Source organism: Melitaea cinxia, chromosome 1 (genome assembly GCF_905220565.1).
Source record: "Melitaea cinxia chromosome 1, ilMelCinx1.1, whole genome shotgun sequence".
NCBI classification, from domain to species: domain Eukaryota; kingdom Metazoa; phylum Arthropoda; class Insecta; order Lepidoptera; family Nymphalidae; genus Melitaea; species Melitaea cinxia.
This window is the reverse complement of record NC_059394.1, coordinates 19319448-19391536: the sequence shown is the minus strand read 5'-3', so window position 1 is coordinate 19391536 and position 72089 is coordinate 19319448. Positions and strand designations below refer to the sequence as shown.

The 72089-nt window shown below is 35.0% G+C and overlaps 1 long non-coding RNA gene and 1 pseudogene across 1 annotated transcript; both read left to right on the top strand.

The window, feature by feature from the left end:
• The first annotated feature begins 34559 nt into the window (after positions 1-34559).
• LOC123670479 lies at positions 34560-44040 on the top strand. The gene is made up of 3 exons (XR_006745914.1): positions 34560-34573; positions 37806-37807; positions 43934-44040. It is a non-coding gene; the product is annotated as an uncharacterized LOC123670479 (long non-coding RNA).
• A 7830-nt stretch (positions 44041-51870) lies between these two features.
• Positions 51871-51989, top strand: LOC123658452 (annotated as a pseudogene).
• Positions 51990-72089: the final 20100 nt, after the last annotated feature.

The window sequence follows — 72089 nt, the reverse complement described above, 5'->3', positions numbered from 1 at the left end:
TAACTTTGAACTCTGAACAACTCGTGGCAAACTAATGAAAAGTAAAAATTGTAGAATTCTTGGGAGGCAAATCTCTTCTCCTTAATACAGATAGCTCAGCTACCTAGCTAGGAGAAGTAGAGATCAAAATAGTAATTGCTTTCAAATTAACCTAGAAACTGATTGTTCCTTTTTTTGTCACTTGTTACTTGAATATGTTGTGTAAATACAGAAATAAATAAATAAAAAATAAATAAAATTATAACTCATTAGTTATGGTTAGGCCATTAGAAAATCGTAAGAATTGTAGCAGAGCATCTTACAGACTAAAAAATAATAAAGTATTTAGCAGAGGACTAACTGTGTGAATTTTTAATTGGTTTTTGTAATTTTCTAATATGTATTAATTCTAATTGTGTATTAATTATAACTGTAAATTCACCTAAAAAATTATAATTTTAAGCATTTTTTTAGAATTTTGACCATCAACAACTCTTCAATGTATCTTGTAAAATTGGAATTTTGGTCTAAGCACACTGAAATCGCTTTTTGTCTTATCTATATATTAATACGTGAAGCAAAAACTTTGTACCCCTTTTTACGAAAATTCCGCGGACGGAGGAGTATGAAATTTCATACACTTATAGTTTATATAGAAAAGGAGCGCTTAATGCTAATATTTTAAAATCATGCATAAAAATATATTAAATCAATAAAAAAAACATTTCACACACTACCATGTATTTTAAACACACACGCATATTATACTCTTTTGTTGATTGCCAGTCTGAAGTCGATTTGAAAAAAAAAAAAAAAAAAAGTTCTTTATTTTCATAATTTTTGGTTTTCTAAAATTTTAATTTTCGAATCTCGACCTCTGGCCAACCATTGATAATTTATACGTTACATTCATTTATATCATTGACAGCAAAACCATTAGTTATTGCGTAACAATTGTTTCGTGAATATCGTATTTGAGCTCTGTTATAGGCAGTTATTCATGCTTAGTCACAGTACAAAGCTGATATGTTGCTGGTCTTACAATACCTATTTATCTTCCAGTGCCGACTTTATAGGTATACGAAATATGTATCATAAAACATGTTACGCTATCGTTAACCGAGTCGACCCAGTGGGTAGGGAATAGGGATCGATAATCGTGGGTTTAATTTTCAGAAAAAGAAACACATATATAACACATATTTTATGATACATGTTTTTACTGAGGCAGGGCACAGCAGGAATTTCTTGCTCAAAATATGGAGCAGCCCGACTGGGGTAGTACCTCGACCTTACAGAAGATCACAGCAAAATAATACTGTTTTCAAGCAGTATTGTTTTCCTGTTGGTGAGTAAGGTGACCAGAGCTCCTGGGGGGATTGGGTATTGGGTCTGCAACGCGCTTGCGATGCTTCTGGTGTTGCAGGTGTCTATAAGCTACGGTAATCGCTTACCATCAGGTGAGCCGTACGCTTGTTTGCCGACCTACTGACATTTTTTTTTTTATGACAAATAGGCAGGCATTTGACCACAATCTCACCTGATGTTAAGTGACGAAGCGGTCGAAGGTGGAGCATGCCTGCCTAATAACAGCCTATTCACTCTGGTCTTGAAGGCACCCAGACATAAAAAAAATATACATATATACACTATACAATACAAGTTTGTATCGCATTGCATTTAAGTCAGGAAGCATGAAAAAATGCGTTAAATACCTATGAAAATTGATAACTAATATGAGACTTAGCTTGACAAAGCTCGATATGCACGATAATCATTACCACAGCCAAACAAATTGCTATAAAATTACTAGCTGACCCCGCAAACGTTGTTTTGCCATATATTTTATTAACCTTCTCAGTCCCCCCCCCCCCCCCCTATAACTTAGGGGAATGAAAAATAGATGTTGGCCGATTCTCAGACCTACCCGATATGCACACAAAATTTCATAATATTTTATTAACTCTCTTACCCCCCCCCCCCCTATAACTTAGGGCTATGAAAAATAGATGTTGTTCGATTCTCAGACCTACCCGATATGCACACAAAATTTCATGAGAATCGGTCAAGCCGTTTCGGAGGAGTTTAACTACAAACACTGCGACACGAGAATTTTATATATAAGATTTTCGAAAACGATATCAGATAGAAGAACCTGAATTGTTAAAAAAAACTGTTACATTCTTCTGATGGAAAGGTACAATCCAATTTAAATCATTTATAACAGGAGTGTTAGTATAATTTCAGTCGAAGATCATCATCATAATGTTTCGTCAATTCAGTATAAATCAGGTAAAAATTAGGTCGGCAAACAAGCGTAGAGTACACCTGATGATAACGTATAGCTTATAGACGCCTGCAATACCAAAAGCATCGCAAGGGCATTGTCGACCTTACCCTCACGCTCTCCAGGAGTATTAGTCACCTTACTCACCACAGGCACACAAAACTGCTTGAAAGCAGTATTATTTATGATCATCTGTAAGGTCGAGGTACCTCCCAGTCGGGCTGATCCAGATTCTGAGCAGGACATTTCCTGCTGTGCCCTACCTCAGTTAACGTTGATTCAGTATATTGAGTGATAAAAGAACGAGTTATCTTCAAATATTTCAGTCACATTTTTGCAATCGAAATTTTTATTATTCAACCAGATTTATATTCCAGTCAGCTCTTGAATACGAGAGATGCAACTCTGTCGAAATGTCGAACGAAATATTTAATTTTTCATGTTTATTTATTATCTATATTGTACCCTTTTTACGGAAATTGCGCGGACGGAGGAGTATGAAATTTCGTACACTTATAGTTTATATAGAGAAGGAATTCAAAATGCTAATATTTTTTTTTAAATTATGCATAAAAGTACATGTATTTGAGACACCCGTATATATGTTCTTTTGTTTATTGTGAGTCTGTGGTTTAATTATGGTCGAATTTCGACCACTGGGTGACCACTAGTAGAATGGTATGTCATAAAGTTATTATATACCATTTTCGTGTTTAAAATCAGCCCAAAATTAATTTGTCTTAAAATTTCACCTAAAGAAAATTATGTAGATTTTTTTGTTAAATTACTGTTAAGAATTATTTTTTAAAACATTTTATTTAACTTGAAATGTATTTAACTATGAATCTTTGATGAGCTGGAATTTAGTAACTGAATTTTAAAGGATATATCTTAAGCCGATCGAACTTTCATATTATATAAATTGTAAAATAACGCTATATTTTGAAAGTAAAAGTTTACAAGGAGGATTTTATTTTGGTCTCTTAAGCGCATTTAAAATAAAAGCTTGTACTATACAAAGTTTATAACTTTAAATTTATTTTAATTCAATTTTATATTAGTATAACAAAAAATTTAATAAAAACACTAAATTTAAAAATAAACCACAGATGATACGAAAGCACTGGATTGATTCGAATATTTACATCATTTGTAATTTGAATAATAATTAGTTCAATCAGTTAAAGAACTGGATAGTTCTTGAATTGAATTGAAAGGGATCTTGCAAAATTAAGGCAGGTCAGCCTTTGTGGGATATAGTACCGTGTCATACTTGTGGCCTGTTATTTTCGCCTCGTAATGGCTGTCGGTAGGTTAACCAAGTTTGTCTCGATACATAAAATGACAGCCAATTTAAATTCTTTTTCGATCTCTAAATTTGCGAGGTGCGAGTACACATTTTCTTTTTCTCATAGCCAGTTACGTTTCGTATATTTAAGACGCAGTGCAGCCAGTACAGAAGTTTTAACACCGTCGTATGGTCAAAGCACGCTCGTTTTTGTTTTTTTTTTGTTTTCGTTTCATGAGTTTTTTATAAAATAAAATTTAAGATGGATGTAGTTTCTGGAGAAAAAGAAAGGTGGTAAAAAGTTCGCTTGGTCTATATAAAGATATTAAATTCAGAGACAAGAGAGATTAACTTTGTTATTGTTAAGGAGACACAAAGAAACTAGCGCCATCTAGCGGCAACCATTGAAACCACGCAAAGACAGAGACCGCATAAAACTCTCTACTCAATACTAGATGGCGTTAGAGGAACTACTGTGGAACTTTGTAGAAGTATAGTCTCGAAAACCGGGCACATGCGCGAACTTTCCAGAATGGTCTGGGCCTCGTGTCGGCCGATATAAATAGCCGCAGGGAGGCGAGCGAGTACAGTTCAGTTTGAGCGATCTTCGAGGCGACTTCAAGAGTGAAAACTAGTGATCAAGAGTGGTACCAGCGAAACCTACGACTGAGGACATCGTGAGTGCTTAGTGTTTGAAATTAGTGCTTAGTGTTTGAACTTAGTGCTTAGTGTTTGAACCTAGTGCTTTGTGTTGGACCTAGTGTTAGTGAATAAAGTCTTGAAAAGAGTCAGCAGGTCTTTCTCTCCAAATCCTTCGAACCCTAACACGTAACAACTGGTGTCGGAAGTGAGATTTGGAGATGCCATTGACTCCGAGAGAAGACTCCAAGGACTTCAAGGGCGTCAGGACAAGGGCACAACGAGCTGCGGAGGCCACACCTACTGGGGACCAAGCCCCGCACACTGGCTCCACCCACCTTGCCACGCCCACCAGCGTCACCATAGCTTCTACAGACCCTCAAGTGGCTCTTCAATTGGGAAGGTTAATTGAATTAATGGAGCTGCAAAGGGCTGAAATTCGTGCTTTGCAAGAATCGCAAGAGCAAACAAGTTTAAAATTGCAAGAATCGCAAGAGCAAACAAGTTTAAAATTGCAAGAATCACAAGAGCAACAAAAGGCTGAAATTCGTGGTGCTTTGCAAGAATTACAAGAGCAACAAAAAGAGCTCCAAGAAAAAACGCTTTGGGCTGTAAAAGATGTCAGTGACGCGGTGACTAAGCTTCGAAAAGATGTCGACGTAGTGGAAGAACGAGTTACCGGGCTAGGATTGGATGTTGAAAATGTGAAAACCGGCCTCACTGAATTACAGAAGAAAGTAGTGCGCCTTGAAACCACGGGAGCCGCGGTGTCTAGTGGAAGTACCGGAGTGGCGCAAGGACCAAGAGTGAAAGTGCCTCCATACGACGGTACTACTCCGTGGAACGCTTATCGTCAACAATTCCAGACGGTTGCTACTGCCAACGGATGGACGGAAGAGCAATGCCTGACCGCTCTTACTGTTGCGCTCAGAGGGCAAGCTTTGTCGGTTTTGGAAGCACTGCCACATACAGGAAACGGGTTCCAAGACTTGATGGAAGCACTTGAATCCCGATACGGGGAGCGACACCTGGAGCACGTGTTCCGTGCCCAACTGCGTGACAGAGTCCAACGCTCAGGAGAAGGACTACAACAATGGGCGTTGGAAATTGAGAAACTCGTCAGGAAGGCACACCCAGGAGCAGACACCAAGATGGTAGACACGAATATTGTGCAAGCATTTGTCGACGGAATCAAAGACCTGGAAGTCAAAGCTGCAGTGAGGCTTCGTCACCATACCTCGTTAAAGGAAGCATTGGCGCATGCTTTGGAGGTCGAGGCTGTTCGCCATGACATACGGCAGACCTATAAGATCCGCGAGGTCTCTGAGGAAGTCAAGGAGGTTAAGGCTCCTACAAAGAAAAGCTATGGAGTCATGTGCTACAAGTGCGGCGAAAGGGGCCATCTTCAGCTCAACTGCCCGCAGAAGGAGACCCAGATAGCAAGGATGAAAAGGATGGAGGAACAAATAGAGGAGCTGAAGAAACAAGGGGCTTCGTCCCCTGCTCGGGAGCAGGGAAACGAATAAAAGCCAGGACTAAGGGGCGAGTACTGGCTGACGCGGAGGAAGCCCCAATAACTGTTATCTCGCAGGCGTGCAGCGGGAATAGTCTTGCGATTCAGGGGACTATTAACGGGACGGATTGCAAAATGACTCTAGACACAGGAGCCTCTAGAACAATAGTGAACCCAAAGCTGGTAAAAGCCGCAAGGGGACACAAGAGGAGAATTAACTGTCGGCTTCTTACGGCCTCCGGTCAGCCAATACCCGTCCTGGGAGAAATGTCAGTTACGATGTATGTAGGGGGGTCCTCATACTCTCATAACGTTATCGTGGCTGAGATTATGGATGATTGCATCTTGGGTTTGGATTTTATGAAGAAACACAACTGCAGAATTAATGTCACTGACGGAGTTTTCAAGTGTGGTGAAGAAGAAATCTTCATTCTTGGTGGTGCTTGCGGGAAGGTTGCATGTGTAAAGAAAGTCATTATACCTGGAAGAGCGGAAGCTCGGGTGTTGGTGAAACTACCGACAACTGGAAAGAAAAAGTCAAACAGATGCGTGTTGATCGAAGACACACCTACCAAGACATCGGCGCAAAAACTAATGACGGCGAGAACCCTTGTTAGCGGAAGCAGTAACGCTGTGGTCAAGGTTTTGAACCTTGATGATCGCGAGATCTGCTTGAACAAAGGTGACGTCATTGGAAAATGTGAAGAAGTTGTCTGGATGAAAAAGTGTAGTTCGATGACAGGCGCAGACTTGGCGAAGAGCAACAACTACGAATTAGTGACTGAGCTACTCGATGACTGCAAGAGTAATCTTACTTATTCGCAGAGCATGAAAGCCAAGAAGTTTTTACAGCGCTACGCGAATATCTTCTCCAGTCACGAAGGGGACCTTGGAAGAACGTCGGTGGTCCAGCACAGGATAGATACCGGAAGCGAGAGACCAATTCGTCAACGAGCAAGACGGATACCAATCGCAAAGGAAAAAGAAGTTGAAAGCCTTTTGGAGGACATGAGAAGGAATAAGATTATTGAACCGTCTGCAAGCCCGTGGTGCTCACCTGTTGTATTAGTGAAAAAGAAAGATGGTAGCACGAGATTTTGTGTGGACTATAGGCGTCTCAATGATGTCTCTAAGAAGGACAGTTACCCGTTACCTCGAATTGACGACACTTTGGATACCTTGAGTGGCATGAAATGGTTCTCAACCCTAGATCTAAAATCTGGATACTGGCAGGTGGAAATTCATCCAAAAGATAAGGAGAAGACAGCTTTCTCGACCGGTAAAGGTTTATGGCAATTTAAAGTCATGCCCTTCGGATTGTGCAATGCACCTGCCACATTCGAGCGACTCATGGAGTGTGTACTGGCAGGCTTAGTTGGAGAGGCTTGCTTAGTCTACTTAGATGACGTCATCATTGTCGGCCGTGACTTCGAGGACCATTTGCAAAACTTGGAGCGAGTTTTCGCTAAAATAGAGGGGGCCAAATTAAAGTTGAACCCGAAAAAGTGTCGTTTATTCAGGAATAAGGTCAGTTATCTCGGCCATGTTATCTCCAGTGATGGAATCCAGACAGACCCGGAGAAACTGGAAGCAGTCCAAAAATGGCCTACCCCTAAGGACAAAACCGAAGTGCGGGCATTCCTCGGACTGTGCTCATACTACAGGCGTTTTGTTAAGGGATTCTCAGAGATAGCCAAGCCATTACATCGGCTGACAGAAGATAAACGACAATTTAGTTGGGATGGGACTTGTGAAGATTCTTTTCAGAAACTGAAAAAACATCTGTGTGAAACACCAATCCTGGGATATCCACAAACCGAAGGTCGATTTATAGTCGACACGGATGCAAGCAACACGGCCATTGGAGGGGTGTTATCTCAAAAACAGGGTGAAAGGGAAGTAGTTATTGCATATTTCAGCAAATCTTTATCCAAGCCAGAGAGAAACTACTGTGTGACAAGAAGAGAACTCTTGGCTGTTGTAAAGACGCTACAACATTTCAACAAGTATCTCATCGGCAGACAGTTTTTACTGCGAACTGATCACGCAGCCTTGAAGTGGTTACTGCAATTCAAGAACCCAGAAGGTCAAGTAGCTCGATGGATTGAACAGCTTCAGGAGTACGACTTCAAGGTGGAACACCGCAGCGGAAAGATGCATGGGAATGCCGATGCACTCTCACGAAGGCCGTGTTCGGAAGACTGCAAACATTGTGTTAAGCAAGAATCTAAGGAAGTAACATTAAAGCTAACAAGAACAAGTCCTTTGGGTATCTGGGAGAGTGATGCTATGAGGGAGGCTCAAGAAAGAGATGACGACCTTCGGCACATCATCACATGGAAGAAACGGGGTGACGTAAAACCGATCTGGAGTGAGGTTGCACCCACTGGCGCTGTCACTAAGGCGTACTGGGCTCAATGGGACAGTCTGATACTTCAAAACGGAATACTCTACCGGAAATGGGAGAAGACTAACGGCAGAGAGTTCCACCTTCAGATAATTGTCCCAAGAACGAGAGTACCAGATGTTCTCCGCGAAATACATGATGGCGTATCAGGAGGTCATCTAGGTGTCAAGAGGACGTTAATAAAAGTGCGAGAACGATTCTACTGGTTGCATTGTCGAGATGATGTACAGGATTGGTGCCGCAAATGTACTACTTGCGCTGCTGTAAAAGGACCTCAGACCAGGAGCCGTGGGAACCTGCGGTTGTATAACGTCGGTGCACCGTGGGAACGAATTGCAGTTGACGTAGCGGGGCCATTTCCTGTAACGGAATCAGGAAACAAGTATTTCATGGTCGTCATGGACTACTTCACCAAATGGCCCGAAGTGTTCGCCATACCAAACCAAGAAGCTACAACAGTCGCTTCTAAGTTAGTCGAAGAAGTGATATGTCGCTTTGGTGTGCCTCTAGAAATCCATTCTGATCAGGGCAGGAACTTCGAATCGCAAGTATTCCAGGAAGTGTGCAGAATTTTGGGTATGCATAAGACGAGGACCACCGCGTACCGTCCACAGTCTGATGGAATGGTTGAGAGATTTAACCAGACCCTTGAGAGGCATTTAGCGAAATTGGTAGACGACAAACAAAAAGATTGGGACAAGTATATACCGCTCTTCCTTCTGTCGTACCGAACCGCCGAGCATGAGAGCATAAAAGCTACCCCGGCGTATGTCAATTACGGTAGAGAATTACGAATACCAGTAGACCTATTGACTGGAGGGTCACCGGAGGAACCAAATACCGTACAAGACTATGTCAGCGGTTTAAGGGAAAAAATGCGCTATATTCACGCCTTGGTTCGGGAAAATGGTTTACAGTCAAGTGAGAACATGAAAACCCGATACGACCGGAAATCGAACACGAGCGGCTTCAAGGAAGGGTCACTGGTGTGGCTGCATAACCCAACCCGCCGGAAAGGGAAATCGCCAAAGTTGCAGACCAAGTGGGACGGTCCATACAAAGTGGTTACCCGACTGAATGATGTGACTTACAGGATTCAAAAGCAACCAAGAGGGACATTCAAAGTGGTACACATAGACCGTCTGGCTCGTTACCATGGCAGTAACAACGATGCTCGGGACGAGCATCTCTAAGAGGGGAGTAGTGTTAAGGAGACACAAAGAAACTAGCGCCATCTAGCGGCAACCATTGAAACCACGCAAAGACAGAGACCGCATAAAACTCTCTACTCAATACTAGATGGCGTTAGAGGAACTACTGTGGAACTTTGTAGAAGTATAGTCTCGAAAACCGGGCACATGCGCGAACTTTCCAGAATGGTCTGGGCCTCGTGTCGGCCGATATAAATAGCCGCAGGGAGGCGAGCGAGTACAGTTCAGTTTGAGCGATCTTCGAGGCGACTTCAAGAGTGAAAACTAGTGATCAAGAGTGGTACCAGCGAAACCTACGACTGAGGACATCGTGAGTGCTTAGTGTTTGAAATTAGTGCTTAGTGTTTGAACTTAGTGCTTAGTGTTTGAACCTAGTGCTTTGTGTTGGACCTAGTGTTAGTGAATAAAGTCTTGAAAAGAGTCAGCAGGTCTTTCTCTCCAAATCCTTCGAACCCTAACACGTAACATTATTTTTAGATTTTAATCAGATTATATTAATAAAAGCCCAACTAAATCTTACTTTTAAATAATAGTACACACTACATTTTACCGTCCAATATCTCATAATTCTCTACACTACTCCACTGTGTATTTGATCAGCTCAATATGTCATATTTGTAAAGTTGTTCATACAAGAGTAGTTTCTAAGCAGTTACTCCTTTCGCATTTACCTATATTCTTGCGTTCAATCTTCAGTTTCGCTTTCCATCAATCTAGTTGTACTGCACAATGTCTATCATATTTCTTACTCGCAACGGTCATAGGACAGCTGTGTTGCAGGTTCGAACCCCGCACATGGCAATTGTAACGTTTGTATTGACCATATAGATGTTTGCCGTGGTGTGGACGTTTGTATATTGTGTGAGTTTTCCGCGGACACAGGAGATAATCCTACTGGGGGCTGTTGAGTGTAAATCGTTTAAGCGATAGCGTTCTTATTAAATAATAAATTTAAACTTGTTATCTCTGAGTGAGTTGTGTTGCATAATTGTGTTTGCCCGCAAAACGAAAAAAACCCGACTTCAAAATACATCAGCAAAGATTACAACGTAGGTATTCGAAAAAGTAGACATTTAAATACGCATAACTCAAAAAGTACTCATCAGACCTCGATTAAATTTAAATGACACCACATGACAGGCATTAATTTTCGACAAAAAAAAAGTATTATCAAAATCGGCAAACCCAATAAAAAAATTAAAGGTTCAAAAAAAAATCAGTCGAATGCAGAAGCTCTTCCTTTTTGAAGTCGACTAACAATAGTAATCATTTATACGATAAAGTAAGGATTTCATCATCATCATCATTACAGCCTATACAGTCCATTGCTGGACATAGGCCTCCACAAGTTTACGCCAAAAATAACGTGAACTCATGTGTTTTGCCCATAGTCACCACGCTGGGCAGACGGGTTGGTGACCGCAGTACTGGTTTTGTCGCACCGAAGACGCTGCTGCCCGTCTTCGGCCTGTGTATTTCAAAGCCAGCAGTTGGATGGTTATCCCGCCACCGGTCGGCTTCTTAAGTTCCAAGGTGGTTGTGGAACCTTGTTATCCCTTAGTCGCCTCTTACGACACCCACGGGAAGAGAGGGGGTGGCTAAATTCTTTAGTGCCGTAGCCACACAGCACAACAAGTAAGGATTTACATTAAGATATTATCCATTCCGTAAACATATAATTACAAATTTTCAATTCCTGCAACATTTTAAGACAGTCCACAGAATTATATTGTACTGGTCCCTGTTTTATTGATAATCGTAGTTCTGGCACTTATCTAATTCCGTTTGCCGGTAATTCCAGCCTAATGTTAAGCGGATGCGATAACAGTTAATACGATAACACTAAAATTTTATTTAACGTCTGTTAATAGACGCAAAACATTACAACGCGATAAAGTCCTCTTGGGGATCTATTTGGAATTTGGAATTCACGACAGCCAAATTAGTAATGTTTTTTTTTTTACTGTATTCATCTAACGATAACCAGTTACTAGTTGAACGACACGCATACATATGAACAATCGATACATATAATGAAAATGTAATGGATTGCTGTCTGTACATGGAAGATACATGAGAGAAAATATTATTGGGACCTTTACCAACGCAAATAGCACCCAAAACAATGACTATCAGAATTTTTGTCTGTTTATCTGTACGTGTGTCCACGCTAATCTCCAAAACGGCTTATCTGTTTTAGACGTGGTTTTCACTAATATATTGTGGTAAGCTTCACTTATAATTTAGTGTTTGTTCATGTCAATCGGTTCATAAATAAATTTAAAGAAGAAAAAGTTATACTAATTCAAAGAAGCACGATGAACGTGTAAATACTGAAAACGCGGATGAAGTCGCGGGCAAAGCTAGTAATAGTAATATAACATTGGATTTAAAGGGTAGTTTTGATTAGAGAGGTGGTTGCTCATCTTCTAGTCTGGTCTGTCGGTGACCTGGGGCTTTAACCTATTATTTATGTTTTAACATACTGTTTTATAAACATTTTTAAAATTTAATTAATTAGTTTAAATATAGAAATAAAAGTTTAGTATAACATAGTATAGCCTCAAAATAACAGAAATATCAGCAGAATTTTTTATAAGTGGTATAGCGTAAATAAACAGAGGTAGGAGGAGTAGTAAGTAGGTAGTAGACCTTCAGTCTATAATTTAAATGCCGAAGTTGAATTGGACGTCTCAAATTAAAGCCCCAAATTTTATAAATAAATAAATAAAGGATTTACACTCACAGCCCCCAGTAGGATTTTCTGTTGCGTTGGGGGTCCGGAAACACATATAGTACAAAATAACACAAACGCCCCGACAACGTCAAATATGGCCAATAGAAGTTTTTGTTGAGAGCGGGAATCAAAACCGCGACCGCCAGCGCAACAGCCAGCGCCGTGGCCGCTACGCCAACGTTTCGTGTTATAACATTTAATTATGTTAAGTGACACATATACTTCATCACGTTGTTATTGTTACTGTGCAAATGTTACTGCTACAGTTATGCCAGAATAACAGCGTTTTTGGCGGCAATTTTTTGTTGTCAAAAACAATGTTGAGGAGTGACCTAGTTGGCCTTGTCTTTTCTACTGTTGTGTGTATCTGTTCTTTGTGCTTTTTTTCTTTTTTTAATGTATTATTTTATTTTACTAACATACCATTTCACTTTTATCCTTAATTTGTAAAATATTTATGTGAATAGCCAGTAAACAAGTGTTCTTTTTTCTTTCTTACTTAATGAACTTATGGGGTTTCTTTCTTCTTCGTGAACTTGGAAGGACCTGTGTCCAGCAGTGGACTGCAACAGGCTGAACTGACTGACTGACTACTTAATGGACATTGGGTTATATCATTAAACAATTCTAGCAATCATTTACACTATTGTATATATGTATTCCGTTTTATTTGATTGGTCCTAAATAGGGTTCAACTGGGTGTGTGTAAACAAACTAACTGTCCGTTTTCGATGACATTTAACAACAAAGGTAACATCTCATTCAAAACGTATAGGTCTAACGGCTTCATCAAACTTATCATTAGGTAAACGCCGTGATTAATTTGTGTGTAACAATTATTTCATTACATTCATTGATTCTACGTATTTTTATCTACTCGAGTAACTTATCGGACGCTTTTCTATTGAAAAAAATGTAATTAATGTAAAAAGCATAATAAATAAATAGATCCATAAGCCTTAATATATACATTTTTGTAACATACTTGTGGTAAACAAGAATGCAACCTACCTGATGGCAAGCGGCTTCCTGGAGCCGGCTATAATACTAGGTGCATCATGAGTGAAGATCAGAATATTTATTGGGGCGGAGCACATCAGGAAATCTCTTGCTCAACATCGGCAGAATAACCAAATCACAACCTCTTCAAGTCACGTTTCTGTGATAAGTGTTTTAACCAGAACTCCTGGGCTTGCGCTGTCTCGCAAGCGGGTACTGAGAGCTGCAATAGAGTGCAGTAACCGCTTATCATCAGGCTGATCGTATTTGTTTGTCACATTAGTAGTAATAATGTGTCGTTGATCAAAAAACGTTATTAAATGTTAATCGGTTTATGGGGATACATTATATTAGGAAGCTTAGATCAGTTTGGAAGCTACACGTGTCTGATCAGAAACCCTATCGGGAATACGTAATATCATAACTTTCGTTGGTTACACGTACAGCGGCAGTAGAACGGTATAATAACAATAACATAACCGTTTTGTGCGCCCAAGAGTATTGTTTATTTGAGTACAATAAACGATGTTATCGGGATATATATTTTCACGTATCAACATAATGGTCTAGTTGTCGCTTGACTTCAGTGAAGTATTGTTGTTATACTTTTAAAATAATTGTGTTTGCTCGCAAACCAAAAAAACCGATTTCAATAACATCGACCAGTAATACAACGTGGGTAGACGAAAAAATAGTCAAGTAAATACCTACGCATTATTGGAGATAGCTCACTTGAGCACTCGTCTGATCTCGATCATGTTGAAAATCAAGCACATGACAAGCATCAACTTTCGATTAATAAAAGCATCATCAAAATAAGTTTTCCAGTTAAAAGTTATGATGTAAAACATAAAAAAACAATCGAACTGAGAACATCCTCCTTTCTTTTTTGATGTCGGTTGACAATATTCTAAGCCTAAACATAGAAAAAATACACAAAAATGAACAACAACAACAAAAAATTAAATTATTTTTTGTTGTTATGATTAAAAAGGAGGGGGTTCTCAATTCGTTTTTTTTTTTGTATGTATGTTACCTCAGAAGTTTTGACTGGATGGACCGATTTTGATGATTTTTTTGGATGGTTATTTGTATTTACAAATATTTCTTTCCATTTTGACACTCCGCCGTGCCCCGAAGAGCACATAAAGCTGTCGGTTCGGGTTGTTATCATACGTATTTGATAGCGATCGTTACTCATAGAAAGGAATATATCTGCCAACACGCAGTGAAGCAGAATAGTGGATTAAGCTTCCTCCTTCTCCTATATGGAAAAACAATTCCTAGCATTGAGATGTTACTATGTGATATACGTATATTTTCATTCATATGAATCATAAAAATTAAATTTGATAGTAGAGTTAGATTTAAAGTTATAAAAGAAATTTAATGAAACAGGATTTTCCACGACTATCAAGCGGCAACAACACTTTTACAATTGTATTTAAATTCCAGCGCTTAACAGATTAGATTTATAAAGATTCAATGCTTAAAACCGTAATCGCGCAAAAGTATTGGACCGAAAATACAATTAAACGCGTCCATTTTATCCAGTTTCAGATAACCGGGTACATACCTAGAACATTAGCGGTCCGTTTTCTCATTCGATCCGGCTTAATCCGGTTTTCATTTAATTTAATATTTCTGTGTTTCGGCTAAATAGTTTTAACATGAACGTGAACATTTGGTTTTATTTTTGAGATTTATTAAAAAGCAATGCGTAGGTGTATATTTCTTTATATAATTACGTCAGCAAATAAGCGTACGGCGTTCATGATAAAGCGGTTTACGTAGCTTATGCCTGCAACACAAGGTAGCAAGCGCGTTATCGACCCTACCTTTGACCCTCTCCAAGAGCTCTGGCTACCGTAGTCACCACAGGTGATACGTGTGTGACGACGGTAAGTGCTATAATTTCTTAAGAATAAAGTTCTAATACGGGTAATTTAGATATAAACACTCACTTTTCTCTTAATGACCCTATTGTATTAGCTAATTGAATCGCGTGAGGTCTGCTACTACGGAATGAATTAAATTATTGTTGATATAATTTTACTATAAATGCCGTAAATTATTCCGAGTGATTGTTTTAATCTGACAACATTTTTTAATTGGATATTTTTAAGGACATGTCCAAAAGAATTTAAATATATATATTAATCACACAATCAATCAAGATTAAACTGTTAGCTTGACTAGGCTTCTTTTTGTATTTTGAAGTAAGGTTAGAACTTATTCTAAAGATTTTTATCATGTTTTACGAGTACACAGCTTAGACTTTATGTTTTAAGTGGGTATTTTTATATGATTACGTTAGCCGGCCCACATGATGGTAAGCTGGTACCGTACCCTATAAAGCATTACTAATCTTACTCTCAAGCCTCCCTAGGAGTTCTGGTTAATGTGATCTTCTGTAAGGTCGAAGTACTCCCCAGTCAGACTGCTACAGCTTTTGATAAAAACAACTCCAACCAATCCTTACCTTACAATACAATACAATACAATACAAATACTCTTTATTGTACACTATCAGAGAAAAATTTTACACCGTAAAAGAAAATATAGACATGTACAAAAGGCGGTCTTATCGCTAAAAGAGCGATCTCTTCCAGACAACCTCTAGCATGAAAAGGACATGACTAAAGAATTAGACGGCATGGAGGTGTACATACATAATATATACATATAATACTTAAATATACATACAAACACATACACATATATATACATATACATACATACATACATATATATATATACATATATACACATACACACATACATACACATATATATATCAAATATATATAAACATAATATATAAAGAATATGAAAATACGAATATACATACGACAGAAGAGAGGAAGGACCGCTGAAGTCATTGTCAGTAATATTTGTAGTAAATTAAATTTATAAACTTATAATGTGACTCATAAGTTTAAATAGTGTTTCTTTAAGTAACTTTTAAAAGTGTCTAGTGATTGTGCCCGCCTTATATTTACGGGTAAAGCATTCCACAACCGAACAGCTTGTACCGAAAAAGAGTTAGTATAAAAAGAAGAAGTATGAGAAGGAATTAAGAAAAGAAGGAACCTTAATAAAAGTTTCGTGAAATCTGTCTTCTTTTACATTTTTACTATTTTTTTACTTTAACTTTTGAGACTTTTAGTTTATTCACTTAACAAAAACCAAAATAAGTCCCGGTCAAGTGGAAATTGTAGCTTAAAAAGCTTGTATGTTGATCCGGGCTTTGAACTATGCTTATACCGTGTTTTATTGCAAACGATTCAGTAGTTGAAGTGTGAAAAAATAGCGAAACGTCCCGCCATTTATCCGTCAAGCTTCCTATACGAACTCATAAACTTTCTGGATTATAGTATTTGCTAGCTATGTGTTACATTTTTATTTGTATAAATCCGAATTTAATGGGAACGAAATGTTGTCTACGATTTTATGGTATTCAGCTGTCTGCTGTCGAAAATTCGTCGCACACAGTTACACTACTGGATATAGGCTCAATCCACCACGCTGCTCCACCGCGGGTTGGCGGATGTATTCCCTACTATGAGTAACGATCGCTATCAGGAATTTATGTCCCAAATCGGGAGCAACAGCTTAATTTGCTCTCGAGGCACGATGGGTAGACACACAAGGAAGACATTCAAACCGGAAAGAAATATTTGTACAAATACAACCCATCCAACAATCCATTCATTATTCATGAAAGAATAATAATAAATAAATATCCTTAAAATACGTCAAAGACAAAAATATTCACCAATCTTGATAAGTTCTTATAATGTATTATGTTTGCTTGTAAATGTAAGAATTCATGTCTTGTAAAAGTTTGCAAATGAAGGAAGAAAATAATATATTTTTTTGACTTAAGTTATTCACACGTTTGCAAATGAAGGAAGTAGAAAAAAATAATATATTTTTTTTGGCTTAAGTTATTCACACAGTGTATTCAATATACGATGATCGTCGGAGATTTGTTTTGAAACACGAGGAAGAAAATATTAGGTAATATTTTCAATTTTGTGAACATTTTAGTCACTTTTTACACTTCAGCCTATCGCAGTCCACTGCTGGACATAGGACTCCCCAAGTTCGCGCCAAACATCTCGGTTTTCAGTAATTGCCACCCAGCCTTCATCGGCAAACTTACGTAGATAATCGGTCGGTCGAGTTTACAAGGCATATAAATTAAGAAGTGTAGTACAGTTGTAATTGTTTAAATAAAGCAGTATACGTATATTAATATTAATTGTACAGAGTAAACGACGATTTTAATTTCGTTTTCATTTCGTAATAGCGTGCGATGCAATGACTTATTGCTAGGTTCATAGTCTATATACGAAGCTGCGCTATACTTCTTATGAAGTGTTTTCATACGTCATTTTTGATTATGCAAAACATATTTATCATCATCATCGTCACCATTTCAGCCTATCACAGTCCACTGCTGGACATAGGTCTCCGCAAGTTCACGCTAAAAATAGCGTGAACTCGTGTGTGCCCCCCCGCTCGCCGTGCCCAAAGTCACCACGCTGGGCAGGCGGGTTTGTGACCGCAGGGCTGGCTTTGTCACGCCGAAGATGCTTCTTCTTCGTCTTCGGCCTGTGTATTTCAAAGCCAAGGTGGTAGTGGAACTGTTTTATCCCTTAGTCGCCTCTTACGACACCCACGGGAAGAGAGGGGGTGGCTATTATGCACGATATATTATGCACGAATGGGTATGTACAATATGGTATATATTGACTGAGGTAGGATACAGCAGGACATACCATGCTAAAAAAACAAATAATAAGATTATTCTGAATTTGCATGTGTCAATAGATTAGGAATATGCTCACATGTGTTCTATTTGAACTAAATGATGTAATAAATGATTCAATACAAGTTCGAGGTTTGAATTATGTAAATTTATACGAAAAGTCACACTTTGCACCACCATTAAATATACAAATGATTATTTTAAAATTAAAAAAATCATGTTCTCTCTTACAATTCTCTATATGTCCCATTGGCCAAAACAGCTACTCTACCCTTAACTATTATATCTTTCTAGCTAACATCTAGTTATTTCGTTATTACATTACAATTATTTACTGAATTAGCAAGTCGAAGTGGCAGTGGGCTGGTCATCTGTGTCGCAGGACCGATGGCCGATGGAGCTGGAGTAGAGACCGCGTCTTGGCAAACGCAGTGTGGGACGACCTGCGGCCCGCTGGATCGACGTTATACGTAAGATTTTTTGGTGTAGGCCGGATGAGGATTGCGGGAAACGGGGATGTCTGGCGCGAAATTTATCCAGTAGTGTACTACTAAAGGCTAACTAAATGAGTAACTGATGCTCATTTTATCAATCATTTTTATAATTTAGTTTTGACTGTCGCAGGCTAAATTGATAACATTAGTCTTAAGCTGATGCGGGGCCGGATTGACGGTGCTGGCTGGTCGGATTTGGCCGGGCTGTAGTTTGAAGACCTCTGGTCTAATCTAATCATGAATCAACACATCCACGATTTTTTTTTGTATATGTGTGATAATTTATGTCCAGCAGTGGACTGCAATAGGCTGAACTACCTGACTGACTAACTAATGTGTAAGTGATAATTAATCACTGTAAAACTTATATAGTATGTAGTAGCACTAGCGTCAACAGAGAGTAAGCCTTGAGGGCTTGTGGTAATTAAAGCGTGTTCTTTTATTGCCTTTATTGCTTCCTATTTAGAAAATTTTCTGGTAATATTTCGTGAATTACTTTCACGGCCACCGTTTCAGACGTTTGAGGTTTTGCAAACCATTACAGGCGCCATTACAGGGTACTTTATTAACCCTTAATTAGGCGCATGGGGTCACGGCCATTTCAAATTGAAAAATATATATCTTTGAGAGATTTGAGCGCGCTCACGCTCACTCTAGCTTCCTAACTTCCCTCAGGGTACGCAAATCAGTCGCTTCCAGAACATCTACGCATATGCACTCTCCGCTTTTCTCTAGAGCACTGACCCCATGCGACCACTTACGTGATTTTTTTTGCGGAGGTAAGTTTTTATTTTTATGTTTTTACTTCGTTTATATTCATAAATTGGTAATTATTAAACGGTTTTATTTAGCTCACCCCGTTTGTTTTATTTATTTTTTATTATTTATTCTTGGGTCAAATTTAGTAATTCAAATTTCACCCTCTTCCTGTCAACCGATTAATCTGAAATTTTGTATACACTTTGGATTTTGGTGACAATACAATTATGTTTATTCATTATCATTATAAATTCAAGATGGCCGCCGCTACAAAATGGCGGATAATTTATGTTTTATTAATCCCATCAATATGGGTATCAAATGAAAGGGCTCAACAAGCAAAATACAATATACTATAAAAAATTGAAATCCAAGATGGCGGCCGCTACAAAATGGCGGATAACGTAGGTTTTATCAATCCCATCAACATGGGTATCAAATGAAAGGGCTCAACAAGCAGAATACAATATACTATAAAAAATTGAAATACAAGATGGCGGCCGCTACAAAATGGCGGATAACGTAGGTTTTATCAATCCCATCAATATGGGTATCAAATGAAAGGGCTCAACAAGCAGAATACAATATACTATAAAAAATTGAAATCCAAGATGGCGGCCGCTACAAAATGGCGGATAACGTAGGTTTTATCAATCCCATCAATATGGGTATCAAATGAAAGGGCTCAACAAGCAGAATACAATATACTATAAAAAATTGAAATACAAGATGGCGGCCGCTACAAAATGGCGGATAACGTAGGTTTTATCGATCCCATCAATATGGGTATCAAATGAAAGTGCTCAACCAGTATAATCAATGTACTATATAAAATTAAAATCCAAGATGGCGGCCTCTACAAAATGGCGGATAACTTAGGTTTTATCAATCCCATCAACATGGGTATCAAATGAAAGGTCTCAACAAGTAGAATACAATTTACTATGCAAAATTGAAATCTAAGCTGGCCGCCGCTACCAAATGTCTGATAACAATTTTTTATCAATCCCACCAATATGGGTATCAAATAAAAGGGCTTGACAAGAAGAATACAGTGCACTATACAACCTCAATATTTAAGATGGGCCTTGCAATAATGAAGCACTAAATGAATTAAACAGAATGCGAAATAAAAACTAAAAACTAGAAAATAAAAATAGGTAAAAAAACTTTTTAAGTTAAACGGTTTTATGTTAAACATACATTGCAATGTTTAAGATAAATGTACTAAAAACCAAAAAATAATAAAATAGATACAGTCGTGGGAATTATAAACATATGCATAGACTAGACTAAAATAAAATCGTGGGGCACGTCAATTGTCTACAAATTATCGACTTAATGTGCGATAGAAGAATCGTTTAATTCGTCGTTAAAATAGGCAGTTGGCCCGCAGACGGTGAGGAAATTACTTACTATTTTCTTGCTCATGGAAATTCCAATAGTTATACACTCCATGTAAATAAAAGAGATGTTTCAACTAGTTTATCGTTGGACATTCACACTGCTGGCTGGCGAGGAATCGTTTCACTGCTCGTAGTTTGTCTTAAATCGACAAAACATATGATAAAAGTACTACTCGCTCACCACTATGAAACCCTAAAACTCGCTTATAATCGAGCTTGCTAGCTTGTTTCCACATTCTAGCCCTACTTATCACACGTCCATCGTTGTCGGTTGAACAACTGCCTAATTATAGTGTAGCATTACAAAACAAACATTTTAATCAACGATTGTAGGTTGTATTCGTACAAATCATAAAAATATTTTGCATTAAAATTATTCGCTATTCGAAGTCACAGATCAACGCTGGTTGACCTCTAAAGGGTGAAGGGTAAACCGCTATCCGATTGGGTCTTTATATGATGATACAGTCATAATGAATAACGAAGGTTGAAGAAATCACAAAGTTTTATTATATATTTTATCGAACTCAAAAATACATACAGAAACATAAAATAATAGTAAGGTTTATGGCAAAGCCTAATTAATAATTAATTTGCTTATATAATATTTATTTAATTTATATTGCCAATAAATACTTAAATATTTCAATTTTAAACAAGGCAGAGTGGGAATTATAATTTTTTTCTCTATTTTGTAAGCAATGAAATTAAATCAATTAATTAATCTCTGAAAGAGATTTCTTCCAGTCAACCCATGGTCATGAGTAAGTGTTTCATATAGCAAGGCAAACAGTGCAAGAAGTATTCATTAAGAAGAAAAAAAAAACATTAAAGGAATTTATCCAATATCGTTAAAGTAATTATCAATCATATATATCATTCTAGTTGCTTAACAATATATGAATCACCTTATTCATAAAGATACCTTCATAAAGATAATAAACGATGTTGGCTGCAATAATCTATAAACTGTATTGTTATCATAACAAGAATGAATGAATCAGTCTGTGGAAATTGTTGTATACCTCATGAACACCTATGATAAATAACAGCTTTGCCGTTTATACTACTAAGATTTTATTTTAATAAAACGTCATTATTGATAAAATAAATGAATAATAAATAAAATAAATAAACACCTAAAACTCACTAGCATTAACTACAATGTTAGGGGTCTGGAAACATACAATACAGAAGTCCAAACACATAGACCACAACAAACATCTGTATCATCATTATCATCATCATTACAGCCTATACAGTCCACTGCTGGACATAGGCCTCCACAAGTTTACGCCAAAAATAACATGAACTCATGTGTTTTGCCCATAGTCACCACGCTGGGCAGGCGGGTTGGTGACCGCAGTACTGGCTTTGTCGCACCGAAGACGCTGCTGCCAGTCTTCGACCTGTGTATTTCAAAGCCAGCAGTTGGATGGTTATCCCGCCATCGGTCGGCTTCTTAAGTTCCAAGGTGGTTGTGGAACCTTGTTATCCCTTAGTCGCCTCTTACGACACCCACGGGAAGAGAGGGGGTGGCTAAATTCTTTAGTGCCGTAGCCACACAGCACAACATCTATATGATCAATACAAATGTATGTCATGTGCAGGGATCAAGCCCACAACCGCCAGTGCAACGTCCTGCCAAACATTTTACATATTGCCTAACCCGTTGTCGCCGTTTATAGTGGTCCCGCTTTCTGTTGGCCTGAGTCTGGGTGTAATATTTATATTTATATATGTATTATTTTTATGTATATTTAAAAAAATAGCTTTAATCGTCGGCTGTTACCTGTAACACAAGCATTAAGTTGCTTGTCATAAGAACAGACGACTGTTGTTGACTTGAATGTTATAAGATATTTATTTACATTATTATTCATACTAACATTTTACGAACTTTAAAAGTAAATATTTACTTGTATCTACTTATATAATAACATTGAAAAAATTACTATTATAATAATTAGCATTATCAGTATAACGTATTAAAGCCTAAAGCCATCCTATTTTATATTTCGGCTGGTTAATAAGCTCATAATATCAGCGCGGACTTCCTTCAACAAACCAACAGGCATTATTTTATTAGTGAATGTAACCTAATTTCGCCGAACTAATTAACTTTTGTTGAAATATTTTCTTTCATAACAGAGTAAAATATTTTTTTCTGAATTATGCTTTAGTTTTTATCTCTGAGAAAATTTTTACGTTTTTGATTGGCGTGAGCGAAATTTTTCCTAAAGGCGTCTTATCTTTTTGGCTAGCCTGTTGGCGCAGTTCGTAGTGACCCTGCTTTCTGCTCCAAGGGTTTTGGGTTCGATTCCCACCCGAATCTGGGTGTAATATAAATATTTATTTATATATTTATTATTTATTTTATTAAATTATGTTTATTAAAAATATATGTAGCTATACCAGTCGGCTGTTACCTATAACACAAGCATTAAGTTGCTTACTTTAGGAACAGACGACCGTGTGTGTATTGTGTAGATATTTATTTATTTATTTCTCTTTTTGTCTTACATACCTAAGAGAAACTATCTGGGCGCTAGTATTATTTTGTTCGGGGCGGAACATACAAAAAGGAATTAAAAAAAAGAACTTAACCTTTTTTAAACTTTCCACTGCTCCCTTTTCTTCAGTTTCTTTTTCTCTTGTTTTAAAATAAATAATCTTATTACATGCTTAGAAAATGAACACATGTATGATTATCATATTAACATAATCTTTTAATACAATCTTATTACCCAGTTCATTGAACCTACGTGAAATTATTAATATTCTGTATTAAAACGATGAAATCGATTACACAGTTCAGTTTGAGTTTCCAGCCGATTGGAAACGAATGTAAATGAACCGGTACGATCCGGTACGCCGCGATTGTTTGTGTTTGTATGATGTTAAGTCTGATTTTGTATGTATGTTCGTATTATAATTATTGGATTCTGGAAATTTCTGGGTCGAACGTATATGTTTGAAGATTGACGATAGATTACATAAAGGTGTATTTATATGTGATGATGTTTATGAAGTTTTCGACTGTGATGTTTTCGTCATTTTATCTTTCACAATTGATAGCGCAAGCCAAACCTTTGCTACCTGGTATATCTATCAAAGCCACTATGAAAATAAGTACATGGCTTTTTTTTATTAATTTATAAGTTTTTGTTCAGTTTTTTTTTCACTTTATCACAAATGCGCTTATGAGTCCCGCGATAACATCTTCTCTCACCACCATGGGTAGACTGGTAGAGATCTCTTACAGAGATAAGTTCGCCCTTGCAAACATTCTTTGTAAAAATGACTTGTAACTATGTTTTTTTTAAAGTGCAATAAAGAATATATATGAATTTAAATTCATATTGGGCCTTTGCTTATACATGCAGCGGAATGCACTTATAAACTTTCAGCTTTTAGCGTCATGGTCATTGCGGGTTCCTGATCAATTAAGTTTATTTTAATAAATGATGACGATAAAATGAATTTAGTTTTCTTAGTAAGATTTGAAAAATTATATTCAAAACATTATTTAGAATTCAGGTAAATTTCAGATATTTTAAATACTTTAATAGTGTTTTTGTTTTAAAAAAAATAATCTCCACGTAAACTTAAATCCATCTCGATTATTAATTATTTTATAAATTTGTATAAAATGTCTAGTTAATAGTAAAAATAAATGTGTATTATATCCATTTCACTCTGCTTTTAGAAGTTAAGAAGTAAGAGTAATATTTGACATTATAATTCATTTCATTACAATAGGCTGGTCATCTGTGTCGCAGGACCGATAACCGGTGGAGCAGACGGGTCCTGGAGTGGAGACCACGTCTTGGCAAACGTAGTGTAAGACGTCCTCCGGCCCGTTAGATCGACGATCTACGTAAGATTGCCGATGTTGGCTGAATGAGGATTGCGGAAAACCGGGATGTCTAGCGCGAACTCGAGGAGGCCTATATCCAGCAGTGGACTGCAATAGGCTAAACTGATGATGATGATGATGATGATTACATAACAATATGCTTACGCTAAGCGTCAGCCTGTAATATCCCACTGATGAGAATATGCCTCTTTCCCCATGTAGGAAAAGGATCAGAGCTTAATCCACCACGCATGATGGTTGGCGGATACTACCCCACTCAGGCTGCTCCATATTTTGAGCAAGAAATTTCCTGCTATGCCCTACCTCAGTTAATAAAATTAAAGCTTTGAAATCACTAGAGATCAAAATCCCAATCTCATATTTATTAGATGGGAATTTTAAAAAATATTAACACAAATATTTGGTTCAACTATATACTTCAGCTGTAACAATGAATTTCATTACAAAACCAATACTAATCTCATTAATTCAAAGCGGACGAAGCAGCGAGCGACATCTAATTTAAAATAATTACATGATAATGCATACGTTCCGAATGGCTACAATATATTAAATGGTACGATAATTTGTGATAATGGTTATTGGTATGAGAAAATTTGGACGATTCAGTTACACCATATCGTTAGCGTTGCTGTAATATATCGGAATCTTATGGAGTGTTTTAAGCGAAAAAATGACGTTCTCAATTCGACTACGTTTTTTTAATTGATTTTTTTTTTGGGTGTACCGTCTGTGTCAAGTCAAAGTAAATTGAAGTTATTTTTTTGTTTACCACCAAACACAATTATTGAAGAAGTCTTTCAAAAAACATTCCGCATCTTGGCAAAAGTATCTTTTCATTCACAAGATTGTTTCTTGACCTCGCTGTACCATTGCAGGTTTGTGAATAGTTTTCCTACCATAAGTATCGATTGTCGATTGCTAGCATGTATCCACGATAAATCCGAAACTGATAGCTTTACTTGAGAAACGCGGTGTAAAGAATCATGGCGACATAAGCACAAACCAGAAAAAATTGCCTCAATATTGTCTTTTGTCATTTACATTTCATTACATAGATTCAATGTAATAACAAAACAATCGTTTGATTCTGCGTTATATGTGCAACTAGTACTGTGGTATTAGTGAAACAATATCGTCACACATACGGTTCACAGTTGTACTTATATTATTTAGGTGTTAGTTTCTACACAATAGGTCAATAGCAAAGATTAACAATTGACAACTTTCACAATAGAAATAACCGTAATACATATGGGATTCGCATGACCACGCACATCATCGAGAGTATCATCATCGACAGTAGAAAATATCACATACACATTGATCTCAAAAATAAGAATAAAAAAATGAGAAATTAAATCCAACTGTTATGTCTGAATATTATATTTTTATATCAATACTCTAGCTTTGCCTGCGACTTCGTCTGCGTGGAATTTAACAAAAAAGTTATTGTTCAGTTCGCAAAGTTGTAAAATAAATAAATTTATAATAAGTCACTCCTTACTATATCTGCTGAAAGTCCCGTCAAAATCTGTCCAGTCGTTTCAGAAATTAGCCGGAATAAACAGACAGACAGACAAAAATTGTATAAAATGTTATTTTGGTATATGTATCGTGTATACATCCAATGCATTTAGTAAAAAGCGGTTATTTTAATATTACAAACAGACACTCCAATTTTATTTATTTGTATAGATAATAATACCAATTTTTTTTTCTTCTTTTTTGACTTTTTCTTTTTCTTCTTTGTTGTCTTGTTCGAGATGCTAGATAGCAGAAAATATTCCTGCTGAAAAATCTTAGCAGTCTGGTTATGACAGTATCTTATTTTTACATAAGATCACAGCCAAATAACATTACTATATGTCATGATTTTCTTGTAACAGTTATACAATGGCGATAACCATTTACAATCAGGACCGTCCACTCGTTAGCCCCATTTCGATGCTAATTGACGAAGTAAAAAAGTGACAAATCCCTACACTTAAGACGAATATTTGCATATTATTTGCCATTGATTGTTTTAGAAGGACGTGAAATAAATAAAAAGTGCAAACTATATCGAACAAACCTTAGAAGAAAAAAATGTTCGAATTCTTAAGGAAATTTTCAGGAAAAGCTAAAGTGATTATCAACATGTCGAGGTAATGAAGCCGTTAACACCAGCAGTCGAATCTTTATAATCTCACAATGTTCACTTCTATACACTTTTATGCTTGCCGAGAGTTTTAAACACCCTAATTCAACTCTTATTAGCGAGTATTCGCTTTAATTGTTAAATTATTCAAAACGTTTCAACCTTTGCTTGAATATTAAGAAATAAACAAAATATTACGCATTACCTCAGAGATTTAACTTAAAAATAATTTGGACGTAATTATATCTGTAATAATATATTTTTTAAATTAATTCAAATACTATGTATTCAACGTTATTTCACTCGCTTTAAATAATGTTTAATAAGTATAAATAATAATAATAATAATTTATTTATTAACTCCTTTTAACAAAACAATTTACAGTACGTTAAGTATTCACATTTTAAACAGAAACATATACAAGTTAACGTTGGCAGCCGTAATAGTATAAACTGTGATACAGCTGCCTGCGTCTTCCACTGTGAGATATAAGACATAGCATACATTACGTACATAACAGGTGCAAATCTACTTGAGAAATATTATAAAAATAGTATTTAAACAATATTGTCTTTCTTTTTTGGGGGTAATAAAGTGGGTGCGGGTGTGCTCATATTATTAACTAACTATATATACAGCTAGTTAAATAATATAATATTATTTAACTAGCTGTGCCCGCGACTTCGTCCGCGTGGAATCTAACAAAATAGTTATTGTTTAGTTTGCAGAATTATAAAATAAATATAATTAATTAAATAAAAGTAGCCTAAGTTACTCCTTATTACATCAGCTATCTGCCAGTAAAAGTCCCGTCAAAATCGGTCTGGCCGTTTCAGAGATTAGCCGGAACAAACAGACAGACAGAGATAAAATTATAACATATGTTATTTTATTATAATACATAAAGATGAATTTAGTAGAAAGCGGTTATTAACCGACTTCAAAGAAGGAGGAGGTTACTCAATTCGACCGTATATATTTTTTATGTATGTTCGGGAATAGCTTCGTTGTTTATGAACTGATTTTGATAATTCTGTTTTTGTTGGAAAGCAGATATCCTAACTGTGGTACCTTGATGAATTTTAATAAAATCGACGTTGTATTTCTTGTCGATGTAATTGAAGTCGGTTTTTTTTTTCGTTTGCCAGCAAACACAACTATTTTAATATTACAAACAGACACTCTAATTTTATTTGTATAGATAATTTACGTCAGATTCTTTGATTATGGCCTTAATCTTCAATTTAATTGTAACAACCGGGACCGACGATTTAATATGCTTACCGAGGCACGGTAGGACGACTGCAAATACAGGGCAGATTTAAACAATATTTGTGTTGAAGCAATTAGTCTGGACCTTTGACTCTCACTAAGTAGAACAAATTATTATGTAAAAATTACGACAAAGCGTACCCTAGGCTTATTATTAATTAAATCACCCGTCGAATATGTGATCTTGTTTAACGAACCAATCGCTTAGAACGATCGAAAAAAATCTCTAATAAATTTGTCACCCTTTTGATTACCCTTTAGCGACCCTTTGCCGTCCCTCAGCACCCTTTGTGGCTTCTTATTTGATGCCCACTGATCATCCCTTCTAATCTGAGTATATCAATCGAATGAGACTAAGACTTATTAGGTAAAGTAGACCCGAATTATCTATTGCAACAACTTATATATATATATATATATATATATATATATAAGACATTAGTTGATTACTTAAAATTGGAATCGGAAAATTATAATTATACAATGTGTTGCTCTGAAAAATCAAAGAAACGACATTTAAAGCTATTTACCAATTCCTATACATAAAATTAAAATTAAATATTTCTTTTATATGTGACAATAATGAAGTGTCCAAAATCTCTTTATAAAACAATACATATTACTACTGCTATAAAAAAGGTACTATACAAATATACAAACTCAAAGAAATATATTCCTTTATATATATATAAGAGATCCTATTCTATCGAACGTTAATCAAAATCAAAATCAAAAACAGCTTTATTCAAATAGGCCCCAAGAGCCCTTTCGAATCGTCATTTTACAAATTGTAATTGTGTTTGCAGACAAACGAAAAAAAACCGACTTCAATTATATCGACAAGTAATACAACGTAGATAGACGAAAAGTAGTCAAGTAAATACGCATTATCAAAGATTACTCCAAAAGCTGTAATCAGATCTCGATGAAATTTAAACGAGACCATATGATAAACATCGGTTTCCGATTAAATTAAAAACCATTAAAATCGGTACACCCAGTAAAAAGTTATGCGGATTTTCGAGTTTCCCTCGATTTCTCTGAGATTCCACCAGGGATATCTCCTTCCAACAAAAAAAGAATTATCAAAATCGGCTTATAAACGACGAAGCTATCCCCGAACACACATATATATATATATATATATATATATATATATAACTGATAAGATATACAGACATAGTCAAACAGACAAAAATTCTAATAATCATTGTTTTGGGTGCTATTTGCGTTGATAAAGGTCCCAATAATATTTTTTCTCATATATCTTCCATGTACAGACAGCGATCAGTTACATTTTTATTATATGTATTGATAATGACTATCTGATCTCTCTATCTGGTCTCGCTCTATGACTGATAGGAGAAAATACGTTCTGTGAAGCAAGCACCGTAAAGTACCGACGGTTCCATTCACAATATTTGGTATGAAAGCCTAATCAACTCATTTTGATAGAATATTTTTGGGTTTAGTGGCGCTGTACGTAATACGATTCACGGCTATTTAGCCAAATTTTATTATTATTATTACTTTTTCTAAATTTTGACTGCGGTGTATCTTTCTGATTCTTCTATGTAGAATTTATATAACAAATCGGTGATAGCTTCACAAATAAACTAACTCAAAACTAAACTTGTAAAATGACAATTAAAAAGTGCTTTTTTACCGTACTTTTAAACAAGTAATATTGACGACGCGTTGGCGCAACGGTCACAGCACTGGTTTGTGGCTGTTGCGCTGGGTGTTGCGGGTTCGATCCCCGCACAACGTTTGTATTGGACATATATAGGTGTGCAAGGTCTGGGCGTTGGTGCTTGTATTTTGAGTGTTTCAGAATCCCCGATACAACAGATAATGCTAGTCGGTGCCGTTGAATGTGAGGCATTAAAAAAAACCTTGTGGTGTCGTGGGATACCAGATATCAACGAAGTTTCTTATTATAAAATATTAATTTCAAGTTCTCTTCGAGATATAAAGAAAATAAATTATTCGGGTATATATTTTATAATTATGATGATTTTTTTCGATAAAAAAACTACTTTACAAAACACGTAATTATTATATGATATAATAATAATAACAAACTGCAATAATAATAACAAACTGCAATAATAATAACAAACTGCAATAATAATAACAAATTACAATAATAATAACAGTCATCGTTTTTTGCCGGCTAGGGTCCTCCGCAACGCCACATAGGAATCTTCGTATAAAAAAATTTGATTTGTTATCCAGTATAAATGTGATTCCATCAATTTTATTTACAAACCTATAAATTATATTTATCAACGCAGACGATTATTGCGTGTCGTCGTAAAAATGAACTTTGCTTGTTGTAACAGCAAGCGAAATACCTATAAAATTAATAGCACGTTCTAGCAATCGAGGGTTTAATTGTTAACCGATAATTAAACTAAGTTTAACATAACACAGTTATTGTGTCGTCGTTAAGCGGACGTACTCCGTAAGTAGATTTTCTTGTTTACGGAATCTCATGATTGAGTAAAATAAGATCGAATCGATTATGTTGATTCGATTTATTTTTTCATCCGTTTACGTATTATTTATTTACAAAATGACAACGCTTTGTACAGTTTTATTAGTTTTAAAATGTCTTATAATGACTATTGCTATATTAACAAATTATCTGCCTAAACTATTCTCAAAATCAATTTATCTATTGGTAATAATAGCATGAATATACAATTAGTTATTTTTAAGTTTATCACCTTACTTGCTTTTGCCTGCGGTTTCACTGGCCTTTTCCTTTTTAATAAAAGTATCCTATATTACTTCTAATACCTCCAATAATGTGTACAAATTTTTACGATGATCGGTTAAGTAGTTTTTGCGTGAAGCGTAACAAACCAAACTTACATTCACGTTTAAAATATTAATTAATGTATGTTTGTATGTATGTATGTATATATGTATATGTGTATGCATGTACGTACGTATGCTTTGCATGTATGTAGATATTTTATGTATACATGTTGTATGTATGAAGTATGTTTTTTTTCTATATTTTTTAAGTAGGGAACGAAAATGCATCATGTTTGCATGCATAATGTTGAATTTACAAATTATACAGATAATTGCGCTGCTACCTTTTCAATGCATACTATCCTATATCTAAAGGTTGTCTGGAAGAGATCGCTACTAAGCGATAAGACCGCCTTTGTACATTACTATCTCTATGTGTAAATAACTGTTTTATGTAAATTTTTTTCCGAGTGGTGTGCAATAAAGTATATTCTATTCTATTCTATTCTATTCTATTAAGTATTAACAAAATGATTTTACTTATTAATTTACCACAGCAATACAAAAAGATGTACAGAAAACTATAAAAATCTTACTATACGTACCATTACCGCTAACATGTTTTTAAACTCAAATATACACATGGTATATACTTGATCATAAAACAACCATTTTTTGAAGTAGGTTATAAAACTATTCTTATGATAAAACTATAAAAGCTCTGGTTCTATACTAATGTCACAAAGGTCATTCAACCCCATATTAGCGTGCTCATTGAAGTTTGAAACTTTACTAATAATATATGTATCCCCTTGTGAAATTTATTAACTTTGAATTGATTTTGATGTATAAATCCCCATTTCAATTAAATATTACTAGCTGTCAATCTAATCAGACAAATAAGTAATAAATTTGTAAAATTATTTTACAAGTATCAAACTAACTATTTAACTGAGGTAGGGTACAGCAGGAAATTCCCTGTTCAAAATATGGAGCAGCCCGACTGGGGTAGTGCCTCGACCTTACATAAGACCACAGTTAAATAATACCGTTTTCAAGCAATATTATGTTCCTGTTAGTGAGTAAAGAGATCAGAACTCCTGGAGGGATTGGGGATAGGATCAGCAACGCGCTTGCGTTGCTACTGATGTTTCAGGCGTCTTTAAGCTACCGTTATTGCTTACCATCAAGTAAGCCGCTTGATTGCCGACCTAGTTTTATATTATAAAAAAAAAACTAAGTTACATTTTAGGCTGTCACATCCCACTGCTAGGCATAGGCCTCTTACCACATGTAGGAGAAGCTTAATCCACCACACTGCTCCACTGGGAGCTGGCGGATACACTGCATACCAAGAATAACGATCGCTATCGGGTATTTAAGATAACAACTGCGAACAAAAGCTTAACGTGCTCTCCGAGGCATGACGGGGAAAACCACACGAACAGACCATCAAACTCTAACAAAATATTTGTTCAAATACAAATTTCCCCGAGCGGAATTTGGTCCCACAAACCGTCGGTGTATAGAGAGAGGAATGTGGTGTAAAGAATCATGGTGATTGAATTCCTCATAAAGCAATGAAAAGGGAGGATCATCTGACCAGACGGATGTTGTGTCTGGCAGGCTACCGGCCCCGACGGTTGTTGTCGGGATCTTGTATATATACTTAATCACTTTGAAAACTCTGATAGCGCGATGTAGCATACGTCAGTTTTCTCTAATTACGTAGTTTTGTAGTCGTTCGTATTTCGCGCGATAGATGTCGCCACAGGTGTTTTCAGGAGCCTACACGCACCAGTACACCAGAGCGGTAGTTCATCAAACTGAGTTAGTACTAATATTTTTTTAGGTCTGTGTTTACATTCCTAGTTTGGCAGAGTTATCTTAATTAGATATGAAACGAGCCTTTTATAATTTTTTTAGTTTTAAAATGTCTTTTAATTACTATAGCTATATTAACAAATTATGTACCTAAATAATAGAAAGCGTAACAAACAAACCTATATTCATATTTATAATATTAAGTAGGGATTAAGATATGTTATATTAGACCTAAAATCTATATTTATTATGAAATCAGACGAAGTCTATGGCTTGCTTAAAAAAAAGCAAAAGTCAGCTGTTATAGTGCTCGGAAAATCTTTTATTCACAATAAAAAAGTCAGTTGAGTGCAGCCTTTATTCGTGGTTGCTTCGCGTGGCAAGTACGTTTCCATAACATAACTACATTTTTTTTTTATAAAACTAGGTCGGCAAACAACCGTAAGATTCACTTGATGGTAAGCGATTGCCGTAGCTTATAGACGTCTCGAACACCAGAAGTATCGCAAACGCGTTACCGACCCCATCCCTAATTCCCCCAGGAGCTCTTTTCACCCTGTCCACCAACAGGAACAGAACACTGCTTGAAATCAGTATCAAGGTAAGGAGAAAAATAATTATCAGAAGAGCATGCAACTGAGTGTACGAAGTACCAACAATAAGAATAAAACATAAAAGAGAAACATCTTTGAATTTGAATATCAGTAGTCATAAAAAAACGAGGTTGCCTTAAACCACACGACTGAAGTAAAACTTACGATACGTAACTCTCTTTCTTTCTTCACTAACTTATATCTCCCTCTCAACTTCCGTTCTTCTCGCCCGATCACACTTTTCGTAACGCACGCATTCACCAGCTTTTTCCCTAAGTCCAAAGTGCGTATAAAAGTTTTACTTCAAAAAGTTTACGCTTCATCCTGTAATATCCCACTACTGGGCATAGGCCTCTTTCAGGATCAGAGCTTAACCCACCACGCTGCTCTAATGCAGGTTGGCGGATATATTCCCTACTATTAGTAACGATCGCTATCAGGCGTAGATGATAACAACCGGGACCGACGGCTTAACGTTCTCTCCGAGGCACGGTGGGGAGACACAAAAGGACTGCACAAACACCCAGACCACGGCAAACTCTGTATGGCCAATACAAATGTTTGTCATGTGCGGGGGATCGAACCGCCGACGATGCGCCAACACAAAAAAAGTTTAGTAGTTACTAAAGCAATAAGAATTTCAGGAAAGACTCCCTACTTAAAGGTACGAATAACAATATTTCGGCTCGTAACCAACAGTGGATCCTCGACGCCTATTACAGCCAGCGGTCGCAGCGTCTGCATCTCCGGCACACATCGTTTCGCCAGACGCAAAAAATCTTTTGAATACTTAAACGCAGCTGGGGTATGTCACGTTCGAGGTTAGAACTACGCTTAATATTGATCTTTATTTTTATTATTTTTGTTTTTTAACCGACTTCCAAAAAAGGAGGAGGTTTTCAATTCGACTGTATTTTTTTTTTTTTTTTTTTATGTATGTTACATCAGAACTTTTGACCGGGTAGACCGATTTCGACAAATTTTGTTTTAATCGAAAGGTTTTGTGTGCCAATTGGTCCCATTTAAATTTATTTGAGATCTAACAACTACTTTTCGAGTTATATCTAATAATGCGTTTTTACTCGACGTTTTTTTCGTCGACCTACGTTGTAATATACCGCATAACTTTCTACTGAATGTACCGATTTTGATAATTCTTTTTTTGTTAGAAAGGAGATATCCTTAGTTTAGTACCATGATAAGGAAACCAGGATCTGATGATGGGATCCCAGATAAATCGAGGGAAACTCTCAAAAACCCGCAATAACTTTTTACTGGGTGTACCGATTTTGATAATTTTTAATTTAATCGAAAGCTGATGTTTATCATGTGGTCACATATAAATTTTATTAAGATCTGATAACTACTTTTTGAGTAATCTTTGATAACGCGTAGTTGCTTGACTATTTTTTCGTCGATCTACGTTGTATTACTTGTCGATGTAATTGAAGTCGGTTTTTTTTTCGTTTGCGAGCAAACACAATTATATTTGTCATACTATTTACTTTAAAGAATTGTTCTTATTTCTGGTTATTACAGTATTTGCGTTTAATTTTTTTACTAGCCACTGATTTTGTTGTTGTTTGGCTTTCTGTACGGTTGTAAAGAATTTAGCCACCCCCTCTCTTCCCGTGGGTGTCGTAAGAGGCGACTAAGGGATAACACAGTTCCGCTACCACCTTGGAACTTAAAAAGCCGACCATTGGCGGGATAACCATCCAACTGCTGGCTTTGAAATACACAGGTCAAAGACGGGCAGCAGCGTCTTCGGTGCAAAAAAGCCAGCCCTGCGGTCACCAACCCGCCTGCCCAGCGTGGTGACTATGGGCAAAACACATGAGTTCACGCTATTTTTGGCGTAAACTTGTGGAGGCCTATGTCCAGCAGTGGACTGTGATAGGCTGTAATGATGATGGCTTTCTGTAAATGTTTAAAGTTTTACTTGTTCTGGTAAAAATTGTGATGCTTCGAATATAATAAAGTTAGGTAAAATATTTTACCAATTAAGATATTTTTAAATTTTTACGTGTTAAAAAAGGTATCTTAATTTTTTTACTATTATTAATCTTGCCATAAATAAATATGGATTCTACTGTACCTATATAGTTCAAAATCCAACTTATCCCGGTATTAGAAAGGGACTAAGGTTTACACTGGTATAATCGCAAGGCAAAACTTGCACTTAAAGTAGTACTTAAGTACTTACGTAAGGATAAATAGATATTTATTACTTTATCATACAGAACATTTAAAACATTTGCGATTATTTTGGGTACACATTGAAGACCCAAATAAACAGACAACTTTCAATCCTATAATCCTCATGGGATTAGGACTGAAGCGGTTAAAATCCCTGTCAATAGCTGGTAGGCATTAAGCCTTCACAAGCTCGTTACCCGGTCCATCTATTCAGGATTCAGGTGTTTTATATATTGTTTTATTTTTGTATGAATACAACTAATGGTGTTTTAAAATTAATGTAATACTACGAGAGTATTCATTAAACTTAATCAGCCTACGAAAATCCCCACTATTGGAACATAATCAACCACGATGCTGCTACTACAGGATAGCAGATAACTTTCCAGGTATAGAAGGTAGGTAGGTATATGTGATAACAACCTGAACTTACGGGTTATTGTGCTCTCCGATTACAGCAAAGATACATTCACTTGACCGAAAAAAAAAAATTGAATGTATTTAGATACACAATTAGTGGTTAACGTAAATACCAATGATACATACAGTGACAACAGTTTGAATTACACCACAACAGTTACAACGGCATTGACTACCGACATATACAAAAAATCCTATTAATACAATATAGACAAACGAAAATAACGGATAGGGATGTCTGAATAGCCGCTTATGATAAACAATGATAGTGCTGATTTTGGCAAATATTACTTATGAATGGAAACATGACTTGCAAAAGGAAAAGTAACGAAAACAGAGTTCTTGTCTATCTAAATACATAACTTTTGGCTTAATTAGTATCAACGATTGTCTATTATTATGAACCAGTATTTTTCCATTAGTAAATTTCTTCTCTTCTATTGTGAGTTCAGTCCAGTCAAACATGACCTACAGATAAAGAGTATTTGAAGAATTGAAATAAATTTCACCTTTAATATTTTATTTTACCTTTTTTGTGTACAAGATCATACAGTAGAAAGAAAAAGTGCGTCAATTCCGAACGATTACGAGCGTAAATTAGAATATATTCCAACATTTTAAATTTTAAATTAAATTTCATAAAATCAAGCGTAAAAATCATCTCAAACTTTAATCTTTTGGAGAATGGTCTGTCATATTATGTCCCGACTGTAGGTAAGTAGTTATCCAATATTTCAAGTAATAAGAAAGAAGGAGAAACAATAAGTTTAGGGCTGTGCTTCAACTATGACAATAGAAAAGACAACAAGCGTGGGTTACCAAGCGGTTGAAAATCATGGAGATTAAATACTAACATATTTCTTCACCAAGGATAGGCTCACATTTCAAACATACAGAAGCTTCTGTTACAGTTCATCGTATTAAATATTAGACAAAAAATATTGTAACATGTTAAAGCAATATAAGAAATAAAAAAAGGCTTCGAAAAGCTGATAACGAAAAATGCTTAGACAAATTGAGCCAATTAGATTAGAGAATTGGAGGATCCGTCGATCTAGATGCTCGTAGCTGTAGGTACTGGAATTCCGAATTGAATTTATTTCTTTCTCCTCGTTTTACGTAAAATGTATGTTATTTACGAAAAATCTAACATTATGTAAATTTACATTTAAAATTATACAATAATTCTAATCAAGGCCTACGTGATTAGTTCTTGCGAATATATTGGAAAATATTTTGTAAAAATAAGCATAATATTTTCCTAAAAAATATGAAACCTAAGTGAAATTTTAAATACCCACCATTTAAGGTAAAACGCAGGAAAATTGTGAGGTTGCAACGAGGCCAAGAGCAACCGCAGTCCCTACTCTATGATTATCAATTTACCTCAAACTGGGAGCTGTTTTGAAACTATGGTAACGACGATTCACAATTATACCGCTTCTAGCTTTGAAGCAGAAGCTATTGAATAATGTATAATTTAAATTTAGTGTTAGTCTACCAAGACGGCTCAATATATATAAATTATCCATTTGCGTTGACCTCTACATGCATATATGGCAATAGTCTGTAAAATTTCCAATTTAAGTTAGGGTTTCTTAACTATTTTAGATGAAAGCTTTGATACGAGAATTAATAAGCAGGTGCAACCCTTTGCAAAGTGGGAAGGTCCACTTTGCAAAGGGCTTTTTGGCTGCAGACGGAAATAATTACATAACATAGGCTGTTCTACAGCGAATTGACGACTAAAAAAATCTTAGAGATGACTGGAGATATTACATAGGTCAAGTAATTTTTTTCTTGAAGATTTAGTGGAGCTATCCTGAACTAGAATTTGCGACCTTACGGTTAAAATATCACATGTTCCATAAGCCATTTCCGCTCATTCATATTCAATGATGAAGAAAAAATGTCATCGTCAGGAAAATTATTTACATCTAAGAAAGTTAAAGAATTCGGAGTAAGGGTTGATTTAACATTAACATCAAGCGTATTTATTGTTTCACTTATATCGCGATTATTTATTTTGAAACTTCAGATATATTGGTGAAGTTGTTGACGCCATGGTTCGCGGTAAACTACATATATTGCGATAAGCTATTTATTTATTTATTTATTCATTCTTATAAAGGTACTTCAACGACTTATTCACTATTAACAATACATGATATAATATTCGTAAAAATAAGTTTATGGTGAACTTGTCACTTACAGAAGTACACAACACTTAAAAAAAGAACTTTGTTCTATCGTTACATCAATAAAATATTAACAAACAAATCCAACACCAAAGAAACAGCAAAACTACATAATTAGAATAACTTAAGAATCTAGTTAACGAGTGCATTGCAAAAGTTCGATTAAAAAATAAATCATTACATAGTATAAAACAAAGTCGCTTCCCGCTGTCTGTATGCTTAGATCTTTAAAACTACGCAACAGATTTTGATGCAGTTTTTTAACCGACTTCCAAAAAGGAGGAGGTTACTCCATTCTCTCTCTCTACTCTTCTACTCTCGTTTATGCCACGGCGCCTGACGAAAATGCAAATAACGCAAAATCTGATCTCTATAAAGTATAAAGAGAATTATTTGGTCTTAAATTTTCTACAGGCGTTTTTGGTTAAATTAATTTTTACTATTATAATGTCTATATAATACCTTCTCAAGTAACTTAATTATATCTTCAAGCACACGTAGTTCCAAGTTGTAATAATTGTGATAACCTATAATTTTTTTAACGACGTTTGATGATATTAAGGGGTCTACCCTCTTTAGACGGGCAAAGATAAGGCTATTTTCACGAATTTTTTTGACCGGTATTCGTCATAAATATGGACATAAAAAGTGTTAGGCCTAAAAAATACACTATTTGATTACACAAGAAAAATTTTTTTATATTTATTTTAATCAGTTTTTATACATAAAAATGAGGGAGAAGACTGGTTCAAAAAAAAGATGAGTGTGCGCTGTTGATGAAATATCTGGAATGGATGATCTGAAAAAAAAAAAAAAATAGTTTTAGATTCAGTAAGTAAATGGCTATAGCGCATATCATACGAATTTTTTTTTTTTCAAAAATGACAAAATGGCAGCCATTTTTCGAAAAAGTACGAAAAATCACGTTTTTTCCGTCGTTCTTTGCCAAAAATAAATAGTTAAACTCAAAATTTCAAAAATCGTATGATATGCGCGATAGCTATAGTCATCAAGAACATGTGGTTAAATTTTGGTAAGGTTCGGTTGAATAGTTTCGGAGATTTTATCAACAAGCCGTCCAAAAACGTCATTCCGAGAAAAACGCGTTTAAAGTTTTCTGTAACGAAAAATCGTGAAAAAAATTTTACTTACGTCTAATCGGCGATGCCTGCACCATACATTATGCCTTCATCTTCTTCATAGTGTTGTAGTGTTGTTTGTAAAAGAAATATCTTTATCACAAGTTTTACACTTTAAATACTCTTGCAACGTAGAGAAAACCAGGAAAAACTGTATAATACTGTATCCCGACGTTTGATCCACGTGTACGTCGAAACTGGTATCTTCCGATTGTTGTAACTTCGACGCAGATGCACTAGCATAACTTGTATTTGCCTCGTGGTCATGTGGAAGCACTCCATGAAATTTCCGCTTATTCGGCTTCGAACCTGGACGTCTCCACTTGGCAGTTTGATTTACACTTTTCTTGTCCATTTCGGTAATCACGAGCACAGATACTGACGGTTGAAAATTTCAAATACGACTAATATAGGGAGAAATTCTAATGGAACGGTATCCTTCGAGAATAACCTATCATAAATGAAAATTTTCAGTATGGATAGTATATTATAATATTGTACATTTGTCAGTATACCTGAAAAAGGTTGCAACTGCTAATGAATACAAAGGCAGGTAGGCCGTACCGTTCCGAGCGGTCCGCATATTAGCGTGCTCAGATAGCTACGTAAACGTCGTCCAAAAGTACAGTTAGACTGCTCGGATCTTTATAAATTTTCAGTATGATACTTTTAAATATGTATACTTTCAAAAAATACAAAAAAAAAAAATTCGATTTTTTCAAAATTCTAAAGAGGGTAGACCCCTTAAATGCAACTATGCGACAATGTCTTCACTTCTTAATTTGAATTACAGATCGCAGATTTTGTGAATTTGTTTATTTATTTTTCGTATAATCCGTAAGAAAGACTTTTTTTGCTATAAAAAATATTAAATGCTTAGGGCGTATTTTTTTTTAAATATACTAAGGTCGACAAACAAGCGTATGGCTCACCTGATGGGAAGCGTTTGCCGTAGCGTATAGACGCCTACAACACCAGAAGCATCGCAAGGCCTTTACTGACCCTATGCCCAATTGCCTCCAAGACCTCTGGTCACCTTACTCACCAACAGGAACACGACACTGATTTTGAGCAAGAAATTTCCTCAGTTAATAATAATTTTTCAAAGGTTCTCCTCAATCGAGTACTAATTATAACGATTAACGAATTTCAAATTGTGATTTTATTAAGACCCTGAATAGATTTTTTATCAGTATATTTAATTTTAAGAGCAGTGAGTAAGGATGAGTAGACGGTAGTAGGAGCGTTTTGTTAGCAAAATGTTCCATTCAGTTGGGCTTGACGTTTAAATGTAAATTACAAATTTAAACGTGCTTCATTTGAAATAACTGCTCGGTTAAGTTTATTTAAAAATCGAATAAAAATTTGACAATGACAACTTTTCAAATTGCAGAAGATTACTTAAGCTATTTTCGAGGGTCAGGTATCTGGGGCGTCATCAGGTCTGTTTGTTATATATTTAATTATATATATTAGTGGTCACCCAGACGTCAAAATTCGACTATAATAAAAATTTAAATTTAAAAAAACCAAAAAATTGTGAAAATAAAGAACCTTAAAAAAAATCAATTTGACTACAGACTTTGACAATCAACAAAAGAGTATAATATGCGTGTGTGTGTCAAATACATGGTAGTGTTTGTAATGTTTTTTTCATTGATTTAATATATTTTTATACATAATTTAAAAAACAATATCAGCATTATGCACTCCTTCTCTATATAAACTAAGTGTGCGAAATTTCATACTCCTCCGTCCGCGCAATTTCCGTAAAGGGCGTACTAAGTTTTAGCTTCACGTATTAATATATAAAAATAATCTATAACACACATAAAAGGTCGTCTTTTCATAAGCTAAACAACTTAAAGCTCGTCTTATAGGTAACAGCCAGATTATATAAATAAATATTATTTTCGATAAATTCATATAAATAATACTCACATAAATAAATACATATATCATACTAAGACACGAAGCGTGACTCGAACTCTTAACCCTGGGAGCAGTAAGCAGGGTCACTGCGAACTGCGCCAACGGGCTAAACTGCTATTTATTCAAAAATTGCTAATTATTCTTTGAATTTCAGTTTTATATCTGAAAAATGAAATTAATTGTAAAAATCAGACGATTGTCAGCCGTCAACATTTCGCTGTAAAATTGAAATTTACCACAACTTTCGCTATAATTAATGCTTTCGTGTTAAAAATTTGATTGATATCAGTGATAAGAGTTACATTGTAATGTCTATCGATATCAATAGATAGACATGGGCTGGAAATTAAAATACACACACAACTCAAATACAAAACCCAAAATCAAACATCCGTATAACTTACTCATACATGTTATTACGCTTCAGCCTGTAATATCCCACTACTGGGCATAGGCCTCTTTCCCCATGTACAGGAAGAATCAGAGCTTAATCCACCACGCTGCTCCAATGCGGGTTGGCGGATATATTCCCTACTATGAGTACCGATCATTATCAGGCGTAGATGATAACAACCGGGACCGACGGCTTAACGTGGTCTCCGAGGTATGAGGTACATGTTATGCGTGGATTTAATTCGTGATAGGTACAAAAGCTGCAGCAGAAACTGCTTAAATACACGCGAATGCATTTCAGCATTATCACTCATTGAGCTAAGACACAGCAGGATATATCCTGCTCAAAATCTGGAGCAGCTGGGGAAGTACACCAACATTACAGGTCCCGATTAAAATAACTACCCTCAAGTACCGTTATTTTTTCCTCAGTAAGTTGGCCTGAGCTCCTGAAGAGGGTTGACAAAGCGTTTGCAATGCTTTTGATGTTGCAGGCGTCTATAGAATATGGTACCCATTTACCATCACGTGACCCATACACTTATATGCCGACCGTCGTATAAAAAATAGTTACCTCATATAAACTCATATTCTTCAAAAACACAAAGAAGAACCTATGTCAAGTAGTGTGACATTTACACGTCCCTTTAGTTCACTTTATTTTAAGCTAACTTTCCACTCGGGTTTCGTCCGTTGTTGTTCCGTTTTCTCCCTCTAAAATATTGTTGATGTCGCTTACTTATAATGAAGCGTTCTAGTTTTGAAGGAATTTTCGAAATTAGTCTAGCAGTTTTTTAATTTATCCATTTGTATATCTACATAATTATGTGTAGTGATAAATATGATAATCATTATAACTATTAAAACAATACACCAAACCATAATTTATTACTTGAAACCGTATCTATAATTACAAATTAGTACTAATGTTCCCACAAATCAAATTATATGCGACGTTGATGTTGTCGTCAATACAATAATTCACTAAATTTAGGTTAACCTATAATCATGACATAGTATAAAACAAAGTCGCTTCCCGCTGTCTGTATGCTTAGATCTTTAAAAATATGCAACAGATTTCGATGCAGTTTTCTTTAGTAAATAAAGTGATTCTAGAAGAAGGTTTATATGTATAATACATGCACAATATAGTAGAGGAACACTGATAGATTTAGAGGTTTCTAATGTGATGTCGTAAATAAACACATTTTTTTGGGCTTACATTGCAAATATTTACTTTATATTTTATATTTAGTATCAGCATTGCACCCATGCGAAGCCGAGGCTAACACTAGTATAATAACATGACGAAATGTCAAATGTTGATGTTAGTTAGTTCATCGCTGATGTTGATCGTTGCTTTGTGAATGCGACAGCTGTCAAACAGATGCAGACAACTTGAAGCTTAATGTCCATAACACGCTACAGTAGGAAATAAGTGACGCAACTACGCCAGTATTATCATCGTCAATAAAACAGCGAATTACGTTAAATTTAATTTATCTTTGCAATTTATTACTTACATTTTTTAAATAAAGCTATAGTGGCAAATAAACATACGACTGACCATTTGTACAGCAGGTACTATAGCCTAAGGACGCTTACAAAACCAGAAGCATCGCAAACACGTTGCCGACCTTATCATGCAACCATTCTGGATACCTCACTTATCAAAGTAACACGGCCCTGCTTGAGAGTAGTATTATTTAGCTGTCTCCTGTAAGGTTGAGGTACTTTATTAACTAGTCTGTTCCTGAGTATAAGGTAGATATTTCTTGCTGTGCCTGATTCTTAGAAGTGGCATGTTTTATTATCATACAATTTTGAAATTAATGAATATATTTCATTGAATTTCATTTTCGTTTTCTTTCATTGACATATTTTTTCATTGACGCCGCGTTGGCGCAACGGTCACAGCACTGGTTTGTGGCTGTTGCGCTGGCGGTTGCGGGTTCGATCCCCGCACATGACAAACATTAGTATTGGTCATACAGATGTTTGCCGTGGTCTGGGTGTTTGTGCTGTCCTTGTGGGTTCCCACCGTGCCTCGGAGAGCACAAGCCGTCGGTCCCGGTTGTTATTATCTACACGTGATAGCGATCGTTACTTGTAGTAGGGAATATATCTGCCAACCCGCATTGGAGCAGCGTGGTGGATTAAGCTCTGATCCTTCTCCTACCTGGGGAAAGAGGTCTATGCCCAATAGCGGGATATTACAGGTTGAAGCGTCGAATATATTTTATAGAAAACTAGGGAATAATGGATAATACTATATTCAACGACATTTAGTCAAAACGGAAATTACATATTGTTTAGTTGTCATGACGCAGAACGGTTCTAGACCACAACTCGCTTAATAATGTTCAATCTATTTAGTTTAATTGGAATGTTATTAATGAAACTAGCGTTATTATTAAATGAAGTTGAAACTGAAAATGAAATATGAAACATTTGTATGAAATTACATTCGAAATTCTATGCTAATTAATATTAGTGAAAAGCATACAAAAGACTATTAATAATCGAATTTCATTAATTATGACATTTATTGCTATTTACGACAGACAATTGCTGTTTCCGTAGCAAGTTACGGTCCAGGTCACCGCTTGTTATGGCTGCAGGCCGAGAAACCTTCTCACATTTCACGTGCCACGGATTCTTGTTATTACAATGACTACAGTCGGGGTAACTTTGACAGATCATTACTATATTTTTTTAGCTAACTTTGACAATGTTAAATATGAGACACAAGAGTTAATTTACTATGTGCTCTCAGGTTGGTTTTCATACTCTCAAGTTATTTCACGTCTATAAAAATCATTCAATGTATCAAAAAATGGCAATTTTGTTGTGTGTCAAAGTTATAACCTTTATGGGTAACTTTGACAATGATGAGATTTTAAGATTTTAGAAAGAAAAGAAAGAAAGAAAAATATTTTATTGTTCACAATAAAAATATCAAAATAATAAAAATACGCTTTCATAGATATTACGAACAATACAGGCAGCCACTCAGCATTTGTCACACTATTGCACACATATTGAAGGTTCTTCTTCTTCTTCTTCAGGGTTAATGGCTTTCAATAGTGCCAAATGAGTACAGATGATGTCGCCACTGTCACGTAGAAAATATTAAAGGGTGTATTATGTTTTTACATATCTTGATAGTTATTAAATTTTCGAGTTATCTAAAAAGTTTACCACTAAATAAAAATACAAAAATTGCGCGCGGATCATTTAGCAAAGTTTTTGACAATGACTTCGTTTGAAAGCTTCTTTTTTTCATAGAGTTGATTAGCGAAGTGTGTTAAGTAAACAAATTTTATAAATTTAACTGTAAATAATTTTGTGATTTGACTGTCGAAGTTACCTTGTCAATCAAAGTTACCCCGAGTGACCGTAGTTTTAAAGTTTCATATTTTTGGAACAAAGTGTCTTATGGGAATGCGAAGGGGTACCCTTGCCGGCAAAAAATGTCCGTAACGTTAAAAAAAAGCGTAATATTTTTATGTATGGTCATGTATGATGGCTATACAGTGATGACTGTTATTATTGTTGCAGTTTGCTATTATTATTATATCATTCGATAATTATTATATGTTTTATAAATTATTATAAATAAAGGTGTTAAGATGATTTCGTAAAGTAGTTTTTTGATTTCTATCGATAATAAAATCATAGTCAAAATGTATACCCGAATAATTATTTTCTTTATACCTCGAATAGAACTTAAATTAATATTTTATAATAATAATCTGATGTCCCACGACACAACACGGTTTTTTTTATTATAAAAAAACTTAAAACTTTTAACAACTAAGCACGAAACTGTATTTCTATTGAGTGGATATGGAGTTTAATTTATCACAATTGTCATAATGAAACTTGTACGTACCGGGAGAATATATAAGATATATAATTCATGATACTCCATGCCACATGGCAGATCCGTCTTAAAATAAAACTGCTTATTGTATGTAACCACATTAAAGAGGACGGAGTAGCTGTACTGTCTCAGTTATACGCGGTGAACATTAAAATATTTACACCCTTCTACCCGTTTGTTTAGATCTTGTACGTAGTCAAAAAGGGTAAGGGTAAACTTGTGGAGGCCTATGTCCAGCAGTGGACTGTATAGGCTGTAATAATGATGATTATTCATTGGAGTCTACTTGTTAGGAATCGAATTTGATAAAAGGCCCCTGGTCTGAAAAATATATGAGGAGTAAAATATACTGAACGAGTGACCTCGTTACGTTTTTGTTAACGCCATCTATTGGAACCCTATAGGATGTACCCAATTCAATCCATAATGGCGTTAAGACGCCATTGCCAATATTATCATTGCCATTATTCGATTCGTTTATTTACCATTTGATATGGTATTAATCTTTTTCTTAGACTAGTAAGCCTTTTTTGTGTCTATTTAGATTCTCGATCTGAAGGAGTAAACTCCGGTCGGAGCTGACTCACACATTTTTTTTAATGTAGCATACGCCAATATTTTTTTTCCAAATATAAAATAACCGAGAGATTTATGATAAAAAATTGTGTAGTACATGGAGTAGTCTTATGCCTAGCAAACAATTTTTTTCCAGAAAACCCAGACCCTTATTAAATCTTGCATGCTCTAACAGCGCTTTGAAGACGCTTATGTCCATAAATAGAGAAAAATCGTGACGGATTAAACTCTTAGATTTTCCTTGAAATTTGATGAAGATATGGTAGTGAATTTTCAGCACTTAACACATGAATATCTAAACAAGGTGGTCAACATAACGTCAGCAAAAAGGAAATTTTAATCCGAATAAGGCTTGTTTTCCGAGATAATTGCCATGCACTGTAGTCAAGCAGTGAGTTGGAAGCGAGCCAAATACGAAGTATCGTTCTATTTTACGTGCTAGATAAGTGAGAACTTTTTACAGTGTTAATTGCTTAATACAATTAAACGATAAAAAATTAACCAGTTCAGAATGTTTGGATAACAAGCCATCGAAATCATCAAAGTGATTAATATTATTAAAGTGTTTGGATATCAAGTCAAGTCACATTTATTCGTTTTGATATCAAGAAAAGAAAATTTTAAGCAACCTGTACAAAAAATAAGACAGCCATGTTTATTTTTAGCAAAATCATTGGTAAAAATTAGTCAACTGTTCATTGCAATATGCAAGTTTTCAGGTGATGTGATCTTGAAAAATAAACATTCAAAGCTGAGCATATAAAAATAAAAATTATAATTATGTTTATTAACTAAATAAAACTGACTTTAATTGACATCGTCAGTAAATAAAATAAGAACATAATCAATTTAGGTAGTCGATAAAATAGTCAATGAAATACGTATTATCGGGAATAAATCGAAAACTGAAATGGGACCACAAGACCAAAACATTACATTACTAACATTAGCTTTAAAAAAAAGTGTGTGTGTCAGCTCCGACGGATGACTGGAGTTTACTTCTTCAGATAGGAGTCTAAATAGGCACAAAAAGGCTTACTAGTGTAAGAAAAAGATCAATGCCATATCCAATAGTAAATAAACGAATCAAATAACGCTATCTAACAATCCTACTAATATTATAAACGCGAAAGTTTGTATGTATGGATGTATAGATGTATGGATGTATGGATGTTTGTTCCTCTTTCAGGCAAAAAATACCGAATGGATTTTAATGAAAGTTTACAATAATATAGATTATACATAAGAATAACACATAGGCTATAGTTTTTAAAGATAGTGTGTGAATTGTCCAAAATATAACGATAATTGTCAAGTATGTCGGAAAAAAATCTGCCATCTACGAGCTATTCTGGCGTGCGCTGCAAAAACTGTAGTGTTTACACGTATATGATGTATCAGAGAAACGTTTATCTTAATTAGTCCCACAAAAAAGTCCGCAACAGCATATATCAATCTTTTATGAGTAAGCCATTATCGCCAAAACAGTGAACCATAAATACAATAAAAATTGATAATACATTTAATGAATTTTGGTATAAAGATAGATATTGAGAAGACAATGAGCCACTCGAAGTACTTACTAATCCTGCGCAGACGAAGTCGCGGGTACCAGCTAGTATCTAATAACTCTGTTTAACGTCGTACGATATTTAACGGTATTAAACTTCAAAAACCAATCACCATGATCAATACACGCATTAAAAAGTAACGAGGTATCCCAAATAAAAAATACAGTCGAATCGAGAACCACTTTTTTTTAAATATAAAAAGTAACACCGCCCTTTAGCCTTTGTATTAGATTCCGGAAGTAAATCGGAAGTATATCACCGGATGTTCCTCAGTTCGCTTGTTCTCTTTAGAAATCGTTATACGTTTTCTAGACAATGGAAAACCACACACAAATGGAAACCATATTTTAAATGTTTCATTATTGTGGAAATATTGCTCATTGGTGTGTCTGAGTGTTTGGAAGTAATTAATCTATTTATTGTTCACGTCTTTTATTGAAAACATTTTTGGGCCATGTATTAAAATTATTTAAAAAATAATACAAAATGACGTGATTCAATCAGTAAACGACTTATTTATTTTTATTTCACTAAACGTGAACAAAATATTTTATATTTTTCTTTTTACGCTCTTTTTTTTGCTTTTCTTATACAATTTAATTCTCAAAAGTTTTGTTTTAGTAACTACTAACATTTTCCAGACTATCAAATATTGACAATTCAAAGACTTTGCCAAAACATGTTGAGAACATAACATTACTTTGTCCCTTCAAAGCTAAGTCCGACGCTTTTTCGCTCTTGGCAACAATTCTTTCAAATACTAATTTCGGTAAATTGTAAAAGTTTCAACAATCGAAATAAATCATTTTCCAATACAATTCGATTCCTGAATATGCAAGGCGAATCTTTTGTCGAAGAATCGAATTTCTTTTGACAGTGGAAAATATATTTTATTTTGGTATAAATCCCGTATACTTCGGAGCTGGTAAGTGCACTGGTACACTTTGCTTTGCTTTTCAATCTATTCGCATATATGAGCTGACTGTTACGAGAACTCATGTAACCTTTGTAAAATTTTCTTTTTCATTTGTCGAACTGTAGCATGGTAATCTACAAAGGAAGAAGTCCTTGTCATATCATCGCTCGTGTACGGATTTTTACGCTTAACTATTTTTAAATTTATAAAGAACATGTATGTACAGTTTGATATTTCGAAGGGAGAAAACGGATTTAATTTTAATATTACTTAAATAATTTTATACTTTTACTCCAATGCACGTGATACTTGGTTTGGCAGTAAGTAATTTAATTATTTTAATATGATTTTCTGATACTATAATTGTCCGATTATTTAACGTCACTGCTTTAATGTATTACATATTTTAATAATGGATTAATAACAACCTTTTAATACAACTAGGACGGTAAAAAAGCGTACAGCTCATCTGATGGAAAGCGATTGCCGTAGCTTATAGACGTCTGCAACACCAGAAGCATCGCAACCGCGTTACCGACCCTATCCCCAATTCCCGCCAGGTGCTCTTGTCACCTTACTCACTAACGGGAACAAAACACTGCTTAAAAACAGTATTATTTAGCAGTGATCTTCTGTAAGGTCGAGGTACTTCCCCAATCGGGCTGCTCCATATTTTGAGCAGGAGATATCTTGCTGTGCCCTACCTCAGTTATATAGTTATACCCTAATCAATGTAACATATTAATATCATTCATTCTCTTAATATTGATAGGTATTCATATAGCTTTGTTTCAAATGAATATTATGTAGAAAAGTTTTTATGTTAGTAAAAATTAAACTCTAATCATTAACATTTTAAGTTTAATTTTGTAACATTAAGTATGAACCATAAATACCACTTTTATGAAAAACAATAAATTTGTACAATAATTACAAGAAACAACCGCTCTGGTATAATGGTGCGAGTAGTCACCTAAAACACCGACGGTTTGTGGGTTTGATTCCCGCTCGGGATGGATATATATATTTTACAAATATTTCTTTCCGGTTTGTATGTCTATGTGGCTCTTCCCACCGTGCCTCGGAAAATATACCAAGTCATCGGTCTCGGTTGTTATCATAAATATCATATCATATCCACCAAACCACAGTGGAGCAGTGTGAGGGATTAATCTTCAATTCTTCCCATCCATAGAGAAAGAGGCCTATGTCCAACAGTGGGATGTTACAGGCTCAATGCGAATGCGACTGTGAAGAAATAGATTATTAGATGTTTTATTGAACGCCTGAGACAAAAAATGAGCAAAATCGTTATTTCAATCAAAAATGTCCAATTATTATCAAAAAGATTATCCGGAAAATTCCCAGATAAAATAAAACTGAATGTGGTGGCCATTTACTAAACAGTGCGTTTTAACGCTGCGTTATTTCAATAGCTTTCATTTATCAAATCGTTTATCGTGAACGCGCGCTAGTTCACGCTCGCAAGATATATGGTGGCGCTGAGCGGCTTACTCTGACAAATGCAAAATATCGCGCCGGATTAAGAATACGGGATTTCTGTAATATAAAGACTTAGTTTTATTTTATATTCGTCTTAATAAAGTTGTTTTTGATTTTGATTTTGAATCGAGATATAAAAAGTTGTTACTCCTTGTGGGTCCCCGCACCTTGCCTCGTAGAGTACGTTAGCTTTCAGTCCCGGTTGTTATCATGTACACCTGATAGCGATCGTTAATCATAGTAGATAATATATCCGCCAATCCGCATTGTAGCAGCGTGGTGGATTAAGCTCTGATCCTTATCCTACATGGAGAAAGAAGCCTGTGCCCAGCATTGGTATATTACAGGTTGAAGCGGTAAATTTTGTGATACTCGAGTACTTTAAAGGTTTTTTCACCCAATTGTTAATACTTATTATTATATCTGACTTCATAAGTCACTAACCCACGCACTAATGTTATACATATGAAGTGTCAACATAATGTGAGTCTGTGTAACAAAAACATAGCAACGTGAAACTAACCGGCTTACCTAATTAAGTACTCTTTTCAGTTTTTAGAGACGGCTTGTTAAGGTTGGTTCACCTATACACAACTAAACTTTAAGCTGTGATGATGTGTCTGGGTAATTGTGTCTTTTGAAAATTTTCTTGTGTTTACGCAACAAATATAATTATTGTGTTTCATAAGAAATAATATAATACCGTGATTTATTTGTTAAACGTGATTTGCTTGTTGTTCTTGTAGGCAATTTTGAAATTCCGAAAATTAGCCATTAATACAAGAGTTATGGTTAGACATACGTGCACTTAGTACTCTGTAAAGAAAGACTTAACTAACCTCATTTTAAAATGATTTATAGGAATAAAGACTTAAATTGCAATTTGTTATTCAAACTCATAAGTAACTGTAGCATCAAGTATGCTTGTGAGAAATATTATTTCAAGAAAATGATATCATAAACTACGTCGTACTGGAAGTTGCATCTGCACGCCTCGGGCATCATGCTCGTGTCCTTTCAATTATAAAGTTATGTCTGGAGAAGTGCGGTGACGAAATTTTTGATACTCGGTAGAATCTACTAAATTGGAAAAACATGTAAAAAAATACGTGAAGAAAATTGATATTAATTCCAATTTTACTGAATCAAAATTTTCAGTCACAGAATGATACAGTAAATAGATGTTCAACTATGATTTTGTCGCTAATTACTTTATTTTTATGACACGTATTCGGAACTATCCTTGTATAATTTTTTGTTTTAATATCATAAAACCCTTTATACATTTTTACAGAAGATCACAGCTAAATAATACTGTTTGCAGTATGTTGGAGTAAGGTGACCGGAGCTCCTGGGGGCAATCGTGGATAGGGTTGGCAAAGCGCTTGCGATGCTTTTGGTGTTGCAGACGTCTATAAGCTACTGCACTCACTTACCATCAGGTGAGCCGTACGCTTGTTTGCCGACCCAGTTATTAAATAATTACATTATTTTTTTTATTAATAAAAAAAAAACAAAAAGTACTTTAACGCACAGTAAAAAAAGTTTTGGAAGTACAGGTCTTTTCGACCCACGCGCGACTCTTCGTGTCACGAAAAATTGCACGCGCATCGGATGGTTAAATAATAATTAATATTATGTATGTTCGGGGATAAATTCATCGTTTGTGAACCGATTTTAATAATTCTTTTTTTGTTAGAAAGGAGATATCTTAAGTGTGGTACCATGGATAAGGAAACCAGGATCTGATGATGGTGTCCCAGAGAAATCGAGGGAAACCCTTGTAAATCCTTAATAACTTTTTATTGGGTGTACCGATTTTGATGATTTTTAATTTAATCGAAAGCCGATGTTTATCATATGGTCACATTTAAATTTCATCGAGACCTGATTACAACTTTTGGTGTAATCTTTGATAATGCGTATTTACTTGACTAATTTTTCGTCTACCTACGTTGTGTTACTTGTCAATATAATTGAAGTCGGATTTTCTTCGTTTGCCTGCAAACACAATTATTCTTAGACTAGTGAGCCTTTTTTGTGTCTATTTAGACAGTCAATCTGGAGGAGTAAGCTACAGTCGTACGTCGGAGCTGACACACACATATTACTGAAGTAAAATTTTTACGGATAAAAGGCGTCACGGCGTCATGAGACACGAATTTTTAAACGACCATACTACGTTAAATACACCGGTTCTCGTCCGATCACCAAAGTTAAGCAACGTCGGCCGCGGTCAGTACTTGGATGGATGACCACCTGGGAATACCGCGTGACGTTGACTTTTGTTTTTTTTTTCAATTCGTTTTTTTTTATTTTATTAGTATGCCAAAGAAGTTTCACTTCTGACATGGTACTTTGTATGTACGATTTTTTTTTATTTAACAATTAATTCCAGTTAACATTAAACATAAAAATTGCAAAGAATGGCAAATGTACTATTGATTTGTAGTGCTAATAAAATCGTTACATAATTTATCACGTGATGGGCTAGCCTAAAATAAAAGGAAATTTCGTATAAAACCTCGAACAGACAGCGCTCCGCACTTAATGAGTTAATTGTTTGGTTTCGGTGCTCTGGCTGAGCATATTTTAATCCTAATTAATGTTACACCATTTTGTGCTCTATATCAATCGTTCGTACCGACATTTTTCAGTGTCAATTAGAATGGTTATGTTGTAGTGTATTTGGTGTCGTTCTAATGAGAAGTTTTGTTGTCATTATAAGTATCCTTATAGTTTTGGCGTTTACTAAATCGATTATTTGTAAACGTTTATTTAATCTTTCTCTGAAAGTATAAAAAAATAACATAACATAACATAACAATACACTTTATTGTACACTAAAACAGAAATAATACATATCAGATTGATTTTAACAGAGTATCATAAGGTACAAAGGGCTAGTCTAATGTTTTATGTTTAAAAATTCATAGTAATGTGACCCAACTGAGGTAGGGCACAGCAGGAATTTCCTGCTCAAAATATGGAGCAGCCCGACTAGGGTAGTACCTCGACCTTACAGAAGATCACAGCTAAATAATACTGCTTTCAAGCAGTATTTTGTTCCTGTTGGTGAGTAAGGTGACCAGAGCTCCTGGGGGGGATTGGGGATTGGGTCGGCAACGCGCTTGCGATGCTTCTGGTGTTACAGGCGTCTATAAGCTACGGTAATCTCTTACCATCAGGTGAGCCGTACGATTGTTTGCCGAACTAGTGATATAAAAAAAGTAATAATAACTATTGAATAATATATATTAAATTACAGAAAAAAGTAGTAAATGATTGCTCTAGCTTATAGATGTCTGCAACACTAAAAGCAACGGAAGCGCGTTGCCGACCCTCACTCTCTAGATCCTTATCAGGAACTCCGATCACCTTACTCACCACAGGAACATAACACTGTTTAAAATTATTTCACTGTGATCTTCTGTAAGCACAAGTACTTCTGGGCAAATACCTCGAAGAACTTCCCCAGTCGGGCTGCTCCAAATTTTGTATAATAGGTGCTCTTACAAAAGCTTAAAATCAATCGTGTTACATATTCAAACCGATATACCAATTCAAGCATACGTACATTTATATTAAGAATGTCTTTGCTCGCAAACAAAAAAGGGACTTCATTTACAAAAGTAGTTATCAGATTACGATCAAATTGAAATGGGACCACAAGACAGACACAGTTTTTATTTAAAAAAAGCGGTCGGTCTGAGGAACCTCCTCATTTTTTGAAAGTCGGCTAAAAACGCAAGACTGTCTTCCACATTCACTTCGAAACAAAATCTATAGTATCTGTAAACTTTGAAAGTTGCTACAAAGGTTGATTACAGGACTTCTAAAGACTTCTCCAAGTGCTGTAAACGTTGTTTAGTAACCAAAAAGTTTCCTTAACAAAACTAGAATAGTTTAAGAGTTTGTTAAGGTATGGTGTTAGCGAGACTCTTAGAATGTGTCGAATAGATAAAAGTTGGCCTTTGTAAGATGGACGTGGGGAAACTTTATTGGCGCACATCATAGATAATAGATATCAAAAGTTTGATTCAATCTATGATTCTTGTTATACTTCTGTGAATGTTTATGGTTTATCACAAAATGAAAGTAAGCGGGTATATTTTTGGGTTGATCTAAGATAGTAATTTTTTTATCATTCTTTCACTTCAGCCTGTAATATCCTACTGCTAGACATAGGCCTCTTTCCACATGTAGTAGAAGGATAACCACTTAGTCGACCACGCTGTTCCAATGCGGGTCGGCGGATATATTCCCTGCTATGAGTAACGATCGCTATCAGGTGTACATGATAACAACCGGGAACGACGGCTTAACGTGCTCTACTAGGCACGGTGGGGAGAATCACAAAGAGTGCATAAACACCCAGACCACGGCAAACATGTGTATGGCCAATACAAATGCTTTAGAAGTGCGGGGATCGAACCTGCAACCATCCAAATTTTCAATTCTAAACAAGCTTTATTTCAAATAAATGAAATATACTTATATTTCATTAATATATCACATTGACAAACAAGGATGTCAGTCAAAAGAATGTTATTAATGTCTCGTAAACTTTTTTGACGCGCTTATATATGCCGTCTACACATGCGCTAAAACCATTGTCTATTTATTTTATCGTAAAATATGATTTATCTGAAATAAATGAAATATTCATATTCCCAGCGGTACGAATTTCGTTCGACTATTTGTCGATTCGAAATACATTTTTATCTATAGTTGCGTCACGTCAGATATAACAATATTACGGGCTAGTTTTAACTTTTATATCAGAGTATATTCGACATTTTGTCCTTATATTTTGAAAATAGAAATAGTTTCGTTCGATACATGGTGTTCCACTACGGGTAGACGGATATATTCCTCCACTATAAGCAACGATCGCTACAAGGTGTCTGATAACAACCGGGATCGACTGCTTGACGTGCTCTCCGAGGCACGGTGGGGAGACCCAAAAGGACAAGACAAACCAGTGGAAAGAAATATTTGTACAAATATAAATGTGCATCGCAAGCGGAAATACTGCACCAGACCGATGTCTGAGTCTATTCGAGCGATATACTTGCGATTTTTAAATCATCAAAATGAAATTGATTTACTATAAGCACAAGCAAAGCAAAATAAGTAACGCAGACCTTTAAATGTTTTTCTTCAGTCAGACTGAATTGAAGTCAGAGACATCTACGTCTTACTATATCTCAATAAAAATTGATAAATAACTCAATCAGCTTACTATCTCTCTGTGCTATACAAATAACCCTTTTTATACAAAGCTAGTAAAATAAAATAGTAACGATATTTTACGAAAAACACAAAATAACTTTGTAGCGAATCGAATTTAATTACAGGAGATATTCTCAAAGGAGAAAACTGCCAAAAAATATTTTCTTACAAACTGTTCATAGTGTCGCAAAAGAAAAGTTCTTTAACTGATAAAGTTCAAGATAAATGGCGTTAGAAGGAGAAGAATACAAATTGGTATTACAATTGGAAATAGTTTTAGATGATATGTATTTGTTAGTTGTATGTTTATTAAAGGTAATTAGTGGAATTTTTTTATTTGTTTGAGGAACAGAAGAAAAAATAAATAAACACGAGAAAGAGCGTTATGAATATCTTTACTTTCAGCTTCAAAGAGAGTAATGAGAATTAAGTAATAGGCATTTTTTTAGCAGAAAATTTAAAATTGTTTGTAATGTAAAAAGTTAGCCCTGCGGTCACCAACCTACCTGCCCAGCGTGGTGACTGTGGGCAACACACATGAGTTCACGCCATTCTTTTTTGGCGCGAACTTGTTGATCCCTATGTCCAGCAGTGGACTGCGATAGGCTGAAGCGAGTGATAATATGTGAGTATTTGTTAAAATTCAAATATAAGTTACATCGAAATTTTACTATGTCATACATATTTAGATTAAAAAACTTAAAAATAAATATGTAAATGTAGTATAAATAGCAACCGCACGGAATGGTGTCAACGATACTAGCGGTGTTTCTCCGTTGAATCGCGAAAGTGAAGGACAAAAATGCATCGGCCACTAGCCTCCCTTTTTATTTATTTTATTTAAACACTAAAACAATATCACAGTAAGGACTCAGATACAACCAAGATGATAAGTAGGGGCGCCTGCTCCTGGATCTAAAGCAGGGATGTCAAAGATACGGCCCGCGATCGCAAAGTGTCACAGAAAGAAGAATCATGACTTTTCTCGATCTCTCTATGGAAGTCTTAAAATGCGCACACTACATTTTTTATTTGAGTCTGGCCCGCCTACACATTCTAAATTTAAGATATGGGCCTCTGCAAAATTTAATTTGACACCTTGCATCTAAACCTTAACCTATTATTATCACTACACAAAAGATGTTATAGATAGTGATGTACACATTTCAAAGATTCTCTTTCAAATTTAACATGTAACTGTTTCAACCAATTACATCACAAATTTGTCCAATCATCATAACTATAATGAAATACTATCTATAATTGACCCATTGACGGGTAGACGTATATCGGTATCAGTAAGAAAGTTGGCCCATTTGTTGACCCGCTTTGGATTAAGTTATTTCGAATTTTTTTCTTTTGCGTTTTTCCATCTTCTCGGTGCTATTTCACCATCAATTGTAAACTATCGATCGACGATTTAGTCGGTTTATGCCACGACCATCGGCTAAAATTTATAGACTGGATAGTTTACAAAACCAAGCTATAAGTATGTTGATCAAAATTTAGCACTAATCAACGGTCCTTTTTCAAATCAAAAGTCTTCGAGGAATGTTTCGAAGTTTGCGTCAGTAAATCCTAAAGATATTAAGAAGGCTTATCATCATAATACTTGAAGACACGAGACTTTTGGGTAACTTAAGATTTTAAGAGCTCCAGGATATTTATCTCAGATTGCTCAATCAAGTTCAGTTCCATTATATAGGCTCTTGAAAACAATGTCTCTAGGCTTTTAAAAAATATATGAATTTGTAAAAGCGTTCTTATGTCCCAAGAAATATGGTACAATAACATCTGTTCACCTTTCGTTTTAACCGCAAATTGTAATATTGTCCAGAATCGTTCGATTCTATTGTAAAAGTTTGCAATTCTATTGTTTACATTCTTTTTTTAGGAATAAATATTTGATATCCCTTTTTAAATAATTGTATAGGAGTCCATTACATTTTTTCTTTAATGCAAACTTTTAATGAGGAAAGTTTGTTTTGAAAAATAAAACATTTATTTGGTTAACGAATAACTTTAAATTTATACCAACCCAATTAGTGGCGAAATAATTCGCGTGACGAAATATAAGCTATTTATTAGTATGGTAATTAGAAGCGTTGGTTTGTTTATTTTAATGTTTTATAAGTGTAATACGCAGTACAAAAAAAAAATATAATCATAAATTCGAATTTACATTAAAATACGCCGATAGTCGAATAAAAAAAACTTGTTTAAACTTGTTTAAGCTTGTTTGTGTCATACCAAATGAAAGGAGAATGAAATTGGTTTCCACCTCAAGAAATTTCCCAAAGGGTACACTAGTAAGAATATATGTTCCTACTTGTTTGTTCAAAATGTTAATGTGTAATTTTTCTCAACTGCATATAAACGAGAAATTAATATTACAAGCAAGTTATTTGTATATAACTTGATGTTATATGTATATATAATGTCTCATAACAGACATATGTTTCAATTTTTGTAACATACACACATGGTCGGTCTAAACTAAACTAGACAACTTGAAAAAGAAGAAAGTTACTCAATTCGACCGTATACGGTATAAATAAATAAATAAATATATATATATATATATATATATATATATATATATATATATACAATTTTTTTGTATGTTCGGGGATAACTTCGTCGTTTATAAACCGATTTTGATAATTCTTGTTTTGTTGGAAAGGAGATATCCCAAGGGGGGTACTATGATAAGAAAATGAGGATCTGATGATGGAATCGCAGAGAAATCGAGGGGAACCCTCGAAAATCGTAGTGACGACTGGTGCGTTTGTTTATTTTTTTGGTCTACTTACGTTGTGTTACTTGTCGATGTAATTGAAGTCGGTTTAATTCGTTTTCGTCGAGCAAACACAATTATATATAAATAACACGCCTGTGTCTAATAGTACTCCAACAAGTTTTTTACTGCTGAATTGTGGGTAATCATAGCTAAAACTTCTTCTGAAACGTTATACCCAAGCGTTTTTTACAAGTATTAACATATTAGTTACGTTACCGACGGATGGAAGGCCAAACACCCAAAACTAATTTTCAACTAATTTCAAACCAGCCGCCCCATACCACTTCAACGAGCGTCTAACTTTTTTGTTTTAAATGTACAGTTTATCTATACAAACAAATAAAATTGGAGTGTCTGTTTATAATATTAAAATAACCGATTTTTACTAAATGCATATGGGTGTATACACGGTAGATCTACCAAAATAACATTTTTTACAATTTTGTTTGTATGTATGTATGTATGTATGTATGTATGTATGTATGTATGTCTGTCTGTTTGTTCTGGCAAATCTCCGAAACGGCTGGACCGATTTTAGCGGAACTTTCACTGGCAGATGGCTGATGTAGTAAGGAGTAACAGGCTATTTTAATTTTAAAAATATATTTATTTTATAACTATGCAAACAGAACAATAACTTTTTGTTAAATTCCACGCGGACGAAGTCGCGGTCACAGCAAGTCGATTAATGTTACTTACGTGCAGTGATAAATAGCAGCCTCCGTTAATGTTCATCATTTCGTATCTCCTAAACTCAAAGTACTATTATAAGTATTATTTGTGATAAGGTATACTACAAACGACGACTATGACGACGCGTTGGCGCAACGGTCACAATACTGGTTTTAGCTGTTTCGCTGGTGGTTGCGGTTTCGATCCCCACACATCATAAACGTTACAAACGTATACAGATGATTGCTGTGGTCTGTGTGTTTGTGCAGTCCTTGTGGATCTCCCCATCGTGCCTCGGAAAGTACGTTAAGCCGTCGTCGGTCCGGTTTTTATCATGAACACCTAATTGCGATTGTTCTTCATAGTAGGGAATATGTTCGCTAAACCGATTAAGCTCTGATCCTTCTCCTACATGGGGAAAGAAGCCAATACCCAGCAGTGGGCTATTACAGTCTGAAGCGTTATATTATAAACGTCTAGACACACATGTGTAAAGGCTTCGATGACTAAATTACTCTTAGGAAAGTGTTTAAGAAATAATACCTATGTCACGTTAAACAACAATGCTCACAACTTTAAAATTTTAATAATTGTCTTCGATATTCTAAGATCATTGTATTACAAATAATACATTGACGTGTCAGTAAAGACATTTAGAGTGATCGTGAAATGTCATAAAGATTTACAACACTTATAAGGTTTACAATACTTACAGTCGAAATAATATAAGAGCAGCGTGCATTTATACCGGAAATTTAAGCAAAATTGTGCTTAGAACGTCTTACAGTCTGGAAATATGAAACTCGAATGTATCTGAATTAAACTTGGGTAATTAAATAAATGGAATCTCGCTTCGGAAAGACAGGAGCGAAATTAGTGTGGATATAGAATATTTAAATCATTGTCGTTACAACAGATTCATTTTCTGTGAATAAATTTTCTAATTTAATTTAATATTTTAATTTCAATACATGGCAGACTTTAATGTTATTGTGTGTTGATAAAAAATCAATGTTACATACTGTTGGAGCGCCTGTCAGTTTTTGAGAAGCAATTACTCTCAATCTTGTAATTATGTATGCGCTTGTCAATTTTTAATTTACCTTCATGTTTTATATTTTATATATTGCTTTCTTACACGTTGTTCGAGACGGTTCAGCATTATTAAAAAAGACTTCATCCATACCGCCAGCAAATTATTTTAACTCTCTTCTAACTAATCCTAATGTAGTCGAACTTCGAACCAGATATTATTGTGAGAAGAATCAGATGTCATATTTAAGGAATATTATTTTAAAAGAAGAAATATTAATTTGCAATCGTGAAATGTGGATGAAGAGAATTTATTCAATAGTGTTAATATGAAACTTAATTTAAATTTACTAGTCATAATATCTTAACATTCAGGTAACAAATTAGCATATAAGCTTAATTTATAAGGTGATTTATTATAATTATTATCTTAGAAGATTGTGTTATATTATTTATTGTACACATGTAGCTTTGTGTTAGCAATTAATTTAAAACGTACCTATTATTTTTATATATTTATTAGGTACAGTAAGAAGTTAGCGCTTACATTATTGTAACTATTGTAATGTTGTATAACAATTTATTCTATTCAAGTTCACGTGCCTAGTTTTAAGGTAAAGTAAGTTTAGTGCTTACATTATTTTAGCTTAGCTTGATTTATTTACACATTAGGAAATTCTAAAAAGTTTTTTTATATATCATATCAAAAATCAACCGTTTCAGCGGGAATTGAACCTGCGACTGACCGTGTTGGTGCTGTAGCCAATTAAGCTATGGAACGATGTACTCGCTAGATCGAAATTTTTGATATGATGATTTTTATATTCAGTTTAAGCGAACCGAATTTCCCGCCTAGAATACATTTAACCGTGAAATAAGTACGTTTAAAAGTATATTTAAAACATGATCTTACATCGGTTCTTTATGTTACTGCACTTCTAAAGTATCGAAATCGATCGCACATTTCTTACCGAGCTATAAAGATTTAACTAACAATTTAACAGCAGTAGTTTCTCTTAATGTCGAGTACGTTCAGGTTTTTTATGAGACACTCGAATGTCATATAATATATATGTATCGTATCAAGTAATCGTTTCTGTTATCGATTTTGAGTATTAGCTAAATATAATTGTTTTATTAATTATATTATATCCTCTATATATAATACATAAAACACTATAAATATCTATTTATAGTGTTTTATGTATTTTGTGCCTATTTAGACAGTCGATCTAAAGGAGTGAACTCCAATCGTGCGTCGGAGCTGACACACACACTTTTTTAGTTCATAGATGTGTTCAATTACTTTGGATATTCAATATAATATAGAATAGTCTTTTACATTATACCACTCAAACAAGTAACTAAGATGACATCAATCAAACATTTCATTCGATATGAATCAGTTGGCACGCCACGCGACCTCAGCTATAACAGCTCGCACGGCACGGGTCGCTCAAACTGTAATAAAGTCAAACTGAACAATCATTTGTGAGTGTCGAAATTAAATCTCACGAGCTTATCAGCTAATGACTATTTCTGACTAATGGCGACAAACTCTCGCTCGCTAATCCAGCTAAATGTCCATCGCCATTACCGAAGGCCATGCTAGCGTGAACGTCGTGAGATTTTATTTATTCGTGACAAATGAAAACTGAAGCGTTTTATGTGATGATAATTTAAATTCGTCAGATCCCTGAAAAGTAAGATTGGGCTCTAATTAATGTTTCGTGATTAATGTTTTAATTTATAATTTTCATTGTTTCGTTAATTTTGTCTAATTGTTTGTGTTTAAATAAGCATTTGAGATATTGTTTGTATTTCATTAATTTTAAGTCCTAATGTATTATCATTAAACATAAGACGAAAAAGTGAAAGAAATTGATTAAGTACGCTAAACTAGAGAAATGAAAAAAATCTAGAACCGACCGAATAGGAAAAAACCTCAACCTTAAAGAAGATCACGACCAATCAATCTAAATCAAAATATGGTAGTATTAATTTTTTTTTTGTACCTAAGTATTTATACGACCGCTCTGGTGTAATGACGATGCTGGTTTGATTCCCGCTCGGAGTTGATATTTGCGTTAATAGAAATATTTTTTTCGGTCTAGTTGATAGTCCTTGTGGGTCTCCCCATCGTGCCTCGCAGAACACGTTAAGCTGTCGGTTCCAGTTGTTATGATGTAGACCTGATAGCAGTCGTTAATCATAGTAGGGAATATATCCGCCAACCCGCACTGGAGCAGCGTGGTGGATTAAGCTCTGGTCCTTCTTCTACATGGGGAAAGAGGTTTATGTCCAGCAGTGGGACATTACAAACTGAAGCGTAAAGAATTTATATGAATTCCTCAGTATATTTTAACTTAAGGTTATTAAAACCTCAGCTATATTTAATCAGAATTAAAAATGATTTAAATTAAGAGCCTTACTATATTTTATTCATACTCAGATGCAAGAAGTATGAATCACCGATTTTTCTTTCAACGCTTTGTCGACATATTTAATAACATTAGTAAGAAAACTAACATTCGATATAAAAACTGAGTCACTAATGGTTTCCCCTATAATGATATCGTTATGAAAGTTTTGGGCTATATTTACTTATAATGATAAGTAAAAATGCAAATAGCAAAGAAAATTTCATCTTGGCAGGGCAAGGGTCCTCGATGTCGTATAAGTTACAAGAGATTTTTTTTATGAAAAAATATATCGTACTAGCCAACCTGGTGAGCTTCATACCACCTTATTTTTTTCTTGAGTATAATAATTAAAAATATCAAAACGAAATATAGCCTATCTTTCAAGTTGGATCAAGCTGCACACGGTGTGCAAATTTGATTAAAATTGGTTAAATATTTTAGAAGTCCATCGCAAACAAACAAAGTAACGCGTAATTTATATCTATATAATTTATAGATTGTAGTATCACGTCTATGACATAAGCTATTTTATATGTAAGGCAACTGGCCCGCTGGACCGACGATCTACGTAAGATTGCCAGTAGGGCTGGATGAAGACTGCGGATAACCGGAAATTTCGGCGCGAACTTGGGAAGGCTTTAAGTCCAGCAGTGGACTGCGATAAGCTTAAGCGTCATGTACAACCTTTCGCAGTACATTATACGTAACTTGTATTTATTTGTCATCAAAAAACAAAGATAGGCATATTTCACAGTAGTTTTGGTGCATATAGAAAATTAGTCAAACATTTTAAAGCTCGTAACTTAACCTAAAAAATGATTCTCTTAACTTAACCTTTAATTATTATTCTCTCGCCTTCATTAGTTTGACTTAAAATGAGAAAGCTGTGTTTGCCTGTAATTGGATCTACATCCTAACATGATGATTTATATACACTGTACTCTTTATACTCTTAAACTCTGCGTTCTCCTGAAGAGTGTCTTAGGCAACACAGTGTCTTTCTGACACTGTCTAAATCGTCTGCAATAGACGGATTAAGGCCAATGATGATGACTCTTAATACTATATTTGATGTATATCTGTTGGTAAACCATTAAATAAAATAAATAAGATTAGAAAATTAGAATGCATCATCCACTGAATCTAAAGAGCGTGTGAAAATACGATTTTACACCATTGACTTACAAGTATTCAATCTGTATGAAAAATAAGGACTGGATAAAGTTTCAGACACATCCATCTGCATATTAAGTAATAGGGAGTTAATACATCGCTTCAGCCTGTAATATCCCACGGCTGGGCATAGGCCTCTTCCCCCATGTAGGCGAAGGATCAGAGCTTAATCCACCACGCTGCTCCAATACGGTTAATATATAAATCATAAATCAACTACCAAATCACTTGATAAGATTTTTAATTTAATGTTTTGTTCTGACTTAAAATATATAATACTTGTCAAAATGCTTGTCAAAAATAGCATCCTATCCCTCAATATTATTTTTTTTTCTTTCACCTCTCCTCATCACTTAGACCACACCAATGATGACCCTCCGGACACCGCTGATTCAGGGATTTTTGCACAATAATGGGATTGACTTAATCACTTCGGAAACGGCTTGGGTTTATTTTTCATCACATTCTTTCAAGCAAAATGCGTAACGACGTCATTACTCTATTGAAAGCTTTCATGTTCGATCGCTTATTCAGGTGTTTTGTCTTGACTTTTCAGGGGTTTAGTATTCATTTTCTACCTCAAAATTCTTTTTACTTACCGGTTAAGTCTACCTGTAAGCGACTCAGCCTCCAACATCCCACTGCTCGGCAAAGGCCTCTTTCTATAGTAAGAGAAGTGTTGGAGCTAAATACAACACTCTCCTCCACTGCGGGTTGGCAGATATATTACTATGAGTAACGATCGCTATCGGGGGGGCATCATGGCACACGCATTACCAGAGCGGTTATTGTATTAAACATAACGTGATAAAAAAAAAACGTCAGCGTCGGGCCACGTCCTAGTTTTACTAGGCAGTCACAGGACTGTTGATCTGTAGTACAATAAGTAGAAAAATCGCCTGTGGTATTATAATGCATGCATGATAAACAAAAGGCACGGGCATTTTGAGCCCGTGGATCAAAATTTATAAATATATAAAAAACATAACGTGATATAATTTTATTTAATATAACAGGGCTTACTTGCCTTAATTTATGGAGTTTCGTTATAATTTGACCTTCACATCAGTTGTTAGAGATAGTTTAATGCAATAGTGTCTAGCTTCAAACTATCCTAACCAAGCTTCACTAGAACTAAGGTGTAGTTCATAAACATAACAGCGTGGCATAACGCTACTAACGTCATAACTGAATCACTGAAATCTAAGCTAGAAGCACCTCGAACTGTATCAAGATTAGAACCCAAGTTTCTGAGACATCTATTAATTAAAATAAACAAATGTCGTATAACACACACACGCGGTCGTCTGTTCCTACGGTAAGTAACTTAATGCTTGTGTTACAGGTAACAGACGACTGTTATAGCTAAATATTTTTAATAATTCGTCTCAGGAGCTCTGACACGCCTTATTAATCACAGGAATACAACACTGCTTAAAAGCAGTAAGAAGAAGTTTGACTAGCCCGTTAGCGCAGCTTATAAGTGACCCTGCTTTCTGCTCCAGGGGTTCGATTCCCACCGCGAGTCTGGGTGTAATATAAATATTTATATATATATATTTATATGTAAAAAAATATGCAGCTATATACCAATCAGCTGTTACCTATAACACAAGCATTAAGTTGCTTACTTTAGGAACAGACGACCGTGTGTGTATTGTGTAAATATTTATTTATTATTTTTAGCTGTGATCTTCGTCGAGGTACTTTCCCAATTTTCATAATATCATATCAAGTTAGGATATATATACTGACAAACAATGATGACAATTAATAATAAATTATATTCTTAACGTATTCGAAATTAGAGTCGCTTAAATTCAACGGCCCGATAAATTTAGAGCAGAATAAAAATTGAAAATTTTTGTAATTAAATGTTGTTATTATTTTGTATATATTGGCCATTGCCTAAAAATCTATCATAATTATTACGAGAAAGTGGTCCACAAAATCAGTTTTATTTCAAGAGGTGATTTTCATACAGCAAGTGTAATAGGTTAAAACAATTTATATAGCATTAAAAATTTAAATCCCAATCACTACATAGTACAAAACAAAGTCGCTTTCTCTGTCCCTGCACATGTATGTACGCTTAAATCTTTAAAACTACGCAACGGATTTTGATGCGGTTCTTTTTAATAGATAGATTGATTCAAGAGGAAGGTATGTATAATAACATTCATTAAATAGTGGAGAAATACTGTTATTTTTGAGTTTTCTAATGTTATGTCGTATATAATTATTATTTTTTTCGTTTAAATTGCAAACGCAGGCTGAACCCTACGAGATTTATCAAAATAATGTACTAAGTATTGTACACATTGAAAAGGTCTACAGAAAACTCCGCGATGGTATATATGTACCTATCTCTTATGGATATCCCACAATAACATTTTTTTGTCATTTACTTTTTACGACAAATAATGGCTAATTTTCGAAGCGATTTTAACCAATACAGCATTAATCCTTATCCAATTAAATACCTTAAATATATTTTTTATTTAATATAGATCTATATGGCCCATTACAGCATATGATTTAAATTAATATTTTCGAAGATATTACAGATTTAAAAATCGCGGTACGTAGCGTTTGCGGCGGTTCCGTCCGGCTTTTACTCTAAGTTAACGCGTGCGGGCCACGGGCAGTAATGAATAAATCAAAACTACTGGATCGATTTTAATCATTTTTTCAGTGAATGTCATAGGCTATAATTATATTTTATACCCGTGCGAAGCCGGAGCGGGTCACTAGTTATTAATAAAATTAAAGTGATTATCAACAATTTTAAATATAAAATTTTGAAAACAATTCCAATTTTTATTTCGTCACACAATTTTTCATATTCATAGACTGCAAACGAACAGGGAGTGATATAGTTTTAAACATTCATAAAAATCTATAGCGCGAGATAAGTCACAGCTGCCGGCCTTAACAGGCGTATGATGGTTGTAACAAACGGGAGGAAATGAGGACGACAGGATATATTCTAACTTCCGCCTCTTTCACGCATAATATATCACTAAATTAACTTAGAATTACTTTAACATACTTTGGCGTGTGCCGTGTGCTAGCGCCTACACACCGGAGGTTTGCAGGCTTGAATCGTACTCGAGATGGATATACGTATTTATAAATATTTAATTCCGATTTGGATGTCTATCCTGTAGGTCTCCGCGCCGTGCCTCTGTGAACTATCGTTACTCATATTAGGGAATATATCCGCTACCCCGCAGTGGAGTAGCTTAGTCAAATAGCCAACCCTTCTCATACGCGGAGGCGGTGGTATGTTACAGGGCGAATGGTACTAGTTTTGTTCTTTACTCGTCAGATAGATTGACTATGGTGTTAACTGTTCTGCTTTCTATAGTTTATAGCGCCATTTATTGTTACGCATTATCCATACCTAACTGTAATCAAATGTAGCTGAAGTAAAAAGATTATTATCATATCACACCGTTTATTTACGAAATGTAAACTTTTTTTTTTTAATTAATTAATTTTGTTTTAAAGGAGCACAGCGTTTACAGTGTTACGTTAAGTTTTATAGTAATTTTTTTTAAGTCTAAATTCTAAAAGATTAGATTTCATTGTTGTTTCGTATTAAGAAAATATATTGTACTAGCTGTGCCCGCGACTTCGTGCACGCGGAATTTAACAAAGTAGCTACTGTTCAGTTCGCAGTTATAAAAAAAATCTAAAATAAAAGTAGCCTTAGTTAACCCTTATTACATCACCTATCTGCCAGTGAAAGTCGCGTCAAAATCGGACTAGCTGTTTCAGAGATTAGCCGGAACAAACAGACAGACAGACAAAAATTAAAAAAATATTATTTTGGTATATGCACCGTGTATACATACATATGAATAAAAAAAGCTGTTATTTTAATATTAAAAACAGCCACTCCAATTCTATATATTTGTATAGATATTATGTATTCTGTCAATAACGACGAAATGACAGTTCAAAAGTGCTTTAAGAGCATTCGTAATTGAAGTATAAACATTTTTTTGTTTATATTTTGATTATGTTTTTTTTTTTCATTTTGTAATGTGTCTATTAGCTATAATATTTTTAATATATTGGTGATCCTTATTACAACGCTAAATGCCTGTAGCTTGATAGTAAAACTATAAGGCTGAACTTTAGCAATCGGTAAGGTCGGCAACACGCTTGCGATGCTTCTGGAGTTGCAGGTTCTATAAGCTCAGATAATTGCTTACCTTCATGAGCCGTAGGCTTGTTTGTCGACCTAGATAAAATAAAATTTACATGTTATATTTTTTTTACGCCACGTTGGCGTAACGGTTACAGCCATGGATTGTACCTGTTGCGCTGGCGGTTGCGGGTTCGATCCCCGCACATGACAAACATTTGTATTGACCATACAGGTGTTTGCCGTAGTCTGGGTGTTCGTGCAGTCCTTGTCGGTCTCTCCACCGTGCCTCGGAAAGCACGTTAAGCCGTCGGTCCCGTTTGTTATCATGTACACCTGATAGCGATCGTTACTCATAGTAGGGAATATATCCGCCAACCCGCATTGGAGCAGCGTGGTGGATTAAGCTCTGATCCTTCTCCTACATGGGGAAAGAGGCCTATGCCTTGTAGTGGGGTATTACAGGCTGAAGCGATGAATTTTTGTTTAAATGTAGTTAATTTTTCTATTGTATTTATAAATCGATTCTCTGTACAATAAGGGAGTATTAAAAACGTGAGCGTTTCACTTTTTCCGGGGAACTGAGCGGTCATTGAATAGGCGTGAAAAACGTTCCCTAGACGGCGTTAGTTTCATAAATCAACCATGAATAGGGTAAGTAAAGGCTTTGAAAGCAGCTTATCTATTTGTGTTCGGTTTGAAACACAATGAGTTATAGTGATTTGATGAAATCTGAATCGCTTGTTTGAGTATATGAATGTTCTAGCCAGTAACGTATAACACGCAAACAAACAAGCATGTATTATTATATTTATATCGAGTAAAATAGGCTACTTTTATTTTAGAAATGTATTTATTTTATAACTCTGCGAAATGAACAACATCAATTTGTTAAATTCCATGCGGACGAAGTCGCGGGCATAGCTAATTTAAATGAAATTGTAACTAATTATTTTCTTTTAAAGTTGAATTTTGTGCGTGTTACTAGGCAACCTTGTAAAGTGGAGTAAATTAGTGTAACGTTTTATGCTGCGGTTTCAATTCTTGCTAGAAAGGGATGTTTGTGTTTATGCAAGCATTTGAACAATTTTTAATACAAAAATCCCTAACTGTTATTAGATTCTTCTCCCTTCTTTAATAGTTGGAAACTTCCAACTTATTTCAGTCTTTTGTTCATTTAATTTAAAGAATATCTCAGGAAATTAAATATAAAAAGAATGCTGTGTATTAGTAGAATACTGAGAAGCAATAGACCATAAGATGGAATATTTACACAGGATAACAAATAATTTAAAAGTACCCTCAAATTGTTTAATTTATTTTGTGTTCTTTTTTCTCTTGAACTCGCCGAAGTGATTTTTAATTAAGCCTTCTCGAAAAAACAACTTAACTATTGATATTTCAAACAAAAAAATACTGACTTCAATTGACAATGACAAGTAATACAATGTTGATAAATAATATTTAATTAAATAATATTTAATTAATTGATAGTTAATAATTATTAATTTATTAAAAGTCGAAAAATAATAGTAAAAGAACGCATTATTAAGTACTTATATATCAACAAGTACTCATTTGATCTCGAACAAATTTAAATTTACCACATGTCAAATTAGCTTTCGATGAAAAAACGAACCATTTGAATCGATACACCCAGTAAAAAGTTTTGAGGTAGCACCCATTAAAATACAGTTAAATTGAGAAAACCTCGTCATATTTTTGAAGTTAGCTAGAAATATATTAGATTTACAAAACAACGTTCATTGACCCCTAAGAGCTGACAAGATAGATGAAGATTTTGGTACAAAAAGCCGTGTTAATGTTGCTGACAGATAGATAAACATATTCATGAATAATATTATCGTAATATGCTAATTTCTTTACCATTTCTTCGTTCAAGTTTTAAAAAGTTAAGTAATGATGTATATAAATTTATTATCTTTAGTTTCTGAATTTCAAATTTATTTTGATTGAAAACTTTTTATGATTTTCACCAGTTATATTATACTTGTTATTTTTATTTTAAAGTATCTTTATACTTCATAACATGTTTATAGCATTAAAATTTCTAATAATATAGTTTTAGTTTTGTTGTCAGTATTTTAATGAGTTAATATTGGCAGCATGCAGATTAAAAATGCTTTCAACAGTTACGAGCATAAAGAGCAAAACCTCTTTTACTTTCATAAAAAAAAAAAACATAAAGGGTATAAACGATGGAAGTTCAAATATGAACAATATAATACCTATGTAGTTTATATGTTACAATAAAATAGTCTTTCTTAGGCATTGGAATTCATTTCTTGTGCAATGGAACGGGTTATGCTTGGGGTTTCTCTCAAAGATAGGATTAGAAATGAGACTATCCGCGAGAGAACGAAAGTAACCGACATAGCCCACAGAATTAGCAAGTTGAAGTGGCAGTGGGCTGGTCATCTGTGTCGCAGGACCGATGGCCGTTGGAGCAGAAGTGTCTTGGAGTGGAGACCACATCCTGGTAAACGCAATGTGGGACGCCCTCTGACCTGTTGGACCGACGATCTACGTAAGATTGCCGGTGTAGGCTGGATGAGCATTGCGGAACACCGGGATGTCTGGCGCGAACGTGGGGAGGCCAGCAGTGGACTGCAATACGAACTAACTGACTCATAGGCATTATGAAATATCAAAATCGTCAGCCTAATATGTCATTATGATTATTAAAGACTGTTCTTTCCAAATATAAACACGGTCATACTATAAAATTTATACGCTTATCCTCGAATAAAATCAAAGAGTCAGGCAGGTACATAATAATACATTTTTTTTAATGAAGAATGGACACAGTTATTTGATTGTTTAAAATATTGAAACAAATGTTCAATTCAATTGTACCGATGGCTGAGTTAGTTCTAAGTTAATTTGTGTTTCTTAGTAAAAATGTCATAATATGTTGTTTTTTTATAACTATGTGGCTCCTACATAATTTTTTCCTGTCCTAAACTCCTCCGTCCTATATACGACATCCTTCCCGGTGATTAGTCCCTACTGTACATTTTTATGTAAATAATTTTAAATAAATAAAATTAAATTTTAAATAAATCACATGTCTGTCCTTGTGTAATTAGTTTTTAATAATAATTCAGTTACTAACAGCTGTAGTCTTAGCTCAACATTGAATGTTTGTGTTGTTTTAGGTTAAGGTGTAACAATGAAAGACTGACTATTTTGCCTGTTTTCAAAATTAAATTCAGACTTTTATCTCAACCATACCGACCAATCTCCATCACACAATGACTCTTTACGTGAATCAAACACTGGCGCAACTGAAAGCCAATACACCAATGAATCAATCAATAACTATGTGTTACATTTCGATGTGTAATTAAAAGTTATAAAATAAACACGAAATACATCAAATTCAAGAAGCGGTAATATAATTAAAACCCTCACAAACGCTTAGACCATAATAAGTATTTGTGTAGACTTAAAAAAACATTTGTCAAGTCAAATATCTTGTAAGTAAATGTACGAGGGATGATAAATTGAAAATAATAAATATAAGAAGGAAAATCCCAACATTGAACAAAATCTGCGGTAGCACACCAGTTATAATTTATAAATTCACTTCGTAGAGGTCGCGGTCGAGCGCCGTCGAGAGTGGTGTGAAGTTGAGATTTATATCCTGGCGTCGGTTGCAGAGAACGTCAAGAACTGTAACCGAGTGAAATGCTATACTTGGATTTGATTTTGAACAATCTGGGACTACAATACAGTAAATGTCCACTGAAACACAAGGACTTAGTTTTCCTTCAATATTGTGACTACGTCAAGGTTGCTGAATAACACTAGGTGCATTACCTAAGTTTGTAACGTATCTAATGTTTAGATACTAAAACTTTTTAAATTTATTAATGCTTTGCTACATAATTTTTTTGTGTCTTTTTTTTTTGAGAATATGGATATTATTTTTGACTTTCTTTTAGTGTGTATTATGCACCTTATGCCATTAAGTTCCAAGGTGATAGTGGAACTGTGTTATCGCTTAGTCGCCTCTTACGACACCCACGGTAAGAGAAGGTGTGGCTATACTCTTACTGCCGTAACCAAACAGTAGACACTTTGTTTAACCCACTTTAAAAAGGAGGGGGTTCAAAGGGGGGGGGGGTTGTGTTTTTTATGTGTTACCTCATAACATTTACTGGGTGGACCGATTTTAATAATATTTTTTTAAACGAAAGTTGGTGCTTGTCACGTCGACTCTCTTAAATTTGATTGAAATCTTTTCAAAACTTTTTGTAGCTACAAAAACTTCATTAACAATTTTCAAATAACTTTTTGAACTTAACGATACAGAGTATTCCAAGAAATTGAACAGTAAGTGACTTATAGTGGAAATAGGATGAAGTTTAAGAATATCGCCATCAGAGCGAATGCGGCGCTCCTGGGAATTACCCGGGATTGAAACAAAAGTTATATTTAAAGGTGGATAGGAGAGTTTATTTTATGTTTTAGGATTATGATGCTAGAAGTTAATTTAATACTTGTGTTTGCTCGCAAACGAAAAAAACCGACTTCAATTATATCAACATTATATATACAACGTAATTAGACGAAAAAAATTAACAAACGCACTAGTCGTCACTACGATTTTCGAAGGCTTCCCTCGATTTCTCTGAGATTCCACCCTCAGATCCTGCTTTCCTTATCATGGTTCTACCATTGGAATATCTCTTTTCCAACAAAAAAAGAATTATCAAAATCGGTTCATAAAGTACGAAGTTACCCCCGACTATATATATATATATATATATATATATATATATTCGGTCAAATTGAACCTCCTCTTTTTTTGGATTCGGGTAAAAAGACTGACAATATCATTACTATCATCTATATCTCTAAGAAATC